The sequence below is a fragment of the Camelus bactrianus genome, chromosome 15, assembly GCF_048773025.1.
Source record: "Camelus bactrianus isolate YW-2024 breed Bactrian camel chromosome 15, ASM4877302v1, whole genome shotgun sequence".
NCBI classification, from domain to species: Eukaryota; Metazoa; Chordata; class Mammalia; order Artiodactyla; family Camelidae; genus Camelus; species Camelus bactrianus.
In genome coordinates this window covers 6,837,618-6,909,706 of record NC_133553.1, presented here as the reverse complement: position 1 = coordinate 6,909,706, position 72,089 = coordinate 6,837,618, and the positions used below count along the sequence as shown (strand labels likewise).

Sequence of the window (72,089 nt, the reverse complement as noted above, 5' to 3'; positions counted from 1 at the left end):
TTTTCTAAATTTAATGGATCTGTTCAGAATCAGACAAATTTAAATGTCTGAGGGGGTGGTTACACGGCAACATGAATTCTGAGATGTAACAATACATATTCTGAGTAAATAATCTTCAAGGTCGTCTGCTTAAGGCAATTTAACTAGTCCCTGTCTCATTAGAATGATACAGATTTCATTAATACTTCATACTGCACACAAAAATAAAAAGAATCCTTGTTACCTTAAACCATATTCATATATATCATATATAAACATATTGAATATGCATCAGAAATAAGCCACATTCTTTAGTATTCAGAGTTGATCCTTCTAAACTATCTGGCATTGTGACAGCATATTTTTATTAAGCACACCTTGGGTGCTTTGTATACAAGGCGTCTAACTCTCACAGTCAGACAACTTAAACAATATTACTCAAATTTCACAAATGAGGAAATGTACTTAAGTCATGAAAACAAGTTACATATTCATCATCAGGAAAGAAAAGAGTAAAGATTTTAGTTACAATATTCACTGACAATCTTTTCTTCAATACTAAGACTACATAAAACCAATTCAGTCTTTGTAAGTATATCTGTCAATAAGGGCCACTAGAGAAAAACATGTAACATCATAAGCAATGGTTGGACTTTCAAAGCCCACTACTCTTTTGCACAATAATTATTTTAAATGTTTTGTTTTAATGCTTACAGGGCACTAAAATAAAAAAATAATAAATTTTTAAGTCATTACCTGAGAATAAATCATTTCTGAAAATGTGCAATTTTAATTTATGCCACTCTGTCTCACATTCTCACTGGTGTCTCTCCTTTCAAGGCCTCATCAGGCTGAGATCACTAAAATCGGCCATTTATGGACTTAGAGGTGTTCGGGAATGCACTCAATGGGAGGCTGATTAGAGGAGCAATTAAAAATGCATCCTGTGCAGCCAGGGTTCCAGAACAGAGGTAGCCACCACCAGCTGCGTATGATTTGGGACAAGCTGCTCCATCTGAAAATCCTCAGCTGCAAAAAAGGAGACAATGATACTTACGCTCAAACACCTGCTATGAAATAAAACATGAGGAAAGCACTTTAGCCTTAGGCAGGTGTCCACTCACAGCGAGTTTGGTCATTATGATGATGAGGATGGCTGTTAATAAATTAAGCTAGACCAAAAAGTAGAAATCACCATAAAGGAGAAATATTTTAAGTCAATGAACATTTCCTTTTGGATGGATTGCAGAATAATCTATTGATTTTTTTAATACACCAAGTATTGTCCATTAATTATAGATTTACAGATTCACAGATAAGTCTCCAGAAAAAGAATTAGAGGCCTCTAAACTCTGAATATTAAGAAACTAATGTTTAAAAAAAACAGGGGGGAGATTATACCTCATTTGGGAGAGTATGTGCTTAGCATGCATGAGGCCCTCAGTTCAGTCCCCAGTGACTCCATTTAAAAAATTTTTTTAAGAAATGGAGAATTAAAGCAAAATGATGGAGGAATACAGAATTTTTTTAGAGACTCAACTCAGATTTAAGATGGGGAAAAAAACATCCATTTCTCACAGGAATTCTTGAGAACTATGTAAACTGGTTCTGAGATGTCTAGTCTTTTAACATTATTCAAGAATTCATATTACCAAGTCTTAAAACTACCTGATAACCCACAGTGGTGATAGTGATCGTAACAGCTGCCAACACGGATCGAGTTTCGGTTAGGACTGCTCTGTTCTGACATCTCTGCCCCTGAGGCCTCACCAGGCTGAGAGCACTAAATTCGGTCATTCATGAGCATCACGTGTAAGTCCTACATTTGTGCTTCTCACTCCCCCCTCCCCAGCCCCTCTGAGGGAAGCATTGTTATCATGTTCTCCACCCGCAGACAAGGCTACTGAGGCACTGAGACTAAACCCGTTCCAGGTCACATCGGCATTAAAGGACGTCTGTATTTCTGCTGTTTTGCTTTTGACAAAGGAATCTGAGATATCAATTCAAGAGAGACTGTTAAATAATCAAGTGTGTCTGGTCTTCACCTCAAAGAGCAGATACTATAAATTCCTGATGTAGGATGAGGCTGCCGCCACAAACTGACTCAGCTTGAAATTAATATCCAAGATGAAGCAGCGGATACACGTAAATATTCACGAGTGTCAACTCCGCTCACGGGTCTGGGCCCTTCACTGCCTGAATGGGGGTGAAGTCCCCACCCGTGTCTGGGAGGGAAGCGTGGCTTTTCCAGGTTGCACCTAGGCTTCACGGGCTCTTTCCCCCCACAGACTGTCCTCAATGATTTAAAAGCTCTCAATATTTTTACACCATGCAAAACTGAAAGACATTTCTGCAGATGGAGTAATTTCTCAGGCTTAAACCTTTTTTGCCTACACTTAGCAAAGGGGAAAAATGAAACATGACTCTGCAAAGTGTCTGAGCCTCACCACTCACAGGAGTACAAAGGCCACAGCAGAATATGACTCTTCACATTGCAGGATGAGGCCAAAATAAAGCAGCCCCAACAACAGGCATTCCCAGAGACAGCGCTCAGCAGTCTTCTGCACACTCACGGTTGTGCAGCCCTCACCACCATCTATCTCCAGAACACTCCATCATCCAAAAAGAAACCCCCTGTCCACTAGTAGTCACACCCCATCCCCCCTCCACCCAGCCCCTTGCAACCATCACCTGCTCTCTGCCTCTGCATGTGCCTATTCTGGGCATTTCAGATCACTGAAATCAACAATATGTGGCCGTTTGTGTCTGGTTCCTTTCACTTAACATGCTGTTATCAAGGCTCGTAGATGTTGAAGTGGTATCAGCATCTCGCTCTGTTTTTTTTTTTTTTTTTGAAAACGTTAAAGTTTATTAGAAGGTGGTAAGTACTATCAAAAAGAGTAGATTGGAGCATAAGGTATTGTGTTTCAAAGGGAAAAAGTCGGGTTGAGCAGTCAGGGTGGACTTCCCAGAACAGGTGGACTTTTTCATCTTCCCCTTTATTTTTTTTTTCTTTTTTATTCACTCTTACGTCTGAATAATATTCCACTACATGGAGATACTACATTCTGTTCATCCATTCAGCAGCTATGTATGGACAAGGTCCAGAAGAATGAGTTTAAGAGGTGACTAGCAGGGATGACATTAAACAAAGGGCAAGATTTGCTTTAAAAAAAAAGCCAACCAATGGAGGCACAAGGAAATTCACTGCGTTTCTGAGCAAAGTGCATGCTTGCTTTGGCAGCATTACCGTGCAGGGCTGGGGAGGATATTGGCAGGAATCACGGGGAGGGAATCACCTGAGAAGATGCCCCACTGCAAGTAGCTCAGCCAGTTCTCCTCCCTCATCCTGTATTGTTAGAGCCATGTTTCTTGGTTTCTCTTATTTCAAGTAATAGCACTTTAACTACACATCTGATCATCTGCATCAGACCACCTTACCTCCAAGCCACAGAAAATCATTCACTGACCGGAGCAGCTCCAGGACATAACGGTGATATATCAGGGAGTACTGCAGCATCCCTGCCTGCAAGCACAAACCACACATGTGCCCTGGTGATGTCCGGAAAATAAAATGCATGGAAATATCTCACTGCTGTTACACGACATCTAACCCTAAATTTCCCCAAAATCATGCTGTCAAAGTATTACTCAACCCTCTTACTACAAACAACAACAACAACAACAACAAAAACAGCTAAGAAGGCAAATTTAGGCTCTTCCATTGAAAACCAGCAACCATCAATGCCAGTATCTGAGCTGGAATGCTCCTGACTTCAATAACCACTGCGCAGTTATTTTTGAATCGTGAAAGGCCCATATGTATTCCGTGGATTATATTACAGTAGGATTTTTCATTTCAAAATTTCCAGTTGCAACTTTAGCACAAAAAAGTTTATGTTTCAGATTTCAAATAAATCAATTATCTTCCACATTCTTAATGTTGATCCTATTATTATTTTATAAAGGGAGCTATGCTGCATATTATAAACCAACTGTTTGGTTTCTGCAAATAAGACCTTTATGACCTCACTATTTCAGAGCAAACTTTAATGATGCTTTGAGAGGTGGGGCCTGGGGCGCTCCCTAACAGCTCTTTAAATACTGACAAGGATGTGCTATTAAGTAATGCAAAGGCTCTAAGTCCACATTAACTAGGAAACCAAAGAAACTACACCAAAGCCTTATCATTTTTAAATATTCCTATTTTTTGAATATTAATGTTCTTAAAAGATATGATTTTTTTTGAGAAAAATAACAGCTTTATTAAATTTCCTCTCACCAAGAACGCAATTTTTATCAAGAATAAAACACCTATGGAAATCCAAAAGACGGATATTTCTACCAGAGTGTATATGCAGATCTGAACACAAACCTAAATCCTATCAGATCTCAAGCGAACGAGCTCAACAAAGTCCTGGGCTACCCTGGAACTTAGCTCTTCTGTTCCAAATGTTGGCTGAGCTAAGATCATCACACAAGGCAGGGAAGGAGAGAAGAGGAAAGTCCACCTGGTGGCCTCCATCTGTTTTCTTCCAGCCAAAAGGCGCCGCAAGGGCGGCCCCGCTAACAAGCCCTCCCCATAAGAAAATCCGTCATCCACACTGCCCCTGCCGTCCCCAAGCAGCCCCAACGCCCCTCTCCCACGGGTCACCTCCCAGCCTGTGAATGGTTTTCTAATGACCCCCCCAGTTGGTGGCACCCTCCCGCTCTTCCCCGCTACACACACACACACACATACACACAGAGCAACGGCAGCCTTCCCAAAGCACAAATTTGATTACGTCACCCCCACTTCAAACCCTTCAGAGGCTCCCTGGTGGAGTTCTAGCCCCACCCCCGACACTGCTCACCCAGCCTCACCACAGTTCCCAGGTCCCCAGTAACCTCTGGGGCCCCCTGACCTGCTCCTACTTCCCACTTGCCTGCAGGCTCATTTTGACTGTTTCTCAAGGAAGCCTTCCCTCCCCCCAACCTCCACACTTTGTTCCTCTGTTCCTAGAACATTCTAGGCTGTCAACTTCTGACACTGCTAAGCTCCCAAGAAGCAAATACATTTTGCTTACTAATGTGGGTCCACTCTCTCTCCCCTGGCCACTCAGAAGTGCTCGTGTAATGAATAAATGAATGACGGGGTGGGACTCCAAGTTACAGAGATACCTGCTCTCACCCATCCCGACCCTTCTTTCTGTAGAATATCAGAAGCAAAACCAGAAGTACCTTTTCTGAGGGTCACTACATGCTGACACCCTTCACTGCCTCCTGTGTCAGTTCTAGTAAAACCCAAACTCATCCAAAGCCCTCCACCCAAGGTCATCTCCAGTGTCCTCCCCAGCAGGGCACCCTCCACCCTGGACCACACAAGGCACACTCCCCGACTTTCCACCCCACAAGCCTACAGGCCTCTGCCCGGGCTGCTCCTGCCACGTGAGCCATCCTCTTGATGCCTTCTCCTGGCTGACACTTACTATGTCCTCACAACTGAATATAGAGCCCATTTCTTCCAGGAAGTCCTCTCTGATAATGTCCTTTAGGTCTTGACTGGGCTCCCTCTACATCAGCACTGCATGGAGACCAACTGGGTGTTTGCCTGCTCCTTTGAGACCACGACCTCTTGGGGGCCACGTGTGAAGGAGTGAGAGATTACAAGAGGGGTGGGAGAAGCAAAAAGCAAAAATCACAGCTGAAGTCCCAAATTCAAGGATTCTTTCTCAGAAAAAAAGAATAAAATATTTCACACGTATGCAATATGGTTACTATTTTTGTGGCTTGTGGACAGCAAGAGCTTGGTGTTCTAGTCCAAAATCCAGGTTACATGCAAAGAAATGTATATATTCATATCCAAAGGAAACCAGAGCTGCTCAACAACAGTTTGAAGTTAGAATTGAAAGGAATTTTGATAAGGGCAGTCTCTCTCTCTCTCTTTTTTCTTTTCTAGCATCATATAATTTTAGAAGTATTTGCGTGACTAAGAGATGGCTACAGCCCGTAATTCTGCACTGGAGTGTTTGGGGCTGAGGAAGCCCAGATTACATGCACTGTGTAAATGCAATCACACCAACACAAAGACAGCGCCCTGGTGGTGGAGCTGATGTTCCAAAGCAGGCAGCCTTATGCAGTAAGAGAACTCTAAATAGAAAGGAAGAAATGCAATGTTCTGTACTCAATTTCATTCGCTATAAGGGCCATGAACTGATAGTATATCTTGTCTAGTGAAACCCAAAAATAAATTGTCAACGTCGATTTTCTTCATCTGACCGTTTTATGCTAACTTTATATATGAAACCCTCACTCCATACGGAAAGCTCAGGCCTACGCTGCAGCACATTTACATCCCGCGGAAGAAAGTCTATCAAGGGAGAACTAGAGAGTTTCCCTTCAGAAGCTGCTAAGTCTGGTTTTGCACCTGTACGTCATTTGCAACCACGTCATCGTCAAAAGAGTAAGACCTTACGTCTGTGGGGCGAAAAGCACTGCGGTGCCGAACCATCAAAGAACACTGAGATTTGTGAAACAGTCCTGAGGCACATAAGTTGCACTTTCTCTGAAAGGCTCCAAAACTGACCCACTTCACCATTCCACGTACAACAGGGAGGTACCGGAATTAGTAGAGAAAACATGCTCTTGAAATCTGACAAGGCCCTGCTTGAATCTTGCTACAGGATTTACTAGCCGCAAAACAGACCAATTCCTTAACCCCTCTGAGAAGGCTTCCCAATCTGCAAAAGGGGGCTGCCACCACCCACCTGGGAGGCATGGATGTGAATGCAACACGCAAGTAGGGCGGCCAACTGGTACCTGACATGGGGCCTGGCTCGTTTCCCTCCGCTGCCCTCCTCCCCCTTCAAACTTGCTCTGTTCCCCCCGGTAAGGGTCAAGCCCCCGGAACAGACTGCCTGATTCTTCTGTGTGTCCCCGGATACATGACTTACCCTTAGGAGGCCAGAAAAACAACTGTCTCCTCCCCAGTCACCATCAATGTTCTTAAGAGTCTGAGAATTTTTAACTCTATTTTGCAGGGAGATTATTCCAAAACTGTCCAAGCACCATTCTCCAGGTTGACTCCCCTCCCAGCCCCCATCCCTTCTCACCTCAGATCCTCTATCTGATTGCCTTCTGTTCATGGGAAAGCGAGTCCAGTAGGGTGGGGACTTCCTAGGCCTCCCTCTCTCCCTCACAGATGGGTGTGACTACCTTCTCCCCACTCCAACTCTAGCTTCTGAGGAGACTCCCCTCCCGGACCCTGGACCCTGCAGCCACTGCATCGTCCCAAGACGCGCACACGTGGCCACAACCTTCCCTTCAGATTTCTTCCTGGGTGGCCCTCCCCACCCCCCGCCCCTTAAGGTTAAATGGTATTGCTCTGAAAATCGCAAACGCTGCCGCTGACTGACACACCAAACCTGCATTGTCTGGGCTTTCCTCTAACTGAGGCACAGCCCTGACCCCCCTCAGCCTCAGTCTGCACCTCTCGAGATGAGCTCATCCACCTACACGGCTGTGAACACCAGCTAAGAATGACGACTCACAACGTGTATCTCTAGACCGGCACCTTCACCTGGGCCCCAGGCTCATAGACCAGAGTGCGTCTTTGAAGTCCTAACTTGGATGACAAATGGCATCTTAAAAATGCCTCATGTCCACCATTTACTCTGGAATTCGATTTCTGGAGGTACCTCCCACGCTCCCCATATTAGTAACAGCCCCAGCACCCACCTATGTGTTTGAGGTCACGTTAAATTTCCCCTGTTCCCTCCACCTAGCCCTGAACTGGAATCTGTCTTGTCATTTCCATCGCTAAGCCCATCTCAAGTCTGGTTCTGCAGGGACCACGGCCGGAACCCCACAAGCTCATAGCATGGTGCAGTGAGTCACAATCTTCTGAAGGGTGCTCCCTGGATGGGGAGGCATCTCCTGGCACGGGTCACCTCAGTAGGCACTGGATTCTCACAAAGGAGGCCCTGGAGAAGAGACTCAAGGTTCTCCAGTGGTCTGAACTTTGAAGGGCCCGAGATCTGTGGAAGCTCCTAATTAGCAGACACACTTGCCAGTGAGCAGATGAGGATGGAGGAACCCAGGCAAGGCTGTTCTCACTCTGAACCCTGGGCTCTCAGGAGCCACGGGAAAGGCCTGTGTCCAGGGCACAGCCCAGCCACCACAGATCCAAGCCTGCATTTGCCAACCCGGACAGCCTAGACTCCTTCTACTTGTGACACTTACATCTGTTCTCTTCCCCCCGAGAATGTGATGGACTCTTTCAGAAAGCCTGGCCTGTCTCAAGTGAGACCAAGTCAGTGAAGGGTGAAGTGTCGACATTTGGACCAGAGCATGAAAGGAGAACAAGGCCTCATGGCCAGCATGACGGTGGTGGCCAAACACTTCCCCCAGGTGAGATGAACCAGAGTGGGGGTAAAAATCCAAGGTCCTAGGTCGGTCAAAGCTTCTTCCTACACGGCTGATTTAGGTGTTGGAGACTCACTCGGCAAACTAACGACACGGCCGTCAGTGGTGGACGTCAGCTGCAACAGACACAGAGTCAGCTACTTACTGAAAACATGTGTTAAAAGTAAAGTCCTGTGTAGGGAGGACTGCATGGCTGCTGAGCCAAACCACAGACCTGGCTCTGCATGCCAACTGGCTGAAGCAGAGAGGAAGCCACGGTCCCCTTTAGCGGACCCTGTGTCCACCAGATCCAGGTGAGCCAGCTACTTAGGAGAAGGCAATGTTGTCCTGATACTCAGAAAAAACAGCTTCGTAAAGGGAAAAAAAGAGTGGCATGGATTTTAGACCCGCTTCTGCCCCTTTATGAAGGCAAAGTAAAGTAAATGGCACTGGGAAGTTGAATGCAAAAAAAAAAAAAAAACGGTGACTGCTTCCTCCAACAGCTGCTCACCCATGAGCCGGCCACTTCCTCACCAGTGACCGCCGGCCAGGCAGCACCATCACGCACGTCACAGAGCGACAGCCAGGAACCGCGTGCCGAGCACGTTTGTGGAAAAGCAGGAATTGAGCAAGATGCTGCAGACTTTGACTTGACAAGATTAAATACTCCATGAAAAGAATCCCTCAGAAGCCGCCTAAATCAATTCGTATCTCACTTCTTGAAAACAATCAAACAAATTTAATAAGGGTGCATTTGTCACCAAATATAAGGAGGACCAAACAGGTTCCTCAAAGCAAGGATTTTAACAGGTATCAAACACCAGTGGGTGATGTGATAACAAAGCAAACATTCCAAAAATAAGAAAATAAAAAGATGACTAGGATAATACATGGATCAAGGCAGCTGTTAAGTTTTTGTCTTTTAAAGTGATGGAGACTGCACGGAGGGCGATCCAGCTATTTCCAATGCAGGGTGTGCACAGCCCACCTTTTCAGACGCAACAACATACTCAAAGGCCAGTACAAGAGAAAAAGGGAAAAAGAAAAATGAAAAGAGGAACAAGCGAAAATTAGAAACACACAAGAACAAAAATGAATTTGACTGCCTGTACAAGAATTTACGTGAGTGTGTGAGGCCAGGGACGCAGGGACTGTGAGACCCATTCTCACCTCCTGCTCCAGGGAAGGCAGGGGCCTGTGTGGAGCAGTGCTGCCGGGGGACACCAAAGTGGTCAGAGCCCCAAACCAAAACTCCACCTACATGCATCTAGATAGATTTTGAGCTACAAATTATGGTCACATTTCAGGCTGGACAGTTTTACTCACTCCCATCAAGGGTAGCAGGAGAGGATTAGGCTCTGCTCCTGCACCAAAGCATTGTTTTATAAATTAATGACTGTAGAATAGTAAAAGGAACAATGGAGTAAAAGTGACTGGAGAAGAACGTGCTTGACCCGAGCTCACAGGCCGCGTTATCTCACTGACGTTCTGATGCTGGCTGGGTGCTTTTTGTACCACAACAGACAGACCCACCAGGAGGGAGGTTTAATGCGCTGCTGTATTTTGATGCTGAGAACCATGCCTGGTACACGAGGTTCTGGGTAAACAATGATGACAGTGTCAAACACTATGGGCTAAGCACACATCCAACTACTCTGCGAAATCCCAAGGAAAGACTTGAAAAGGCAAAAACAAGCTGGCATTCTCTGGTGGGTCTACAGACTCAGAGCCAAGCAGTTGCTGAGCAAAAATGTCACCAGTGCCTCCTATGACAATAGAGGAGGCAATGGCCACGGTGCTGGGGCATGGCTCCAGGCTTCCACTGCTCACGCAGCAGTCTGTCCAGGGGGAGAAGTTGGTCCCTGCTTACGTTGCACCGATGCACCTACCTGGACTAATGCCTGGGGGCTCAGCAGGAGGTGACAGGTGAGGTGAACGGAGCCAGTCTGGGAGAAGCCCGGTGCTGGCAGCTGTGCCTTCAGCAGTGCCCAGGCTCCTAAACCTGCCACCTCATCTCCAAGGAGCAGAAGGGGATTGCGGACATGTAGATCACAGGACCCTGTGAGGACAAGTACAGATCATGGCCACGACATTACTTGCCCCTTCCTTAAGCCATAGAAGAATCTCCGGGGAGGAACTGAAAATTCATGCAGAGTTCGCCAGGCAACACACGCAGGTGGGACTCGGGTCCCCTGTGCCTCTCACTCACAGGGCTGTTCTGGACTTTCTTTTTATCAATTCTCTGGCACCTTCTCCTCCAACTGACCAACAACCAGAAATTAGGATCTGATCTTAAGTAAGTTCAAGAATCACAGATCACCGCCTCCACAGCGGACCCAGCTGCACATTCTAGGAGCTCCGACCGTCACCTGTGAGACCGCCATGAGCGCTCTCCAGACTCAAGGCCCAAGGCCGTAGGCCGGGGAGACACAGATTCCCTCACTCTCCGCAGCAAAGGAGGACCACCTCTCTGCAAAGGCATCTCAACCTCTCCTGCCCGAGGGACAGCATGTTGGACACACGGGGAAACAGAGCAGAAGGTGGGGAGTAGGCAGCCCAGAAGAGCTCGTCTGCACTTTCGAGGCAAAGTGAGGCCTTTGACATAATCACAGGGACAAAGTGAATATGAACCTTTCCCTGCTCTGTCCCAAACTCCGTGACAAGCCTTTTCCTGCATAAGGAGTTCTTTCGGAAGTCCCTGGCGGTTTTTCTGATGTCTTAACCTGGCATGGTGACTGTCAGGCATGAAGAGAGGGCCTGAGCCGTGCAGGTGCTGAGCCTAGGAGTCAGGAGACACAGGCTCCACCCCCACCTCAACCGGAGCCTCATTCTGCATCTTGGGATTCAGCATCTCATCTATAAGCAAAGGGATGAGACTATCCCAGGACAGGCTGCCCATCAGTAATGAAATGAGATCCATGTAAAGAAAGTTTCCCAGTTGCCACATTTAAAAAGTAAACAAAGAACTAAACAAACAAACAAAAGCAAATACTAGAAACTGATTTTAAGAACAGATCTTACTTATTCTACTGTATGTAAAATACTATAATTTTGACATGTAATCAATATAGAAATTAACAAGATAGTTTACATTCTTTTTCCTAGGCAAGTCTCAGCATCTGATGTGCATTTGACCTACAGCACCTCTCAGCTCAGACCAGCCTCCTCCCCAGAGCTCCTAGCATCAGTGGCTGTGGCTAATCTATTGGACAGCAACTCCAAGTGTCCCACCAGGGTTCCTGTCTGAAAAGTGGGAGGCAGTGTCCACACTAACCCTAAAAGGATCTCTCTGAAACAAAGGCGGATTCACTTTTAAATGTCTGTAAACCGGCGGGCTGCACCTCCCTCCACCCTTGGCTACTAGACAGCCCTCTTCCTTGTTGATCCCTTTCTGGATGTAGGGAAGCAACCTGGCACAGAACCAGGGCGGGCGGGCCGCCAGGTAAATTACCTTCAGTCTGTGTCCAGTCCCATGAAGTCCTCATTCTCAAAGAGGATGCAGAGGAGCGGGATCTTGTCCCCAGAGTTGTCGGGGGCCCCATCCAGCCACTTAGACTTGAGCGAGATGAAGAGTGACTCAGTGAAGTCCTCGATCCTCTTCACCACACTGCAGTCCTTGTAGATTGAACGCCACGTCGGTGCGTGTCTGCTCGGCTACCTCCCCATGCAGCACAAAGACAAAGAGCTGAGAGTCATTAAGCGTGGTGCCATACAGCTCCTCTGCATGTGGAGCTTATCGAAGGCCTTGGCCAAGAGGCAGTCCGCAATGGTGACAAGGCCCACGAACTTGCGGTTGGTCTGGAGTTCGCTCCACCCATTCTCGGGCGCATAGTGGTGCCTATAGTAGATACAGAGTGCCCACTGGGAGCCGCAGGGGATGATCCGGCTCACCAAGGAGATTTGCTTATAAATGCAAAAGAAATTCTCCTCTGAGATGATCCCAACGGCTTGGACCACCACGGGGAGAGTCTTGTAGTCCTCAGCACTCTGAACGTAGTCAGGGATGCTCGTGTTGCAGGCCCTGCAGAGAGGGGAGAGGAGATCGAAGTACATACTGTGCTGCGGGCTGCGGGCCCCTCTGGGTTGCGGTGACCTGGTGTGTACCAGCCAGAAGGCAAGGGAAGTCCAAGCAAAGCTGGGGGTACAGTTTGTCCTCAGAGTCTGCACATGGCTACCGTAGCTCGGATCACATTACCCAGCTTTTGGTCTAGGCTTCCGGGCCCTGCAGAGAAGGATCATTTATTGTTTACTGTACCAAGCACCTAGCCAGACCCTTATGCATAGTCAGTCCTCAAAACTGCTGAATAAAGAAATGAACAAAGGAACTGCTTTCCCGAACCCGCTTCAGCAGAATATAAACAAAAGAACCACAGTGGGATCAAAACATCTGGATTTCAACTCCAATTTATTTGAACTCCTAAGTTGCAGAATAATGGATAAGAAAACTTGCCTTGGGGAGGAGGGTACAGTTCAGTGGTGAGCACGTGCTTAGCAAGTACAAGGTCCTGGGTTCAATCCCCAGTACCTCATTTTAAAAAATGAAACAAATAAATAAATCTAATTACTCTCCTCAAAAAATAATTTTTAATTCCAAATTCAAAAAACACCTTGCAATTGACACAACATTGTAAACTTGAGTATACTTCAATTAAAAAAAATTCCTTGCCTTACAAGAATATATCTGGATTATGGATATGTAAAATGTAAAATGCCTAGGGTACCACCTGCATAAAAAATGGGAACTGTACAAATTTACTATCCCTCCTTTATGAACTATATTTCCTTTGGGGGGTTTATAACTTCGCAGAGCTAATTTTCTCAGATTAAAAAAGAAAATATTACCTGATTATCAGTACTGCTGAAGAATCAGATAACCCTATGAAAGCATCTGACCCACTGAGGTTAGTCAATAAAAGTTTGTTGAATGAATGAATAAACAAGCAAAGTGAATGCTGCTGCCTGCCACAGACCATCATAATGGTACTGCCTGGAAATTCCAAGCCCACATTCCACCTGACTCTACATTAACCATGTGGGTGACCTGGGCATGCCTGTGTGCTTCTCTAAGACCCAGGTTAATCATGAATAGAAATGAGGGCAATAACACAAACCTCAAAGGGTTAGTGAGTCAGTAATGAATTGTATCCCAACTTTGCAAGGTGGAACCATTAAGGAAAATTGGGCAAAAGACCATAGGCCCTCTCCATATAATCTCTTACGACTACATGGGAATCTACATTACATCTTAAAATAAAAAGTCTAATTTTTTAAAGAGGCTATTGAGGTTAAATGAGCTCACAGTCTCAAATAAGGAACACACAGTACAAATAGAACAATGCCCAGCCCATGAGATACACTCAGTTAAATTTCAAACTGAACCCACTTGTCCCTCCATCTTAAGAGCATGAGGATGTGTCCTCGTGGCCAGAGGACATTGCACCTGAAACTAACAAAGCTAATGTTCCCCACTTCCAACAGCCCCTGTCACCACCCTAGGTCTTATTTTGTATTCATAATTTTTTTTTCTTTTTATTAAATAGAAAACCCCAGTTGCATAGCCTTCAGGTCACCAAAAACTGACCACAGAGATCATGATGGTAGCCTTTCTGGGTGAAACAATAAAATGAAAAGCCATTTCCACAAGGCCTTTGTGTAAATATACTAGGGAACTTCATCCTGGACTGAGAGGAAGAGGACTGGGGAGGGGGGGCAATCTGAGGCACACAGACCCATGGGCCACCTGTCCCATGATGGACTTTAGACTCAACCCTCACTCCCCAGAAACTTCAAAATACACACAGACAGATTGCTATGGACAAGATTTTTTTTTTTTTCGAAGAAATCCCTGACTCCTTAGCAGGTCTTGTTTCTACCGAGACACAAATGGTTTATGTGTATAATGTTTCACAAAAGCCTTAAAATATTATCACCCCAACTTGACACATTAGGAAACTGAGGGAGAGAGGTTTATCACATTGTGCAAGATTAGAGAGAGGCCACGTCAGTCACCGTATTTAAACCCAAGCCCCTACTCCAGTGCTCACACTAGAAAGTGTGACATACTGACCCTTTCCTGCTTTCTCCTTGCAATAAATCACTGAAGAGTCTTTTCTATGACATCTGGAATCACAATCACATCAATTTTCCACAAAGAGCTATGTCACTCCTTGGAGGACTTATCAAAATCTAAAGTGTTGGGATGGGAGGAGAGATTTGCATTTTGTTTCTCAAAGGAAACATGGCTTAAAAAGAAACTGAAAAGGACTTATCTAGTCTAAACCCTCATTGTGCAGAGAAGGAAATGGAGGCTCAGAAGAGATGAGGAAAGGGCCTTATTAACAGATATTGCCTCAGCATAGCACCAAACCTTCCCTCGGCACTTCTGGGGGAGGATCTGGGAGGCCCAGGAGAATATGTGTTAGAAAAAGGAAAGAGAAGAAGCATATACGTCCTTGTATCTACAACACAATACCATGAATTTCCACCAAATTACCCAGTATGGGTGAAGCCAATATTAAGGTGGGCTAAAAAGATTATAGAAACCTGGAATTCTCAACCATAGTGGAAATTCCAACATTTAATATGCTTTTTTCCCAGTTCAAGCATCAGCTCAGTGGGCGCTCCATACCAGGGACGACACTAGGCCTGGAGTTCTCCCAAATACAGATCTCTATTACCACGTGTGCAAAACACATAGAGGCCCACCAGAAGAAAAACGCCCACAGATAAGATGGAATTACTGAAACTGAAAGCAGCCAACCAGCATATATTACTAGGAAAAACGGTGCTGCAGAAATGGATTCATGCACATAGAAAGCAAACTGTGTTTAGCAGGCAGGAAAGGGGGGATTAACAGATACACATTAATAAATATAAAATAAATGACAAGGACCTACTATATAGCACAGAGAACTATATTCAATTTCTTGTAATGAGTTGTACTAAGAACAATCTAAAACATGTATATACATATGAATATGTTTATAACTGAATCTCTGTTGTACACCTGAAACTAACATTGAAAATTGACTACACTTCAATGAAAATAATTTAAAAAATAAGTAAAAATAAAAGCAACGCCATTAAGAAAAAAATAGAAGAAAACTCTAATCCCCTTAGCAGTAGGTGGTGGAGAATTCTGGTTGCAAGCACCAAGTCCACTGGATCACTCCAGCACTGACTGAAATCTTTCTCACCATCAGAGAGTTACTTGGCTTCACTGAGGTTACTTTTCTCTCCTGTGAAAGACAACAGTTGCAACTAACGATGTATAGAATCTCATCATTCACAAGCCCCAAAATTAGTGAGGACTTCCCATGGGCCAGGCTCTGGACAGATGAAAAGATAGGATCCCAGATTTATTCATGCGTAGAAGAAGTTTAAGCCATAAAGACATTAATTCTTCCTGTCTTGATAGACAGTTTCAATGCAATTCTGATTAGAATACCAACCAGATATTTCATGGAATGTAACAAGTTAATTTAGGGTCAGGAACAGCCAAGAAACTTCTTTAGAACCACCACTGGGGAAGGGTAGTTAGGTCATTCATTTCCACTGTTCTTTCTGAAGTGATGAAAACGTTCTAGAATAATAATGGTTGCACCACTGTGAATAAGCTAAACGCTGCTGAATTGTACCATTTAAATGGATGGACTTCACAGTGTGTGAAGAATATCACAATAAAGCTGTTATATGAAAAAATATTTCTTGACAATTATTTTTCACTCTATACAACTAGTCTGCCCCACAATTTAAGAAAAAGAAAAAACCAAAACAAACCAAACTGTGCCAGGAGCTCTTTAGGACTGCAATGTCCCTAGGTCTTCAACGCCTCTGGTGGTGCTGTTCCTGTTAAAACATACTAGCTGGGCTGGACTACTTAGGGACTGTAACTGTATTCCTAAAATCAGCGGTCACATGTTTCACTCTGGGAGAGGGAAGGAAGGAGGATGTCGCAGCCTCATGCCTTCAGTTCATTTCTAACTGAACAAAGCCCTTCTTTCAACACTGTAATCCCTCTCACTACAAAAACACGTGTCATCAACAAGCACCGCCATCATAAAAACTGAAAGTGTTCAAGGTACTTACCTGGGGCAGAAACACTGAGGGAGGAGAAGGAAGCTCGCTCAGCACTGGCGCTCCCTTTTCCTGACTCCACCAGGAGAAGCTGGGCTTTACAGCTGGAGACTCTCAGCCCGGGGAGCAGCACCCACGCTGCTGAGCTTGTCCTCAGGGAGCGGGAAAGGGAGAGGAGGGGAGCCCCGGGGTCGCGGGGCAGAGAAAGTGGCGGTGTGTGGACGCGGGCTGCATCCCCGCTCGGAGGCCAGCTCCAGCCCCAGCCGCCTGCCCCCGTTTGGGTCCACAGACCCCGCCTGCCCGGGACACAGCCCTCCCAGGGGCAGGGACGGGCCGGCAGCCGAGGAGAGGAAGCCCGGGAGGAGAGGACTCACGAGCGGGAGAGGGGAAGGGGACGCCAGGCGCGGACTGAGGGGAGCCCGGCTGGGGCGAGAGGCGGCAAGTGCACACCTGGCTCTGGGCAGCTGTGGCCGGGGCGCTGGGGCAGGTGGTGCGGTCAGAGGTGCCTGGTCCAAGGAATTCAGCTGAACACACGCTGACTCACGCCCTCGCGTGCTGTGACACGCAGACCGCCCTCCCGCAGCCGCCTGACCCCTTTCCCGGGAGACCCCAACTTGCACTTCCACAGCAAGAGGCCCAGGCTTCTGGAAGGAGCCAAAGCCTACAGGGAGACAGAGTTGAGAAGCCTTTGGGGCCGATCCCCGGCTTGGAGCTGGGGCTTCCAACCCGGCGGTCCAGCGTGCACCGACTTCGCATGCGCAGGAGGACCAGGGATCCTCTTGGTTCTGCGAGAAAAGCTGGGGCAGCAATGGAGGGATAAGATGGGAGAAGGAGGAGAGGAGGGGAAAGTGGAGTGAAACAGATGGACAGGAGATGCAGAGAGAAGGGAGGGATCTGGAGAGGGGAGGGGAGTAGCGGAGATGGGGAGAAAAATCTTTACCTCTGAGGACACCACAAAGGAGGAGGCAGTCCTGCCTCTGTACCCTTCTCTAACACTTCAAGGCCCGCAGCTCAAGTTTTACCTCCCTGGTCCAGCCCTCCAGCCAAGGCCTCTGCAGAACCCCTACAGGGATCACACCCGTTGCCCCCACGCAGAGCTGGGTTTTCTGTTGCTCTGGGAACCAAGCGCCCGAAGGTGTTGTCGCTCAGAACTACCTTGGGAAGAGTACATATTCAGCTTTTACACGCTGGGAAACAGGCAGGCACGATCTCTGCGTTGGCTCCACTGTCCCAGTTGTTGGGCTGGTGGGGAGCGGGAGGTAGATCAGAGCCCCAGACAGAGCAGACAGCCTCAGTGTTGGTGCATAGTCCCTATCCCTCCTGGGTAAACCACACCCCACCCTAGTGGAACCATCAAGGGCTCACAGCAGTTCCCTGGGTGTGGGAAAGATGTCCTCAGTTCCAGTGCCCAGCTTGCTAGGTAGATAGGAGTGTTACCGAGTCCAAATTCATTCTCCTCAGTCTAGGACAGGCCAATAAGTTCGGAGACCAGGTGTTGGGGCATGGAATAGCAAGTTTCTGTAGACCTAGATGGCAAACTAATGTCCTGGAAAACCATCTCCCCAAGTCAGAATTCAGGCTCCTTTCCTACGTGCTTAGTTGTAGCAAACTTCTTGGTGTAGGAATTCTTTGTTTTTAGAATCCTTTGTTCTTGCAGCTATCTGCCTGGGTCAAATCTCTGTAAACCTCCAGCAAAACAAACGTTATTTTCTATTCTGCAACTTGTAATCTTTTTATGAATGAAAAAGTGTTAAATATCCTTGAAGGGCAGAGCCTTCAGAATAGGCTCTCCTGTATATTTCAGGCTCTAGGCAACACTTTTATACAAGCAAGATGAAGCCTAGGAGGCAGAGCACAGGGTTAAAATCAAAGGAATAGATCTAATATGGAGACAGATTTGTTCTTTTCTGTTACCGGGGAAGAAGCCACTTCAGTATTTACATCACTTTAAGTTAAATATAACTAAAACTTTAAAGGAATTTACATACATAGGTGGGAATGTGCATAGCATATCTGGAAAATCACACAAAGTTTAGTAAACAGTGGCATCTCCAGGGACGGCTGAAATAACAGAGGATGAGGGAAAACTTCTTTCACTTGTTTATTTTTGTGCTCTGTTTGAATTTTTTTAACCACATGCATGTATTTCTTTTTCAGTAAAAAAAATTGTAATGGAGCAAAGGAGTAACTAGCACAGCAAATACAGCAGCCATGGAATCACTGAACCATCACTTTTGATTTAAGCCAGGAACCATTTATTGACTCTCTCCTATGTGCCCAGTGCTGTTTTAAGTATTCCATTATTATTATTATTATTATTATTATTATTATTATTATTATTATTATTATTATTATTATTATTATTATTATTATTATTATTATTATTAATTTTATAAAATTGTAACATGCTATCCCTCACCCCTGCCCTTGGTTTGTGTAAAACCCACTGAGTTTTTATTGAGTTTTTTCCAAGGTGTAGGGATGAGTTGTAAACAGAACACATTTTCAGGGCAAAAGACTCGGAGTGATTTCCAGCAAGCCAGATATCTATGAAGAGTTTGTTATAGAGGCGCCCAGAGGCTGAGAGAGAAAGCCTCCAGGACCCTATAAAAAGCTGCCCAAAGTGCCTTCTCCATGGTACTACTGAAGTAGGAAAGAACAAATCTGACTCCATATTAGATCTGTTCCTTTGACTTTAACAAAGCCAAGTTAATATGCTCCAGTCTTTTCATGGGTTATGAAGTCACAGAGGAGACGGACAGGTCAACAAGGAACCACTCTGCCGTGATCACGGAGCCAGGGAACGGGAAGGGCGGCAAGACGTATGATGCATCCTCAGCTGTGCCTGCGCTTCTAGGCAGGTACCCAAAGTCACCTCGACAAGGTGTCAAATGCTTGTGACCACGTCCTCATCACCTGACATGAATTAAAGAGAAATGGAAACCTATAAAATTCCAATACACTTGGTGGGTACACCGTCCAAAGAACAAAGTCACAGTTTGACAACTGGCCATCAGAGTTCCCTGGGATTCATTCTTGGAGAACCTTAAAAACCACTCCTCTGTCCTCAAGGAGTGCTGAATATTTGTCCTATTTTTGGCTCAGGGATGGAGCTCATTCAAGTGAACTTCAATGTCTGCACAGATTTGACTGTCTTTGTCCAGGTTCACTTGTCCATTCTAAAGAGGCTTGAGCTAAGTCCATCCTCCATAAGATCTGTTCCCTCCAGTGAAAACTCTTCGAGCCTGCAATTAAAAGCCAACTGAACAAGACTCTCCTCAGCTAAAAAGTTCACCCACTCTTCACTGATTTCTTAATCTCCTTTCCTAGCTAATTGCAACAGACTAACAACTCCCTCCACCAAGCTCCCCAACTATGTCAGTTTGTCTCCCCAAACAGAAAGTGAGGTCCATAAAAGAGGTGACTCCATAGTCACCTCTGAATTCCTAGCATACAGTAATGTCAATAAATAGAACTATGATTATGGCTTCTTTCCTTTAAAACCTTTCTGGTTATTTGAATGAGACCTTGGAAGAGAGGTGTTTGCGGTCCAGTATATTGATCCACAAGACTCTGGAGGCCTTTTTCGGAATGGCGGTTCACTGATCCATTCAAAACACAATTTCTCATTCCAGGAGTAGCTGTGTTTTTCTGCCAGGAGTTTGTGGTCACTCTCATGCCAGAACAGCTTTAAATTATATCCCTATTTTGGATTTGTTATTTTCCCCTCTCCCAACAAAATTGACTTTCCTTACTTTCTTGCCTTGAGGAATTATTTTTTCTTAGTTCACCCTTTAGTAAACCAGGCTTCTCAGGATCTGCTTGGCCTTACATAAGATCAGCCACTCAACTCCCATTGTGAGAGGCTTGGGGCTCAACTCCTGCCCTCCTGTCAGGGCATTTGAAACCCAGCTCAGGAGCCAAACGGCCCCCCAAGCGCTTCTAATGCTCGCTTACTTCCCAGAATCCCTTTCTTGTTTGTCTTGGATTCTGAGTATTTCCCCTCACTTTCTTGGCAATTAGCTGTGAAGCTGGAAAGATGAGGAAGGAAGGTTTTATTTCTTAATCATCATTTTAAGGAACTTATGTAATGAAGGTTTTAACGAGTTTCTATATCACTCCATTGCCGAGACAGGAAACACACTAGATATTTTCTAAATTTAGGTATCATGTGCATTTTTTCTTTGCTTTTCTTTTCTTAACTAACAGATAATGTTTAATTAAAAAAATAAGGCCCCAAATAGGATAGAACCTTGAAATGGCATACAAAATTAAAGGGCAAAGACAGAAAAATGAGAAATACTCTAAAAAGTTAATAAAATACATACATAATGGATCAGAGCAGCAATTTTCAGTAACAGCTAATTGAAACATGACCATGAGGTAGAACTTCTCTCCTGTCAGGAGATGGCCAACAGAAAATAGAATTAAAACAACAAACTGAAATTCTACTTGTGGCAAGGTACAGAAGGCTACCAGCTAAATGTGTCTTCTTCTGGAAAAGAGGGAGGCCCACCAGCTCTTTAATGTGGAGCCAGAGCCCAGGGGAGGGCGGTGAAGAACCGCCCTGTAAGTACCCAATTAGGAAAGTGGGTGATGAATAAAGAGACGTGAGCTTTCATGACAGAGATGATACTACTATTCACTTGTCCTGTAAAGTATGTCTTCACGTTCAGTGATCAATACCTCGGCGTCCTCAGGGATTGAGATTATAGGAAAATGCACAGCCTGAGCCCAGACCTCCTCTTTGAGCTCGTGACATTGCACTTAGATGTCTCAAGGGCACCTCCAACTCCACCTGAAAAGAGCTGACTTCACGGATCTCCTCCCATAGCCGTCCTGCCCAGGGCCACTGGTTGGGGGGCAAGGTCTCTCTGCCTCTCCAAGCTCAGGCCCATCACTCACAGATGTGACTGGACCCATCCTTCAGGGCCCAGATTTCCTCAGTCACCGAGCCCCACCACCCACACCTGACCTACCAGGTACTCACTGGAACTCACTCAGCACTGACTTTGTGCTGGGGTCCATGCTGCACACTGTGAACACGTTATCTCACTGGATCTCCACAGCAGTCCTGGGAAGTCGGTATGTCACTGCTTCAATTGATTAGATAAATTGTTTCACTTCCTTGAGTGCGTCATCCAAAGTGAAACGGCTACTAAGCCACAAACATGGGACTGAAAACCACTTGAAAATTGAACACTGCTACACCTCGCAGCCACCCTACTCTGACTCATCACATAACCTCCTGCCGAGCCTTCTAAATGTTTCCCAGCATTCTACAATACAAAAGTGATCTATGAGAGCACCCTACTCCCCTATTTAAAATCTGTCAATGACGGTCCACTGCCCTTAAGAGAAAGCCCCACTGGGCCTGAGAACAGCCCAATGGCCCGGCATCCTCATTCCCTGCACGGCCACGCCACCTCACCCACAACGCGGCTCTACACTGGCCATGACCAAGACAAGGATGCTGACTCCGTACAACCTGGGGCTCATCTCACTCGAACAATGATCACCTTCTTCAGTGGTCACCCTCTTCATTGCTGACTCTCAAAAAAATGTTTTTTTCAGGATGAATCAATATCTTTTTCCTCACAACTTCCAGTCATTGATAATGAGCTCCCCCCAAAAGAGAGAAGACCTAATTCTCAGTCTCCTTATCTGTAAAGTGAGAATAACAAGGAAATATGTGAGGTTTTAAGAGAAATAATATTCATGTGAGGCTGAGGGACAATTCCACCATACAGTAAGCGCTCAATATGTGCTTACTTAATATTAATAAGAATATATTCCATTCCAGCAAACTTAAATCAACGTTTTATGGCTTTGTCCAACAGACTACAGACAAACTGTTGGATGAAACCCTTTGAGCAGATCAGCACAAGCGTACAGGGAGAGGTAAGCGCTGACTCCATTTACAGCTGCAGCCAACCAGCACTATGGGGCGGGGGCAGTTTGCTCAAACTCTTACATGTTGCTTGAGCATTTAGTTGTCATTATTGAATAAACATGTGTAGTTTAGTCAAAGCTCCTGAAACATAAATCTTCAAAGATTGATGCAAATTGGGTTTCAAGTACAACACTCTCACTAGAAATTATTTGAAAATGATAATCTTAGCTCCTCTGCACATCAAAAGGGCATGTTCTTAATGTATCTGACTAAATACACCGGAAGAGTTGTTTAAAAGAAATTAAGATAAAGCCATCCTGAATAAGCTGTCAGTATCATCTACACAAAGCCCCACCCAAGGGTCTCATTTCTCATTTCTCACTTCCACATAGGTGTTCATGTAGCCTAACTTGGGTCTTGGTTTCTTATAACACAGGGTTGGGAAGAGATGTGGATAGATTTATGTAGCAAATTTAAACCTAGGGTATTTGTTGTGTAGGAATTCTAGAAATAAACAAATTGATATATAGTCCGCCTGAAGAAGCATAGCCTTTCCATTTACAACAGCATTAAAAATAAAATGAGAGATACATTTAACAAAAATTTACAAGATTTGTACATTGAACATTTTGAAGTATCACCGAAGAAAACTTTAAAAGATTTACATATATGGAAGGCATCCCATGTTCATGGAATAGTAGACAATATTGTTAAAAATGTTAAGACTTCCCAAAGTGATCTACAAATTCAGTGGAATCGCTATCAAAATTCCAGCTGAATTCTTTTCAAAAATTGAAAAACTGATACCAAAATTCATATGGAAGTGCAAGGGGACCAGGACAGACAAAACAATCTTGAAAAAGAAGAACAAAGTTGGAGGACTCACTTTAAAGTTTACTAAAAAGCTATAGTACTCAAGTCAGTATAGTGCTGGCATAAGTTTGGATAAATAAGTCAATGAGACACAATAAAACCCAGAGGGGAAAAACTTACATTTACAGTCAGTTTTCCACAAGAGTGCCAAAAACACTCCATTGAAAGAATAGTCTATTCAACAAATGATGCAAGGACAGCTGGGTATCTGCAGGCAAAAGAATGAATATGGAATCTGGACCCCCCATAATGTATATAACAAATAAAAATTAATTCAAAATGGATCACAGACAGAAACATAATAACTAAACCTATAAACTTTCTAAAAGAAGACACAGTATAAATCTTTGTGGTCCTAGGATAGGTTTTGGTTTCCTAGATACAATACCAAGAGCAGAAGTGACAGAAGATAAAGGCAGATAAACTGGACTTCATCAAAGTTAAAACCTTTTTCTTACAAAGGACATCATCAAGAAAGTGAAATTACAGGGGAAGGTTGTTTCTAAGGGATAGAGTGCGTGCTTAGCAAGAAAAATAAAATAAATCAATACATCTAATTACCTCCCCTATAAAGAAATTGTTTTAATGTTTAAGAAGACTAAAGTGAAATGAGAATCTGCAGAATAGGAGAAAAATTTTGCAAAGCATATATCTAATAAGAGACTAGTATCCAGGATATATAACAAATGCTTACAACTGAACAAGACAAAGAAAATCGACCCAATTTTTAAATTTGCCAAGGATTTAAATAGATACACAAATGTCCAATAAGCATATGAAAAGATGCTCAGCATCACTAGCCAAATCAGTATCAAAATGCGATCTCATTTTACACCCAATAGGATGGTTATAATCAAACATGGACAATAACAAGTGTCGTTCAGGAGGAAGAGATACCTTATATGTGGCCATTGGAAAGGGACAATGGTGCAGCTTCTTTGCAGAAGTCTGGTGTTTCCTCAAAAGTTTAGAGTTATATGGCTCAGCAATTCCCCTCCTACATATTGAGCCATCCCTCAGTATCCTCGGGGGGTTGATTTCTGGAACCCCCACCCTGGATACCATAATCCAAGGATGTTCGAGTCTCTTTACAATCAGCCATCTGGATCCATGAAGTGGAAACTACACATAAGGTGGGCCAACTCTACAGCCAAAAGAATGAAAACATATTCTCACAAAAAACTTGTACATCAATATTCATAGTAGCCAAAAGTTACAAACAATATCCATCCATCAATGAATGTATAAACAAAATTACCAAGCATAGTCCCACAAAGTTTTGGTCTTTGAATCTTTGACAAAGGAGGTGAGAACATACAATAGAATAAAGATAGCCTCTTCAGCAAATGGTGTAGGGAAAACTGGACAGCTGCATGTAAATCAATGAAGTTAGACTACTCCTTCACAGCATACACAAAAATAAATTCAAAATGGCTTAAAGACTTAAATATGTAGACAAGACGCTATAAACCTCTTAGACGAAAAGATAGGCAAATCATCTGACATACATCTCAGCAATGTTCTCCTAGAGCAGTCTACTCAAGCAATAGAAATACAAGCAAATATATATAAGTGGGATCTAATTAAACTTACAAGCTTTTGAACAGCAAAGGAAACAGTAAGCAAAACAAAAAAACAACCTATGAAATGGAAGAAAATATTTGCAATGAATTAAACTGACAAGGGCCTAATTCCCAGAATATGTAAACACCTTTTACACTTGATAAGAAAGAAAAACAAACAATTCAATCCAGAAATGGGCAGAAGACCTAAACAAACATTTCTCCAATGAAAACATACAAATGGCCAATAGGCACATGAAAAAATGCTCAATATCATTATCAGAGAAATGCAAATCAAAACTGCAATCAAGTATCACCTCTCACCAGTCAGAATAGCCATCATTCAGAAGTTCACAAACAATAAATGCTGGAGAGGCTGTGGAGAATAGGGAACGCTCCTACAGTGTGGTGAGAATGCAGTTTGGTGGAGCCATTATGGAAAACACTATAGATGTTCCTCAAAAGACAAAAAATTGACCTCTCATATGACCCAGAAATCCCACTCCTGGGCTTATATCCAGAAGTAACCCTAATTCAAAAAGACACCTACACCCCAATTTTCAGAGCAGCACTATTTACAATAGCAAGACATGGAAATAACCTAAATGTCCACTGGCAGATGACTGGATAAAGAGGTTGTAGTATATTTGTACATTAGACTACTATTCATCCATAAAAAAATAATAAATTAATGCCATTTGCAGCAGCATGAATGGACTTGGAGAATGACATTCTAAGTGAAGTAAGCCAGAAAGAGAAAGAAAAATACCATATGAGATCGCTCACATGTGGAATCTAAAAAAAAAAATAAAACAACCAACAAACAAAAAGATAAAGTTATCTACAGAACAGAAACAGACACAGAGACATAGAAACCAAACTATGGTTACCAGAGGGGAGAGGGTATGGGAAGGAATAAATTGGGAGTTCAAGATTTGCAGATACCGACTATGTATAGAATAAACCGCAAATTTATACTGTATAGCACAGGAAAATATATTTAGTATCTTATAGTAAATTATGTTTAAAAAGAATGTGGAAATGAATACAGGTATGTTCCTATATAACTGAAGTGTTGTGTTGTACACAAGAAACTGATGCAGCATTATAAACTGACTAGACTTCAATTAAAATATGTTTAAATAGACCAAAAACGAACAAAAAGAAAAAGGATATTATCAAACCAAAGAATAAAGTACTGATTCAGGCTACAACATGGATGAACCTTCAAATTTTATGCTAAAAAAAGCCAGACACAAAAGGGCTAATTGTGCCCTTTTAGGTGAACTGTATCTAAGCGTTTATTGTACTATTCCTATAAATTTTCCGGAGGTTTGAATTCTATCAAAATCAAAATAAAATGTATTATTCATTAAAAACATAAAACGATTCCTCACAGGAGGGCTTTAATTATTAAATGCAGAAATGCATGTAAAGCTCCTGGAACAACAATTTGCATGTCCACAGACAGTCACTGCTGTCACTGCCACTCAGGGGGTGGTGCCAGCACTGATGAGACCTGCCTCCACTTGCGGCCCTGCAGGCAGGAGTGAGGGCCTGGGCTCTGACAGGCAGGGTGAGCGTGAACCTGGGTCAGACACAGCAACGCCCCAGACTCTGCGATAACCAGCTTTCTTATACAAACTTCTCCATGTAACATAAACACACTACAGGGATGTATCTTACAACACAGGGAATATAGCCAATGTTTTACAAAAACTATAAAAGGAGCATAACATTAAAAATTGTGCATCTATTTAACACCCTGATACTTATATCATATTGTAAATCAGCTATACCTTTATAAAAAATTAAAAAAGTGATTTTAAAATGTTTTCCCTTTAATATTCCATTCGGTTTTTAAGTAACTACTAAACAGCTTAGAATGTATAAAAGCATTTAAGTGTGATAAATTTGTTTACATATATATTTACTTTCAACTTCCTGCTAAAAGAGAATTTAAACAATTTTTTAAACACAGCTTAACAACCATAACAACAAAAAGACAAAAGTGACAGTGAAGAGAAAAAGGAGATTCAATACTTAAATGAAACCAGGGGGAGGTAAAGTCATAAAAATGGATGCCATGAAGTCAGGGTAAGTGTTAAAGGCCGACTAGAAATTCAGCTGTAAGATTCTTGGCAGCTAAAGCAAAAAGAAAAAGATGATGAGGTGGTGGTAGAGCTCAGTGGTAGAGCGAGTGCTTAGCATGCACGGGGTTCTGGGGTCAAGCCCCAGGGCCTCCACTAACAGATAAATACACCTAATTGCCTAACCCCCAAAAAGAGCCCCAAAGAAAAGGAAAAGAGAAATTTCTTTATGAAAGATATCTGATATTAAATTTCGATTAAATACTTAAAAAAAAAATAGAAAAAGATGAGTGACACAAGCGATAATGCCCGTGAGATAAATCTGCGGTGGCTGCTGGCAAGTCCCCATGTCCCACGTGGGAAAATCTGAAACATCCTTCTCACCACTCAGAGTCATCCTCAGCCCACACCACCCCTCCCCCTGTTAAATGCAGGAGCACAAGCAGGGCCTGGCCTTTGCTCTCTCTGTGTCACCACAGTGAGACAAGATGGAAGGGGCCAGAGCACAGCCATTCAAGGAAAGCCACAGTAATTAACATCAAAATGGTGAAGCATTCAACCCCCAATAGGCCTTGAGGCTCAGGATGAAGAGATTTAACTTCTAGCAGAACTTGAGCATCATTTTACACCCACTGTAATAGTAACATGGTGAATAACACAACCCCAGGCATCATGGCAGTCCCAAGGCTAGCCAAAAAAGGTCAAATGGTGGGAAATGGCCAACTCCCTGGGAATTCCAACCCCTTGCCCCTAGGCAGGTCCTTCTACTTATTAGCATATGAAACCACCAAGCCCATGAAAACCAGCAACACAGCACCACCTCGCGGGCACCCCTCCCTCTCCCTCTTTGGAGAAGGCCCACACTCTGTCTGTGGAGTGTGTACCTACTTTTTTTTTTAGTTAGCATTAAAGATTTTTATTTCAAAATACAGACGTTTTCTAAGCATTACAGCCAACAGGTGACACTTAAAATTCAGCAACGCTTTGTTTACGCTTTAGCCATAGTTCTAACAGATTTCATGCTCAAAAAAAACAAAAAAAAGAGAAAGAAGAAATTGAAAAAAATAAAAAACCCTGCCATATTTGAAAGAATTAAGATCAACGATAGTCAAATTTCAAGTAAAAATGCATTTCACACAAAATAGAGAAAATGCTCAGAAAGGGTTTTATATCTGGAACAATTCCTTGAAAACTTCCTCACATTCTTTTTTTTTTTTTTTTTACATTTTTTATTGATTTATAATCATTTCACAATGTTGTATCAAATTCCAGTATTCAGCACAATTTTTCAGTCATACATGCACATATTAACACTCATTGTCACACTTTTTTCTCTGTTAGTTACCATAACACTTTGTGTAAATTTCCCTGTGCTGTACAGTATAATCTTGTTTATCTATTCTACAATTTTGATATCCCAGTACCTACTTTTAATCTGAGCATCAAACCCCAAAACCTCGTGGTGTTTCTCTTGCCTTTCAATGTATCTATCTGAATAAATCTACCTTTACTCAACAGTGGCTTGGTTTTGAATTCTTTCCTGCATGAAACCAAGGACCCACATCGGACGGGGCACATTCCAGGGGCTCAACCAAAGCCTGGGGCACAGCCCTTCTCATGCCCCATGTTTTTTTTGTATCAACAGGACTGGATTTTGAAGGGAGCTCTGAGGACCCAGCTAAGGGACAGAAGCAGCCCCCAGGGCTCGAATTGGCGGGCAGCCCCTCCCCCAGCAGGGGCCTGGGGTCTGCTCAGTTCTCTGTGGTTCTCTGTTGTGCTGACTCCCCAGCCAGAGAGAGTTCTCCCTAGGCCTATCCCCACAAAACCCTTCTCTCCAAAATACAAGCACATCATGTCACAGTCCTCTTGTTCAACCAGGAAATGTTCAGCCCACATTTTCCTTCCCCAGTAAAAACCTAACTGTCCTCCCTCCGATCCCACCACTTCTTTCTTTGTGAGAACTCTGCACTCCCCACACACCATCGTGAACGCAGGTGCCTTGCTGGTTGGGACCGAGATGTTTCAGTCTCACACAGCCTGCGTCCTTTCACTTTACCCTTGCTACCTTAAAAAAGTCTTTCCTGAGTCTCCCACCCAACTGATTCTGAAATTCAAAAAGTGCTGAGTTTACGGTCACTATGTGCATAATTCCCTGCTTTTGGCTAGGTTTCCTTCTCAAGATCTTCATTAAGGAGCTGCATCAAGACGTTTTAAAGAGGCTATTCTTACATCTGAGCAGATGAGCCTGCATAAAATTTAAATGGCTTTGAAGAGAGAGTTAACCAGGAACAGAGAGGTCGCAGGTCCTAGTCAAGAGTGTCATGAGGCAAAATGTTCTTCAAAGGCTCAGAGTGGCTTCTGAACACGGAGTCAGAAGGGAGGAGGTGCCAGGCAGTGAGTGGGGTGAGTGACACAAGGTACGCTTCCCCAGCTGGGGAAGAAATGGTTTTTTTTCTATTTTTCCAAAAAATTTCTTACTATCTTTTTCTCCTATTGTCACATACCATTTCCTATGAATTAAGAAAATCAATGTCAGTCATTTGGGCCACTTGGGAGAAGCTACATGATGCCATTCACAGGGCTGGGGCATGAGAGCCACACCAGTCTAAGTTGAAAGACAAGCGGGGTTATTTCCATGGTGATCACGGGCATGCAGCAAATTTCCCAGCTTCAATGACCTCATCTCAAAGGTGGGGCAATAAAACTACCTAGCAAAATGCATGATGATTATGGCCAACATCTGTTTACTAGGTAAGTGACCGTGACAGCTGCCAGTTAATGGGGAATGAGAATGATCAACGAGGCCCAGTCTACCTGGTCACAAGCACCCTGCCTTCCTGCCTTGGTGCAGCAGCAGAGCTTGTTTAGCTGAGATGAACGCCCCCAGAGGAGCCCCGACGAGAAAGATCCCAGCGCTGCACTGCGAGGCCTGTTCCTTTCCTTCTCAGAGCTGATCACAGTTTGCAGTCATCTGTTTTTATGTTTATCACTTTTGTAACTGCCTCCCCTCCGGAGTTTTGCTCAAGGAGCACAGGGCCAGGTGTGTCTTGCTACCTGCTGGATATTCTGTGCTGGGTGACAGTCGACCAAACATCTGGCTCTGGTGCTTAACGAAGAGGGTAGAAGGCCCAGGGGCCCATGCCAAATCGAGGCACCTGCACCCAAAATTATGGTCTGACTTTGGGCAAATTACACAGTCTTCTTTACCCTGAGATTCCTCATCTGTCCATGAAAATAACTGCCCATGGCACACAGAGTTACAAGGATTAATAGAAATCACCAAATTCACAACGTATTCAAGGGGCCACCAGTGCGCCCTCAACAGACACATGCTGTCTTTACGGCTCTGACACACGCGAAGCGGGGCGGCCGCACACAGTGAACACTGCTAAGTGCCAGTGTGTTAAGTGCTTCATGTGTGCTCTAATACTCTTTACAACTTACAACAATCCCAGGAACAAAAGAGTATTATCATGCGCATTTCACAGAATCACCAACAGGTTAAGAGAGGTTACATTCTATTCCAAGGCCCTATGGTGAGGAAATGGCGATTTAAACCTGAATCTGGGCCCAGACGTGGGCTCCATCTCTCTCCCATCCACCTGACAACTTGCCTATGAAATCCACCTGTCCAATACACAATTTCCAGCTGGCCAGCTCTTAAATGCATTGTGTTCCAACTTTTGTCAATGTTGGTTAATTACCATAAATTGTTCTCAGAAACCACTACAGAAAAGAAAGGTGGAATCACGTTCCTGCCCACAAAGGAGAGGAAATCTGCCTTGCCTTCTCCTGTAATGTGCAGAAAGCCTTCCCTACACCACCAAATCATTTTGTATCCTTCCTCCATGTTTATGTTTGCACGCAGCTTATTAAAGTAGAAGGTAACTGCAGTAATTCCATCTCGGTTGCTTTCCAAGGTTGCAGATTATCCATAGTCAGTCTGTGAAAGAAATTATTACAATGTGAATGAAAATACTGCAACCATGTCAGTAAACAAAGAATGCTGAAACCAAGTCATCAGCGGCTGCCAACACACCCCAGCAAGGACAGGCCTGCAGCCCAGCCTCTGCAGCCACTCACAACGGTGCCCTCTGAGCAGACTCAGAATAAGAAAGGACAGGATATTAGCCCTAGATAGCTAGGTGTTTGTCTAAAGAAGGAATTCAGTGAGTCCAAATGTTTGCTTCCTCCCATACATAGAAAAGCACTAAATTCTTGAACTTGACATACCTGGCTTTCTTTAGATAACAAGCAATCTTTTATTGTTCCAACTTCCCGGTCTTTGTTGTAAAGCTCCTATATATCCTAGTTCCTCCCGAACCTCTTCTGAGCAGTCCCTCAGAGAGATCTGAGAGGCTGTCATCCCAGGTCAAGTCCTCCTGCCAAATAAATCATAACTCTTAACTTTTAGGCTGCACATGTATTTCAGTCAAAAGTTTTGGAAACCATGAAAGGACCCAGAGCAGACTTCTCTCCAGCTGAACTCTCCGAGGAACTGGAGCCTTGGTACCAGCAGTGGCCCTTTGTGCCCGTCTGCCTCCTCGGGGAGTCCAGATGAATTTGAGTGAGTCTCTTCTGGTTCTAGGATCTCCCATATTGGTTGATGATCCTGAGTTTTATTTGGCAGTGTATCCAGGTACCTGGCCCTCCAGTTGAAAGATACTGGGGGGAAAATTACCCACCCAGTGGAGACATGCTGGGTGGGGCCTGGTTGAAAGATAACAGGAAACACCCAACTTGAGGAGACGTCCAAAGTGGGGCTGGTGGAAACATACCAGGAAAGTACTCACCCAGTGGAGACGTCCCGAGTTGGTCCAAGTTGAAAGACACTGGGTTCAGGACTGAGTGGTTAGGTAAGAGGCTGGTCTAATGTTTTCCTCAATTTGGTTACCTCTACTGAATTTTTCAGGATAAAAGTAAAACTCTTATGAGGAACTTTTCAACTCCAAAATTGGGACCCTCCTCCTGGCTGGTAACAGCTTTCTCCAGTGACAGAGAAACTTGCAGGTTTGGTAGAGGTAAATACTTCATGCCATATAGTTGTCCCTGTGGGAAAACTTACTAGCAATTTTATTTTGAGAACCCGACCTTAGAATGGGGAATAGAACTTTCAAAAAAAGAAAAAAAAAAAGAAAAGAAAAGAAAAGAAAAAGAAATGACAGATTGCCAGCCTCCATCTTATACCACAGCCAGGTTTATATACGTACAAATCTTACAACATTAATTGCAAAAAAAAAAAAAAACAAAAAACCTCACGCTGAAAGTAACTAACCAGGACTGTTAAAAACATTTTTAGGAATTCTGAACTTATAAAACAAAATCCCCTTTAGGGGTATCTTGGATGTTTTTTCCTATGTCCTTGAAATGAAAACTTTTTATCTTTCTCTGGGTATTTTATTTTTGTGTACGTATATATATATGTGTTTCATTTTTTTTTAAAGGAAACCTTGGAATCTGCCATACAAAAGGTAGAAATATTGTGTACATATGGTGGCCACGCAAATAAATTGGGATTCTCAACAATCCTTTGATTGTACCAATTTTCAGATATTTTGCCATCTTAACCTTTGTTTCATCAGCATGTACCACAAAGGCCTTTAGCTTTTGGAGAGTAAACTTTTGAATTTTATTTAGGCAACACACCCACTCTCATGTGGAAAATCCTCTTCATCTTATTGGTTTAAAAAATATATATATATTTTATTTTATATAAATGAATATATATAAATTGATGGCCATATGTTGGATCCTTTAATTTGGAAAAACTTTTAAATTGGTGAAAGTTGAAAGAGCTCTCTGTATAAACATCTGTTTTATTGGTAACTAATAAAATCAAGTTTAAAGGTCGAAAAATATATCTAATGTTTAACTTAATAACTCAGTTAAAAAAAAAAAACTGGTTTCAAAAGCTACATTTGTGTTTTTACTTTCCAATCAATGGTTTTAGACATGCTAATAAAAACTTAGAATAATTAATGTTAATTAGGTTGAATAACTGGAAAAAGAATTGTAAAGATATAGGAAAAAAAAAGATAAGGGGCTTATCCCAAATGGATAAATATTTTTATATGGTTATTTTGAATGAGATAAATAAAATGGACATTTTTGCATTTACATGCAAGGTTTTGATACTACACTACGTAAAGTTAAAAAAAAAAGAGCCAAAGATATCACCTACTACCTCCAACATTAAAGTTCAAACAAGTCCGTTTTATTTACCACAGTTTTAAATATATGTATTTATAGGGCTAAAATATATATATATATATATATATAAATATATAGACTGAAATACTTGATCAATGATTGGGACAACAGACCAATTAATGAAATTAAAATTGAGAAGGGCCTAAGCTCTTTGGCTCAAACTTTGGGATCCCAGAGACTTTTCTATAAAATTAGATACAATGCACGGAAAAAAAAAAAGGCTTTTGGCACTCCTTCTAGAAATAAGAATTAATGATTAAACATAATAAATATAAAAATTAAAGGTATAAAATTTAATAAAATTGAGATAAAAGTTTGTAAAAATTGGTATATTAAATGGGCTTTGTATAAACATCTTCCTTAATTATCTTTTGGGATAGATATGTTTCAATGGAAAAACGCTTCCTTTTCTTGGTATTACAAGGCTGGGCACGTATCTATCCCTCAGAAAATATTAATTGAACACAGTAAAGGAAACCAATAGAGTTACATGAGCTGTCCAATATAACGTAAAACTAAAAACTAATATTCAGTAGCTAATAAAAAATATAATAAGAGGTTTACCCTGGGTTTAACCTATAACTCAAGGAAAAGAGACCTTACTAAATGCCTTATGCAAGCTTTCAAAGGCAAGATAAAGTAAACCTTAAAATTTTAAACATGGAATTCTTTGTTTACAGCTCTTCTCACTGATACAAAGAAGCAAATTAAGGAGATACAATTGGGCCTGCATGACAGAGAAATTCTCTGGGGAACTGGAAGCGTGTGTCTTTGTCTTGCAGATCAGAAATGTAAATACAGCAAACAGTGACCTAGGACTGAGCCTAATTAGCTCAAAGAGATAAAACTCAGGGCCAAAGAAATTTGTGGCATTTTACAACTCAGAACCCTGATGGGTCCTTAAGTCTTTGTCAAGAAATCTTAAATGTCTGTTTCATAAATGGTAAGACAGTGATTTGAGCAAGCAAATTCAGTTCACTACAACTATTATTATACTTATCTCATAAGTAAGTTTTGAAGTGAAGCTATGAAATCTCTAACTTTTGTCTGTTTATAAGCCTGCGTACACATTGTAGATGTGAGATAATTCTACAGCTGAAAAAATAAAAATCAATGTCAAAGAGCTCTGCTTAATTGGCGTAAAAAATAAGAGCTTACAAATTAAGTAGTTTTAAAATAAAAACTGACCAAATTGACCTTCAGCTTCATGTGAACTGGGAAATATTCAATATTAAGATAATATTTGATATTGTTTAGTTTAAGTATGTTCTAATTAATATAGACATCTTTAAAGTCACCACTATTAAGTATAGTACTTTTACTGAACCTAGGTTTAATGAAAGTCAAATAAGATCCTGTTATATCTGGTGCAGATTTGTTAAAAAATATAATAGTAATGTGGTGTGGTAAAATTTAAATAAATTAAATGCAAATGAGATGAGAGCTTTGGGTAAATTTTTAAAATATATTTTTAAAATGTATATTTAAGATAATCTCTAAATGTTTGATATCTTTAAATTCTAGAGTTGTGCTACATTAAGTTAAATGATAGGATTTTATTAAATAGCTATGCCATTTTCAGATAAAATAAGATTGAAATATGAATTATTTAACATTTAACTTCCTCTTACAGAGAAAATAAAGGTGTTTAGAAGTATTAATAAATGGTTGGTGCCACCTTGAAATAGTCTTTATTATTAAGGGAATGATCTCAGTATCCTAGGAAAGTAAGATAAATGTGTAAAGGAAGATATAAGAATGGAATTATATTTTGTTAATGAAAAATAGTGACTTTGTCCTGAAGCTGGTTACTTCTGAATGGAATAGAAAATAAGGAACAAACTAATATGAGTATAGAAAGCTGTGGAAGGCTTGTGGAAGAGGAACCCTGAAGAAAGGGATTTGTACGTGGTCGGAATTGGCTAAATTTAGAATCAACTTGGGCAAAGTAAATGAATCTTAGACATAAACTGGTACAAGAGTAGATTTGGTTTACTCTCTGTTAAGAGGACAAAATTGTCTTGAAATGTTAATCCACCTTCAGTAACAAATTGTAAAGCTTCTTATACCACTTACCTGATCTGTTCTGCCTTTACCTTTGACGTATTTTCTTAATGAATAAGTACTACTTCACAGTGATCTATATGTTTACGTGACCAAGTGTTTTAAAATCTTTTAACAAACTCCCCAAATATCAATTTCTAATTAAAGTTCTTTTAATCTCCAGTTAAGTTTGGGATGCTACAGAGGGCCCCTGAAACATCCCAAAGAGAGATTTTAAACTAGTAAATTTATTTGGCATGTTAAATACATGGTATTGTCAAATGAATAATAAATCTTCTAAGGTTATATTGTATGAGAAAATATTATTAATATAGATACTCTAGAAATTATATGGACTCACTAAAATCTGGCATATCTAAAATGTTACCAGTCATATTTCTGGTTATAGTGACCAGGTTTCTTCATCGATTATAGTGTAACGGTGTCTAAACATGCTTTTAAATTTTTGTCATTTATAGACAGTTAATTGCTTTCTTCTGATGATTTTGCAAAATGCTTTCTCTTCAAGGAGATTTACTGGTTTCTAATAAATTTCAAACTATAACACTGAACTAAACTCGGTAAGAAATTTTAAATGTCTAATGAAAACTGATTAAAAAATTAGTTACATGGGACTGAGTAAACTGGTGAATATGGTTATAATTTTTGATTTTGTCTGACATACTACTGGCTTTTAACCTGTTTCCCTGACATAAAGAAACTCTTCTCCTTAACTAGTTATGATTCACAGAAATTTGATAAATTATACCTATGTAAGCAGACTTGGAACAGTTATCTTTTCTCTCTATCTGATCCCTCAAGAGACTAAAATCTCTTAGGTCCCCAGTGGCTCTATCAGACAAATGAGGAAGATCATCTCCTAACAGATATAGGAATCTCAAGGTATTTTAAGGATTTTAAAGAGAAAAGAATTTACCTAAATGTGTAAGGCAGAAAACCATGACAAGACCTTGATGTGGCTTTCCTGGCCTTAGAAAACCTTATTAACATCCTACCCTGAGACTCCTAATTAAAAGTTCCAACACAGCCAATTTAAAAAAGCCTATATGATCAAATAATCAGACTTAACTTGTAAACAAATTACTCTTGATTTGACTATATTTGAGAAAAATGAGGGTAACTTTAGAGAGAAAAAAGATTATATTTTAGTGGATATTAAATTCTAGTTTTGTTAATTGAGGTCTATATTTACTAAGACATTTCCCAGATCATTCCTTGCTGTTATGTCACATTGCTGTAAAGGTTAATTGAATTATGAAAAGAATACTCTAGGTTTGTTTCTGAAGTTCAGTAATCTATCCTTGGGTAAATTTCCAATGCCCCATGACCTGCAGCCAGGGGATTATACATACTGGAACAGGCATGACTTAAAGAACTGTCTACTACCTGAATGGAAGGATCCTTTATCAGGTACTCTTAACTAGACCGTACATACCAAAGCTGAAGGAAATGGACTTTTGGATTCATTTCCTATCAGAAACAGCCCCTGCAGTGCACTGGCCTATAGAGCACTGCTCACCTTAAAACAATGCCCAAATGAAGAAAAATCTACCCAGGCCAGGATGAGAAGACGACGACATCTGAGGTAAGACAGCTGACCCAAAACACCGAACCAGGCCTGTATGCCAATTACTTTGATAATTTCTCCTACCTTTGATTATGAACTACTCCAACTGTTAAGTTTATGGTAAATTACCTATGTCTAGTACTTCTGTGTTACCTTGGTGGGTTTCCCTACTCCAAGGCTCTAACTAGATAGCCCTCAGAAACGTTATTCTAAAAAGGAAATTATAGTTCTGTTTAGGCCACTGTTGATCTTACAAGGTGGGAGACCTCACCAGGCTAATTAATACCTGCTCTGACCCTGACCATAAATATGAAATTTCTCATAAGATGACTCAAACTCAATCAGGAACAGAAGCAAAATTTTAACCCAAAAATATAACTTCTCGACTATTAAATTCTCATTCGTGACTTTATTAACTTTACTAGCTTTATTACTTATATCCTGTCTATATAATAAAATTGTTGTCTGTTACATTTCCCAATGTGTAACTAGGCCTACAATATTGATGATGGCTAAACATCTTGAAGAAATAGATAAAATTTATAACCCTGTATAAAATAATTGTAATAGTGTGATTCTAGGTATGGGAATGAGCAACGAAGGGCAAACATTTCCTCGATCATAATAGACTAGTAAGACAGGCGATCCAGAGAAATTTTAGTATCAACATGTCCTGATAAAAAATCTAACACCTTGAATGGCAGCTCAGGATATTCTTCAACTTAACTAGGAATGAGCCATCCTAGCACCATGGGACAAAATTGGTCATGAAATGTCTCTCAAAATATTGGTCGAATTTAGAACCAAGGGGGAGCACTGTGAATGAAAATACTACAATGTGAATGAAAATACTGCATCCATGTCAGTAAACAAAGAATGCTGAAACCAAGTCATCAGCAGCTGCTGCCACTCCTCAGCGAGTACAAGCCTGCAGCCTAGCCTCTCAGCCACTCACAGTGGTGCCCTCTGAGCGGACTCACAGTAAGAAACAACAGGATACTGGCCCTAGATAGCCAGGTGCTCGTTAAAGAATTGAATTCAATGACCAAAATGTTCGCATCCTCCCATACATAGAAAAACACTAAATTCTTGAACTTGAGATACCTGGCTTTCTTAGATAACAATCTTTTATTGTTCCAACTACCTGGTCTTTGTTGTAAAGCTCCTATATATCCCAGCTCCTTCCCTACCTCTTGGGAGCAGTCCCTCAGAGTGATCTGAAAGGCTGTCATCCCGGCTCGAGTCCTCCCTTCAAATAATACATAACTCTTAACTTTAAGGCTGAATGTTTCTTTCAATCAAGTCCCAGAATAGACACAACTCATCAATTATGTAATGGAACACACTGGATCAGGAACCAAAAGCGTGTCCTAGTCCCGAAAACCACGGGTTCCTCTTTCTTCCTGTCATTATACAATCCCACCAGAACTCATTACTTTGCTGTCTGCTCAGACCAAACTTAGAGAAGAGTCAACTCAACAGAGTGTCTTGCTATGGAGAACCCCCTGCAGAAGCAAGGCGGTCAGCCTGCCCTCCCGCATGCTCTGCTGACCCCTACTGTCATCCGTGGAGACCAGGCCAACTTAGCTATTCCCAAGACCTGCAAAGTCCCACACATTAAATAAAAGCATTTTATTTTATACCATATGTTATGTATATACCCATCTCTGAAAACAGCTTTGCCAGAAGCTCAAATCTTCAACATGGATCTGCAAAGTTAAATCCAGTCCCCAAGGGAAAACAAGTTTTATGAGGATACTAAGGCCTCCAAAGTTCTCTCCAGTAACTTCAACCAAACTGCCTGAAGGTCTGCAAATGCAGGCGGCTACAAGTCTGCTTTTAAAGCAACCTCTTCCTGCCCTCAGGGTCTACAATGTCCCTCTGCGCCCTCCCATCTCAGGGTAAGAGCAGCCGCTGCAGAAACTTGCAGGGTAGCACTGACAGGACAGGACACAGAGGATCAGAGCTAAACTAAGCCTTCTGATGACACGAGCCTGTCACTCTGTCACTTTACACATCAAGATATATGTAGAGAGAGGTGGAGTGATATTGCTCAAAGTCACACAGCTAATAAGTGGCAAAATCTATAACTGCTCCTCCCTCCGGCGTGATGCCCCAGCTGGGATGGCCACAGGGTTCTCTCGTGCCTGCCTGACCAGTCCTTTCTTGTCACTCATAAACCACCACAGGGTCGGACCATTGCCTGACTTTTCAGCATCTTTTCCCTCCAGTCTCTCAGGAACAAGGCTTCTCAGGCCACTGTATCACTTCCAGGTTCCCAAACCCTCCGTGATCAGGCTGGTCTTGCCTGTGTTTCCGGCCCCGTGCTCAGAGGCACTTTCTCCACTGCAGGAGGATGTTTCCACTCTCCACAGGGACACCCCCTCAGAGGAGCCCTCTTCTCGCCCTCAGAATGGCAGATGTCCCAGGCTACATCATGAGCTGCCCCATTAGGACTGCGGGTGCCCAGGTCTGCTAATCAGACCAGCAGCCTCAGAGCCAGGGATTATGCCCGGGTCACCCTGCAAACCTACTGCCCTCCTCACAGCCCCCAGTCAGCAGGTCACCTGGAAGTCACAGCAAGTGCCCCACCCAATCCTGAAGTCTCTTCATTTGCCAGCACCGCTGATGACTGGTCTCCAACCTTTGGTCAGTTTCGCACAAAACAGCAGCTTCCACTGTGAAGAGGGGGTTTTCGCTCCTCTGCCCCATCCTTAGTGGAAACGTCTAGGGAAATGAAAAGGCCTCTTCTCAACACTTTTCTGATGACATCCTCCCACCCACAATACTCACATGCTCAAGAGAATTGGGTCCACGTGATTTTGTTTCCCTTATGCTAAGTGGCTCAAAACACTGCGGGATTCTTATACTTTTGAGGGTATTTGTACAAAGTTTATAGGCTTTAATCTGTTTTTTTGTCTCTCTTCAGTATCTCTAGCATTTGCCACTTCTTATTCCCTTCAGCAGCCTCCCTCCCAAAATCTAGTTTAGGAAATCAGCTGTGATGAGGGGCCCGGGGGCAGTCACAGAAGATGCTACTAAGGCACAGAGAGACTACAAAATTTGCCCAAGGTGATCAGCCTCAACCCACAACATTGTGTGCCCCGTCACTTTTTTTAAATCTTATGCTAAACAAGCTTTTGTAGATTATGCTTATAAAGAGATGAGGTATCAAAATATATACAAGGACACACATCAACTCTAAGATGTTGATTAACTCCACTATTTTGTTTCTATTTGTTTAATTTCTACTAAAAATTTAAGAACCTCTGCACTCAATATAACAAAATGTTATTGGGTTTTAAATCCAGAATTTAGAGGTTTTGTGTGTCATTACTCATTCTTATTTGTATGTTCACAAGACAAAATGATTTGAAAAACTCTCTCCCCTTCCTCTACTCACTACTGGCTCTCACCTGAGTTCCCAGACCACACATCGAGCAGCCTTTCACTTTACCTACAACTGAACTCATCAGTTTTCCCCCCGAAATTCCTCTGCAAGTTTCCCTCCTAAAAGCACAGCAGGACCATCATTTACCTGATTAATCCACCCAGAAAGCTGGGCCTTACTCCATCCTACCTTCACAGACAGCATTCATCCTTTCTTTTTACCATCTAATCATGTCTTCAATCTGTTCGCTTTTACCCACTGACCATCTCACCGCTCAAGTGGAAACCACCAACACTGCACTCCTGGACTCACGAGTCTCCCAAGTGGCCCCACAACCGCTCTCCCCTACTTGAGTCAAATGGGATTCTGTCAGTCCCGCGCTTATAGGACTCTTTTCAATCCCACTGTTCTTAGAAGAAACTCCCAGTTCTTCACCTGATGAAGGTCTTTGCCATGAAACTGTCAGCTCAGGGAGGGCAGGACACGCCCTCTCTCCTCAGCCCCGCCCTCTGGCAGAGCATCAGCATGGAAGGACCTGCTGAGCTACACCAGTCTGTATTCTAAACCTGGTCTTGTGTTCTTAGCAAACTGCTTCACTAATTCATATAAATCCAAGGTAGATTAGAAAGATCTTAGATGTTGAGCTAGAGTATTGATTTGGGGATTTTGCACTAGCAACCTGCAAGTACATGTTCTAATGATTCTCTCTTCTAAAAACCACACTCAGATTTAAGTAGTACTTGTGGAATGTCTTCAGAGTAAAAGGGACTGTACTTTTACAGACTTTATGTTTTATAACATGAACAAACCAGACAGGGTCACAAATGGAACTGCCTCACAAGTGACAGAAGACAGGTGAGAGGCATATAGCAACAGGTCACATAGATGGTAAGAGAAAAGTTGATTCTCCAACCCCCCCCAAATTTCCTCAAAAAACCAAAAACTCTGAATTTTGAAAGTAAAATACTATCATATAAAGAAATAAGATAAATAGTCCTCTTCATCAGGGTTTCAAGATCTGACTCCAGAATTTTTAGCAGGCTATACTGAATCCTAGCACAGAAAAATCAGATGGAATAGTGGTAAGTTTCAGAAAAACTGCAGTAATTCCTCCAATTGTAAGTGGACATGCACTCACCTATCGAAGGTGAATGTAAACCGCATTCTGGAGAAATTCGGAAGCTCCCAGGCTCCGCTTCTGGATGGCAAAGACACGGACAGCTTTGAAGCATGCTTCTAACTGAGTCACCGGCATTCTTACACTGCAGGGGGAAACGGATGCTCTCAGTTATGAGCAGAGATGTTCCTGTCGTGTCTCACAGCCCGTGCCTGGGGACTCAGTGCCCTGCAGCAGCCCGGCCCAAGGTGAGGACATGCAGCATGGCCCACCCAAGCAGGAGGTGCACTGTGCTTGAGAAAGCCCATCCCTGATGGGGTCAAGAGGGGCTGGTGGGGTTGTGTGAACCTATAAATGCTCACAGACATATACCTGCCTACATTCAAGTGATACAATTAAGATTAGCAGGCTGTTTAACAAAATTTCAATTGTCAGTGGAAATTTTACCATTCCTTTCCACTTGTCCCCTTCACTCTGAAACAGGCTTAGGCTCTCTCATACCTGCAGCTCTGATGCAATAGTTGTAAAGTCATTTTACTTTGCTGCAGGTGTCCTCGCTCCCCGTTTCGCTGTGAATGTCCTCCCTAACACACTCAGATGTCTTCCTGGATCTCTCCCTGAGTTCCTTGCTCCTGTTCCTCAGATCCTAAGATAAAGGACAACTGAAGACACATGACCAGAAAAGGCACTGTGGACTTGAACAAAGTCCTCTGTGACCCCCTATGTGAGTACTGCCCACCCCTTAATTTTGTTCTCAAGGTTCTGCCTAGGGTGACGCCCAGAGAGCAGAGAGTCCTGGGTCATTAAAGGCTGTGTGTCTTGGGCGCGGGGACAGGTGCAGGAGCTGGTTCTGGAACCGGGCCCATCCCCACCCCTGCTTCTCTCTCTCCGGAGGCCTCGCTGCCAAGCCCCCAGGCTCCATGATCTTCTGTCCTTCTCTTCTACTCTACTCCAAGCCCCTTTCCTCTTCCTTTATTCCCTAATTTTCCCCAGCTGGAGTGATTTTTCAATCACAGAATCTGAAAACATTTCCTGCACCTGAAAAAGAGGTCTCCAGAGGTCAATGCCCATATGCTGGTTCCTGAAGATAGCCCCTGGTTAGGGGGACTCTCACCAAGGGTCACGGGGCAGCAGGCATGTTGCAGGGTCGACCACCCCCAACAAGAATTTGCTGTGACCCCAAGGCACGCACAGCATCCCTGTTCACAAAAATGTATTTGGACCACTTATCCGTTATTAAGAAGCAAAAATAAAAAAAAAAATTGCCCATGTTTCTTAATAAAATTATTTATGAGGTGGAAAAAGAAATTGTAATAGAAAAGAACAAATTTGACTCCATATTAGATGTGTTCCTTTGGCTTTAAACCTCTGCCCTGTTTTCTAGGTTCAGACTTGTTAGCTCTGGAGCTTTTGTAAAAGAAAGTTGCCTTTAGCCTGAAATATCCAGGAGAGACTATTCTCCGGGCTCTGATCTTTAAGGATGTTAGCTCTTCTGCACTTATATATAGATGGCAAGTAGTAAAACAGAATAAACTTTGTTTATTTTTGGAGGTTTTACAGGGGCACCATGATTTGACCCACATGGACAGCTGCAAGAACAAAGGATTCCAAGGAAATCAATTCGTACAGCAAGAAGTTTGCAACAACCAACAACACCCCCGCCCCTTTTTAGTAAAAAAGGAGACTGAATTCTGACTTGGGGAAGAGGGTTCTCCAGGATATCAGTATGCCATTTTCTGGGTCTGCCAGCTTTTCAAATAAAGTCAGTATTCCTTGCTCTAACACCTCATCTCCCGATTTACTGGCCTGTCATTCAGGAAGCAGAACTAGTTTTGACGTGGTAACTAAATGACTTCATTGGAGGTAGTATGTCTCCACTGTTTCCTCATTTCCAATATGTCACAACCTATCAATTTTATATGCTGTTTAACAACACAACCAAAAAACCTTTGTTAGGGAATTGATTCTACGGAAAGAAAGTTATTTCTACTCCTTCAAACCTTTTTTTTCTTTTCTAATTTATTTTGTTTTGCTTATTGAAAAGAAAATAAAAGTGAAATCATTTTATTTCATGTATTTTTGTTACAACTACATATTTTAAATTCTGCAGAAAGATTTAAATTGCATTATAAATTTGTTCATATATTAATATAAAGATATATACACAATCAATGCGGATTAGGAAAGGAATGGATATTTACTAAAACTCCACAGCACATCCAGTCTTTTACAAGCATATCCTGGAATATAATAAGCTCTAGAATCCAGGGGTCCCCCACCCCCTTTCTCCCTGCCGAGTGCCTTAGTAATCAACAACCAAGGCACCATCATAGAGCCACGCGATATATATTTTAGGTATAAATGAGGAAATTAACTCATTCAACTCTAAATCAAAAACCTTAAAATAAATACTGAACTTATTTACAAACAAAGAAAATTGAACACAATTAAGTACAGTTTCTTCCCCAAGGTCACTAAGCTAATAACTGGTAAAGGCAAGATTTGAGCTCATCTGCCTGATTCTAAACACTAAGGTGGAAAACACATTTGATTGTGGAGGGTCCAGCAGCAAAGCCTATCACCCTATCTTTATTCAGATCTAGCCTTAGACAGCCTGAGACAGCACCCCATTCCTATGGAACTCGAGGATAACACAAAGGATTTTATATCCAGTAGTTTCTTATGTCTCATTTATATAAAGTGTCAGCAGGTCAGCAGAAAAAACTCTGGGAAATATGAGTGGGTCCAGAGCTTTTTGCTGATTAGTAACTTTATTTATCAGAACAGCATGACCTTCCAATGAGAGGCCTCATGGACCTTAACTAAAGGCAGGTGAGCAATGAAAACTAGCAAGACCCTGGAACTCAAGCAAGAAGGATCACTGCCATCCCCCACCAAGTTGCCTCTTCACCCTCGTGGGCACGATGGCAGAAGATCCAGGTTCTTGTCCAAGTTACACTATCATGGATTCTCACCCATAAACAGATACGACTCTATGCTGTCTTAAGTCCTTCCCAACTCAAATATGATGACACCAATATCTGAGCAGAATGTCTATGTCTCCACTTCCTCTCTTCTGTTAGGAGAATAATTCTATGGCCACAAGCAGAAATCAAACTAAAAACACCATGCATGAAGCCAGGTGAAAGTCTGCGTAAGACACCTTGCTCTCACGGACAGTGAATGAAAACTCAGAATAAGTGGTTCTTCTTCCTCTGTAAGTGGGAGGTAGCCTGATTGTGTGTGTGTGTGTGTGTGTGTGTGTGTGTGTGTATGTGTGTGTGTGCGCGCGCGCGTGTGTGCGTAAATCAAATACAATGAATTCTGGGATGTGTACAGATTTTTTTATGTTACTGTCATTTCATGAGGATGAGACAACCTTTAAAGTAATTTGAATCTAGTGTTCTGAGACATTCTCAGGTTCTTTTGGTGGAGGAGGGGAAAGGGGAAATGAAAGGAGGAAAGAAGTAAATGAAGCAAAGGAGTAAGAATCCTGCTAGCGAAAGGCAAGACATTAATTTTGTTCCTACTTGCATCACACACAAATTAGGGACTGGCTTTCCCCAGGTGTCTTGTCGAACACTGAGTTGCAGAAGAGGCAACAGCCCATTTCTCACTGAACTTGTGACAGTACGTGGCATCTTATAGACACAAATCATTTACCCTGATCAAACACTCTAGCAGCAGGCCGTAATTCTCCTATTTTGAGACACAAGAAAACAGGAGTTCAAAGCGGATATATAACTTGACAAAAGTCAGAGGACCATTAAACAAGAGAGGATGAATTCAAACTCAGATCTGAATGCAGAGTCTGCTCTTCTCACTCCCAGGACTGGAAAATCCTTAACACACAGGCTCCCCAGCTCCCCTGCAGTGTTCCTGGCGCCAAGCATTTCCCATGTTAATGGTCGCCAGTTCTCACAGTCACAGCGCTCTGTGCAGCCAATGGCCTCCATCGGACCTTGATCATCTACCTGTCACGCCCAACAGGCTTCTCCACAAAGGCAGGAATGCTGGCTTTCAAGTGCATAAAAAGCCATCCCTGGTCTAACCTGGGTTCTTCGGAGGCCTCTCCAGCCTAAAGGCAGCCATGAAAATGCTCACAGTTTGTACATGAGCCACACTACCTCTCTCCATCAGTCTCCCCAAATATACTACTTAGCTACGACCACTTTGATAATCTTGGAAACAAATTTTGAAAAACAGAAAAGAAAGGATTCTGGAACAAGTATTTAATACTTACAATTTTAAATGACAAGTTACAAAGTGAGTATTGACAATCCGAATCTGCCTTCCTAGGTGTCAGTTTGAAGAGTTAAAAAATATAATTGCAAAAAATTCTCACTTACAAAATTAAGTAAAACATAAACAATAATCTGGGCTAAATTCAAAAATAATGCCCATGTTGTACATGGAGAAAAATACAGGACTATACTGAGGGGTAAATTAAGAGATGTGAATGTAGAGACATCAACATATTGCATGGAGGAAAGCAGCTTTGTAAAATGAATGCTCTGTTAAAGATAATTCAAAACTTACTAAAAAATCCTATGAAAACCCTTATCTGTTTTTATTCTTTAACTTGAACAAAGTATTTTAGAATTCTTCAGGAATAATAAAGTCATAATACTAGCCAAGAAAAATTGGGATGGAAGAAAAGAATCAAAAAAAAAATCACACTGTCAGATATTAAATAAATTTTTACAATATGTAAGTTATGGTGCTGGAGTAATAAAGTAAGATTGACAGAAATAAACCATGAGCTCAAAAAGAGACTTTAGTGTACATAAGTATTTTGTGCATGTGCGATTTCAAATCAAAGAGCAAAGTATGAATTCAATAATTGTCCTGGGAAAATCAGAGAATCACCTGGAAAGAACAAATTCTATTCCTGTCATAATGACCACAAGAAAAATTACATATAGTGATGTAAATATTAAAAAGTACTAATAACAGCAAATACAACTCTTTGCTCATATTAATTCAACTTCTCCTCACTATAACAAGTACTATTATCATCTCCATCTTAGAGATTAAAAAACCTACAGAAGAGATTTGTACCATTATAAGAAAGTATTTCTAAAATAATACCAAAAATAAAACCCAAAAAGAAGACATTTACTATCTTAAGTATATTTTGGGCCACAACAAAAGTAAACCTACTGAATAAAATGAAAGGCAAGAAATGACAAGTAAAAACTGCGTGATACATATTGATGAAGTCAAGGGGTTAATGTTCATAACATACAAAGAGCTGTCACAAAGCAACAAGAAGCTCCCTCACTTAACTGTGTGCGAAGGACAAAAGGGATCATTCACTTTTTAAAAGTCAGATGGCTAATAAGTGAAAAATGCTGAATACCTCATTGGTCATCAAATGCAAACTAAAACAATGAAAAAGCACTTTTGCTCATCATATTGGCAAATATTTTTAAAAGTTGTTCTAGCTAGTGTCCATCTGTGAGAGAACAAACTGTGAGCAACGTGTTTGGAGGACGACATGTCAATGGATATGTAAACTCTGAAAAACGTGTGTACACACAGACTGAACTCCCCTTCTAGGAATCGTTTCGTTTAGAAAAAAATCAGTTCAAAAAGATGTACTCATCAGGATATTTTCACAGCACTGTTTACAATGGTGGGATGAAAAGCTGAAGTGAAATCAAATCCTGCTATAGAGAAATGGTTACATAAGTAATTCTACATCTTTTCATTCCCCACTGGAGATGGAATTTCTAGAGTCACTTGAAAAGAGCCTGTGATGAATGTAAATGTCACATCCAGGAACTAAATTTCCAGAAGCCTTAACTAAAGGAATACTCATACGAGATCACAGGAATATTTACAGAAGAAGGATGCCAGTCAAACATCTTTTCTGACAGTGGAAAATGGAGAAAACTTAAGTGTTCACCATCAATACAATGAAGCGGTAAATCACGGCGAGCTGTGGGCTCTGATGGGGCCGGCGTTTCGGCATGGTTCAGGGCCTTGTCCACAGCACTCTCCCACCAAAGGTGTCATTGCACAAGAGAACACACCTGCACATCAGGGGACCCCTCCACTCTATCTGAAAGGACCGGGTGAGTATGGAGTGGGAGGACGTCTATGTTATACCCCTGAGTGAATAAAGCGAGCTGCATAAAACATGTATTATGGCCTTATTTTTCAATAAAGCATATATACACACACATATACATAGATTTCTCAGATTCGTGTATGTATCTATGTATGTATGTGTATATACATAGGCATAAATGTCATGAAATATATACACCACATTGTCAACAGTTTTGCCCTCAGGAAAAAAGGGGAAGGGATATAGGGGCCTTTCAGTACCACCACAGTTCTCTTTTCAGTATTTCAGTTAAATATACTTGGAATTTAAAAGTTTATTTAAGTCCGAAGTAAAATGGACAATGCCTCCACAAGACAGAATGCTATACTGGTCATTAAAAATCATGCCAGGGGAATTAGAATATTGTAGAAAAACATATAAAAAGCCAAATGGAAAATGGAGGTCTCCACACAGTAAACAGGCACAGAGTGCTCACTGGTTTTTATGAGAGAGTTGATACACACTGATGAAAAGAACAGAAAATAGATGTTAAAGTGTTAATTATTATCTCTGAGTAGTGGGATAAGGATAGCCTCTTTTGCCCCTTTTTTCAGACTTATTATATTAAATACACATTATTTTTCATCTGAAAAAAGCATTTTAAGATGTGTAGTACCACACATTGGAGAAAATCCACGAGTACATACAGAAACAAGTAACTAGGAGACACCGCAGCAGAGTCATGTAATGTAGAACGGGCGATCCTGATTAACACCGCACAGTTACATAAGGACCCACTAAGTGAGAGCACCTGCTGTAACAGGGCGTGGCCCCCTTCTATTTGTCAGTTGTGTCTTCAGGGCTGAGGCAGATCTGAGCACGGCCAGTGTCAGTGCTGGTGTCTGGATGGATGTCACTGGAGGTGAGGGCACCTGCAAGCCGAGAGGAAGAACAGAAATCATCCTCTGCTTTTTCTGTCTTGTTTCTTTGTTACTTTAAAAGAGAGGCATAAATAAGGTAAACTGAATCTTCCCTACTGAAATTTCAGTAATGAAACCGTTCTTAAAATCTTCACAGCTTATATTCTGCTTATAACTGTCTTTTCAAAAATTTATCATATTTATTAAATGTTAATTAACTCAATTAACTCCCTGTTGAAACCTTCTATTAAAGAACATGAAATGCCGTATGTAAAAGCACCACGCCTGCAGTGACTACATTAGATGCCTTGACGGCAGTGCAGTCAGCACTCACCATCCCGTGGCCCTGAGCTCCTGATGCTGCTAAGAGAGCACACTGCCGCCACAGATGGAGAGAAACTGTGAAAACATTCTCTGAAATCTACAGCACTGACAAAACATAACTGACAAATCCCAGGCTCCTTTGAGGCTGTCATTTTCTGTTTCTGTCCAAACACCGTCAATGAGCAGGACCACCCCATTCCTGAGCCATGGGACTCATGTAGGAAGGAGTTTTGGAGAAATTTTCAGGTATAGAATGTAACCAACAATATGTAGAACTCTGACAATATAAAAGATGAAATACTCTGATTTTGGAAGACACTCAAAATATCCTCCTAAGCCTTAGTAGCTGGAAAGGCTGGGCTTCTTCACATCCACTTATTTATTTCACAGCCAGTGAGCATCTCCCACAAACCCTATTTCCCTGTGTCTGCTGGGAGCCTCAGGCACACTCTTGTTGTCGATCTGATAAGTCACAGGGCAGAGGCGTGTGTCTCACGCCTGCAAACATCACACAAGCTCGCTTCCTAGCCTCACTGTCTGAACTTGGCCCCATTTTCTCACCTGTTTATTTGGCATCTATTCTTCTGTAAGCTGCCTGAAGTGCTTCTTGGAACATGTCAGAAGAATGAGTGGGTAGATAAATGGACAGATGGACAGGTGAGAGATGGGCAGACAGAGAGAGAGACTGCAAGAAAAGGGGAACAAAGAAAATTTCCTATGCAAAACCCTCTTCTAGTCAGGGAAAAAACCACCACGGAGAAGAGTGAAGAGGCAGGTGGCTTAGGGCTGTTTCCTGGATTCCATGAAAAGTCACACCAAGAGATGAGAGAGTAGAACTGTAAATAATAAAAGAAAAAAAGCACGCATGCTTGAAAAAATATATCTACAATATGTACTTTCCAAAGAATAGATTCAAATCAGAAGAGCCCAATAACACAATCATTGGGTATTTACCGAAGTGAGAATCCCATCTCCAAACCACAAGTCTTCCCTTTGGAGCACTGAGAGTCTACACGGTGCGGCCATAACGCCGTCTCCGCAAATCCATTCTATCCTGCACTTACGAGGAAAGAGAAGCTGTGCTTGGTCTGCCCATGCACGTCATTTACACCCCACAGCACTTCTATGGGGGTGGGACGCCTAGCGAGTCCGTCTTTGCAGGACAGGAAACAAGTCCGGGAGAGCCTAAGCTGACCTAACATTTCTCCATCTCACAGGACTGGTCACTCCAGAGCAGGACTCGAAATCGGACCCACATTTATAAGCACGGTACTAACGTGCTCTGTGTGCTTTTTGTGTGTATAATACATTTTTTTCTGGCATGAAAGTATATTTAATAAATGTTCGGTTGTCTTGTCTATCTCATTAGCTCACAATCAATCTTTATACTGTTGAATTGTACTCTTTTCCCCTGGAGAAAGGAACGGAAAGAGCAGGGGTCAGAATGAGGTGGGGCTCCATTCTTTATCTGGTACCTCATCTCATCCAATTCCCCAACAAGGGAGAAGGAGCAAATGTTGTCTTCAAATTTTAAAGAGAGTACTCCACTGATGGTGACTTACTCAACCCCAAAACCAAGGCTGGGGGCAGGGACATGCAGCAACCAGAGCAGTATCACCTGTAGGAAGGCAGAAAAAGCTCATGGGAGGGCTCAGGGGGTAAGCCTGATTTAATTTCAATCGATAAAAGAATAACACACTCTAAAAATACTAGCATGCAATGGATTTCCTCTTACTTGTCATTTAGCAAGTTTCCAAAAGGCACATGTAAGATTATCGTGAACCAGTGAAAAGAAGAGTCTACAGACAGGGAAAATCAATGCCACAGGCAGGCTGAAAACCAGGCTGGAGGAAAGGAAGGGAAAGGGCTTCATTATGAATAGGGAAAGGCTGGGAAAAATACATCATTACAAGGACTCTCAAGCATCATTCAACAATCATATTATCATTCATTCAAAAGAGAGTTACTGAGGTCCGATTTTGTGCAAGATTTTACACAGGGCAAAGCAAGAGTGCAGCGTCCATGGTGGCAGCAAGTGGCGGGGCTCAAATACACTTCTGATCCCGGAACTGGCACACTTGTCCTCAGTATAAAGGCAAAGAAAAAAAAGTAAAATAATTCTCTGTAAACTCAAAGCATTTTTGAAAAAAATTAAAGAAGACCTAAATTCCTGGACAGACACAGCACGCACATTCCTGGATCAGAAGACAGCGCTCTTGGAATGGCAGTGCTCCCCAGAGCGATCCATACATGCAACGTGGTTTTGATCACAATCCCAGCGGGTTCCACTGCAGAAACTGACTAGCTGCTGCTACAATTCATATGGGAATTCGAGGGTCTCAGTAACCAAAATGTGCTTGAAAAAGAACAACGTGAGAGGACTTGTAATTCTCAATTTCAAACCTTACAACTGTATCTCTAGGTGAGGCTAGAGGCCATTTTTAAGTTATTATTGTGTTTATCCTTATTTTCTAAATTCTCTACAATGAATATAACTGTTACAATAAGAAAAATAAAAAGTAAGGTATCTTTTAAAACATGTACACAGATTCATTCATTGGGAAAGTAATATTTTAACTATAAATAGGTAAACAAATATCTAGTGAAAAAGGACTACTTAAAACAAGAGTGCATTTATATTTTTCATAAATTGAAAACTGAAAAGTACAAACACATCAAGTTTCTAGGGAGACTGATGCAACATATTAATAGTTATTTTCAAAAATTCTAATTGAAGAATGAAAACTCAAGAAAGGGAAAATCGTGATTGACAGCCAACTGCAAACACATGGAGAGCAAAGTCCTAGAAATCACAGTTCCTTTAACTCTGCTACTACCTCAGTAGGAGAGGAAATTCCTCACTGAGGGAAGAGTGGAATCCCATGCATAAGACAGGATACACAGTACAAACTGCACTAGAATAGGGGGTGATTTTCTTAGAAGAATTCTAAGGCTACAACATTGCTGAAAAACTATAAAAACACTGACAGACAGATTAAAACACACAGTCATATATATTATACAGAAACATATGAAGTCTGCTCCCATGTTGCATAGAAATACATATATATATGTTCATTTATGGGCACTGATTACTTTATCCCAGGTAGAATATTTCAACTAAAACAAATAATCAATAATACACTACTCTTGTCAAATCTTGTTGATAAGTTACTCTGCTATGTAAACATAATTTGTGTAAGATAGATCTAAAATTAGTGAAAAAGATCTTTATATGCTTTCTTGAACTCTTCTCAAAATTCCAAGCTTAATTTTAAAATAGATCTGAGCAGTATTTCTATATGATCTTTTCCCTCGTGAAATGAACAACACAGTCTGTTGTCAAAATTCTGTCCTTACAATGATTCACGAGCACCGTATCCTAACAAAACTGCTGGACAAAAAGGCACTATCCAGACACTGTGACTAAACAAATGAAACACAAGGATGACAGTGACCCTATTCTGGAGGGCTTATAATCTATTCCAACATAGGGGTTTTTATTTGATTGGTTTGATTTGTTAGAAAAATAAATTCACTCAAGTACTTTCTTCTTTGAGCATTCTGTAAGTAATGACTCTCTTTTTAGTGTCATGAGCAGGAAAGAGTTAAGCATGACTTGATTAGTTCAACTAGCAACAATCATCACTGGAAAGTGAGTAATAAAGGAGTAAACTGATAGCAATGCTTCTGCCTACATGAGACCTAAAATAAACCTACACTGATCTCTGCAAGGAAAATGAGGAGTTGAGGTCCCCAATGAGAAAACAAACTAACAAGAAATCAAAAAAGGAAAGACTTTTTCCATAACGATTCCAGGAAGGAGTGGAGCATGGTGGTGAAGAGCACAGATGCTTGGGACAAACATGAGTGTCTGAACTCCCTCAGCACTTGGTAGCTTTGACACTGATATGTCAGTGAAATTTTCTGCATCTCAGTCTCCTATCCATAGACTGGGGACAACAACAGAACCCGTCTCCTAGAACGGTCCTAAGAATTAAGTTATTTTATATATAAATGTTTAAATAAAATACCTCAGATTGTAAATATTACTCCAAAACACAAGGAACAAAGGAAACAATGATAAATTTGAATTCATCAAAATGTAAATCTTTTCTTCAAAGGACACCATCCAGAAAGTGAAAAAGCAACAGGAGAAAATTTTTTCAAATCATTTATCTGATTAGGAATTTTTATCTTCAAATTAAAAAAAAAAAAACTCCTATAACTCAACAATAAAAAGGGAACTCAATTAAAAAGTGAATAAAGGATCTGGAAATGTATTTTTCAAAGAAAATATACAAATGGCCAATAAGCACAATCAAACGATGTTCAATATTATTAGCTGTAATGGAAATCAAGTCAAAACCACTAGGAGAAACGGCTTCACACTCACTACAATAGGTTATAATAACAAAAAGTGTAACAAGCTCTAATGAGGACACAGAGGAAGCGGAACTTGCAGCCCTTGCTGGTGAGGATGTAACGCTGTGTGGCCACTTTGGAAAACAGCCTGGAAGGTCCTCAGAGATTTGAACATTTGGTTTATGAATGACCCAGCCTTTCTGCTCTCTGGGCACACAAGTAAGAGAACTGAAAACCAATGTCCACATAAAAACTCCTACAGGAATATTCACGGCGCCATTACTCATCACAGCCAAAAAGCAGAAACAACACAAATGACTATCACCTAATGAATGGGTAAACAGTGGGGCCCAGCCATGCAGTGGAATATTATTCAGCAATAGCAAAGCATAGAGTACTGACCCAGGCAACAACATGGACAAACATTTAAAAGATTACTCAGTGTGAAAGAAGTCAGTCATAATAGACGGTTCCTTTTACATGAAATGACTCGTTTTACATGAAATGTCCAACACAGGCAAATCCACAGAGAGAGAACAATGGCTGCCTGGGGCTGGGGGAGGATGCGGAAGATGGGAATGACTGCTTGTGCGTACGGGGCTTCCTGTTGTGGGATGAAAATGTTCTAAGATTGACTGCAATGCACAATTATGGCATAGAGTAAAAACCGCTGTACATTTTAATGGGTGAATTGTATTAAAACTGTTAAGGACAAAAGCACCTAGGGCCAGTACTTTCAAATAGTAGATGCAAATTGCTAACTTTTATCACAGGAAGAAGAAACTGCCCTCAGCATGAAAGCAGGAGATCTTCAAATGTGGGTAAACTGAAATTGGACAAGAGCATTTCATTTGAAACACTTGCTGAGTGTACACGAAATATTCAGAAATAGGAAAATCAGTCTGACATCACGAAGAAGCATACTGCTTCAAATGAAGATCAAGGATTCGGCAAGCCCAGCTGCTAAAAATGACCAGAGAAGAAACCTGGTTCTTAAAAAAGCGCCAGAGCCAACAAGGAAATGGTGGTGAGGAAAGCAGGTGGCCGAAATTCTGGAACAGTTAGCTACAAATAATTTCTCCACTGAAATTTCAAAAATAAAATGAAAGTGACGCAATGCTGTGCTGGCCTCACGTGAATCGGCTTTCTCTGGTGCTCGACAGTTCTGTAACGCCGAATGAGAGACTCAGGAGAATCAGCATGGTTCCTGGCAGTCCCCAAGTGACTGCCCACCAGCACACTGACCACCATCACATCTGCCAGGGTTGTATTGCAGAGAAGAGACCAACTTCTAAAAGGCACAGGAAATGTTGACCAGGGAAGAAAAGGCTGCAGTCAGTCCTGGGACAGAGGCCCTGTGAGCAGAGGCCAGAAGGCTGCAGGTGAACTGGAGTTGCCCTGGGGCAGGAAGGGACCATGAAGGAGCAGATCTCAATTCTCTACTCTCTCTCCCTCGGGTAGGAGAGATAAATCTGCATCCTTCTCACCTGGAACTGTGGTTTCTTGCTTGCAGAAGTCTTAGCTACAGTAAATGATTACTCAAGACTCTGTGGGAAAAACCCAGAAATCGATAGGGAGTAGGGAGCCAACTCCACGGGCCTATCAAATGCTCCCATATTTATTGTGTATAATCAAAGGAAAAAGTCATTAACAGTTGTGTGATACTAAGCAGGAACTTGGGGAAAGAAGGGATGAGAAAGAGATTGTAGAATCCACCATGAGTACAAAGTCTTACTGTATCTTTAGGGAAGTCATGGGTTGAGGAGTATAAGATACATTCTTTGATATGTGAATTACAAAGCAGACCACCAGAACAGCTAAGTCCTTGTTTTGGGGATAATAGACTATCTAACTGCACACAAGCCCAGCGTTTATAGCTGAGGGCCTGGGTCCTTGGTTTACAATGAGCAGAGTGCTATCTAAAATCTCAACTATGCAAGCAAAACATTGTCTCTGCATTTTAAGGCAAGAAGACAGGAGTGAGGATGCACAGGCGCTTGCTTGCAAAGCAGTTACTAAGCTTTTTTTTTTTTTCTCCTTAAAGTTGACAGGCGGCTGGGGTCTGTTTCAATTTGTTAATCCAATCATGGGCTCCCACATGGAACCATTATGGAGGACACCCTTGGGTGACAAATCCTGGCTCTGGGCCTTTTCCTGCCAGCTTCAGCCTCTCTAACAGGGTCTAGGCAGATCCCTGAATAACGATCCTACAGAACCACCCACACTCTTAACTCCTGGTGCTTGAAACTTAATTTTAGCTCTACACAACTTAACGTAGAAAAGTTTCAGTAATAAAAGGTATTATATTCATTTTATATCTCATCATAGGACTGATTTTTCTGATTGCTCTAAGCTGCTTCTTCTTGGAAAAGCAACTAATTCTGCAGGTGAATTCAGTACTTTCTTTGGGCATAACTAGCCAGTTTGGTCTCGCTGAATTCTATTGGTCAAATACCGATACACATAATTGATTTCATTGTTCATCAGTTTCAGCTGGGAGTATAGGGAGTGTCAATTTTTTCCTCAGCTCACCCTCAACTCTTTATCATCAGCAACTCAGGCCTCCGGAAACCAAAAAAAAAAAAAGCATTTGTTTCCCTTCTACACTTTCAACATACCCAACAGGATACATCAGCCAGGAGAAAGAATTCAACACAAATGTTTAAACAAAAATCTATAAACCTGAAGTAACTCCATCTCCGAATCATGGTACACAATGGCATGAGAGTAAAGCATGGGTGGGCCTGACCACCTGATTTCTATTATTCAAAGGAAGGAAGGTTTTCCTATTTTTATTATCACTCTGTCATTGTTTCTGATTAAGCCAAAAACTAGTGTATGAAATAATGAAGCAGTGCAATAACAGATTTTTGTTGTATCAATTACAGAAGGCATTCAGAGGGGTTAGGAAAACCCACCTCTGTAAAATATTCAAAATTTCTTCCACTGTTAAGAACACGTATACAAAATGCAACAGAGAATTCAAACTCTTGTGGAGAGGAGCAAAAGCCACAGAAACAAAGCAAAGTCATTATTATGAGTCAATTCAAAATTCACTGGACAATCATGTTCAATGCATTCAAGGAAATTTAAAGGCACACTGAAAACCATTCACTTAATGATCTGCAGGCTAGAGGAAGAATTTTTCTCTTTATCAGACAACAGTAATCAATAGGGTGCCCCACCAAACAAGGACCAAAGAACAATCAGTTTTTTAACAGTTCTGATAAATCAGCATGTTGTAAAGATTAAAATCCAGAAATTTTAAACATTCATTCACACCACAATGAAACAAGCACTTAAAAAAAACCAAAAAACCCAAAGAAACTAAGCACATAGATCATATACCTGGATCAATGAGAACTTCATGTACCACTGGAAGAAAGAACAAACTATACCCTTTTCCTTGAAAAATAAAACTACTTTTAAAGATAAATGCTAAAACACATTTCATCATTCATGTTGCCTTGAAAAATCTGAGGCACTTGTATCTGATTAGAAAAGAAATTCTGAGTAATAGTATGTTACGATTCAGTGCCAGTTTGCTTTAGAATAAAAGAGAAAACAAAAGCTACTGTTTCTCACATCCTGCAGTGTGTGAAGTGCCTCCCTGCCTCTTTCTCCTCCCGTTTTCTAAGCTCATGCTCCCCAACCCTTCTGAAACAAGTATGAGAACAACTTATTCCCACCAATATGCCAAATGACAAAAGAATATCAATTTATTTGTGTAAATACATACCTACAGCTTAAACTAGAGGAGTAATATATCAGAAGTCTATATGGAACTTCTTTCTACATTCCTGAAATAACACACACAATCGTTCACAGGGACACAGACATATTCCCCCTGGATTACTGGGCACTTCACAAGCTTAGGACTTCCAACTTCTAGAAGATAAATTTGTAGTTAGTTTAAAATACAAAACTGTCAGCTTTTGAAAGACTTGATCATCTGCTAAACCATCCAATTATCAAAGAGACCCAATTAGCCTTCTCTGTAGAATGTAATTTCCCATGATGGCAAAACAGACCCTAAGAAGTACTGGATCCAAGTCTCGTGTTTATCACTAGCTATGATCGTTTTTAAGCACATTAACAGATTCAGAAAGGTTTGTCCCAACAACATTTATTCTTCTTGATATAGTATACATGTTCAAATGCCTATACAGAGACTATGTCCCATGATGGTGTTAAGAGTTCTTTTGTGTATTGCAATATTTATTTTTAAGTGCAGACAAGGAGGGTGGGTGTTACTCAGTTGTAGGCCACCTGCTTAGCATGCAAAATATCCTGGCTTCAGTCACCAGTACCTCCAAAAAAATAAATAAAAATAAGTGCTTATTTAAAAATGAGTAAAGTTATAAAAAAATTCAAATAAAAACCACTTCAATCTAGGAGCCACAATTGGAATAAAGAAAACAAGTGTTTCTATCAAATATTGACTTTATGCCAATCACAGAGACAACCACAAATCACCCTTGACAACCATCACGTGTGATTCTCAGCAACCCTACTAAGTAGACACAGATGAGAAACCCGGCACTGAGGATGAGGAGACGAAGCTCGGAGGAGCCGGGGACGCTGACCTTCCTGCTCCCCGTGACACCACGTCAGCCCAGGGCAAGAGCTGACAGAGCTGTACTGAGGGGACACCCAGCTGCATGGAACCTTGGGGAACTGGGGAGTCCCAGAAAACACTAAAAATTTTTCAGTGGAATACCAGCTCAAATATATTACACTGTGCCACATTCTTTAAAAAGGGAACGTGACTGAGACCTTTTAGATGCCTCTGTGTCCTTTCTGCCATCATCAGTTACTTGCCCTCTCAGCAAGACCAGTGATGATCTGGACCCCTTATGAAGTGCAGTCAGATGGCAGAGTTTTAAAGCTGTTTTATTAAGTTTGTAAGACTCTGTCTATGCCTCACACAGGCGGTCATCCATCAATTCTCCCCGGTGTGGATATACCACCTGAAATCATTCCTTTCTGCTTTTTAAAATCCCTTCATCTAATCCAGACTTTTCAACAGCAAAGAAGCAGCTCAACCACAGACAGTGGACAGCTTTTCACTAAATTACTCGAACAGCCCTTCGGACTACCTGGAAGCCCTTTTCTTCTATTAAACCCACTTCCAGGTACTTCATCATTTTCTGATTGGTGGACATGGCCTCTGACTTGCCTACTCAGAGAGCTCCCAGCGTCACATCCAGGGATGGGAGAGGACCCTGCAGTTGGGAGAAATCATTGAGGAACACGAACATCCTCCAGTCAGGTGTGCACTGCTAAAAGTGCCACAACGTGCTAAGAAATTATACTGTCTTTACCCCTGGGCTCCCATGGACTGGTATCACATTAACCAAACTCATGAGACACTGATGCAAGAAAACCAGAAATTTAACTTATTAATGTAACAGAAGACGTGAAAATATGAACCAGACTGCAATATCAGAGTTCAACCATGAGTACATGTTCTCCTCCATGGCCCAATCACGGGCAGGCAGTCACATGGCAAGCGTGGACAGAAGCAGAGCAGTAAGGATTACTAGATTAATTCAATGGACTGAATTTCTGTTATACCAACAGATCTACTGCCTGGAAAACAACGCTAATCACGGTGCACTCTTCGTGGACAGTGGCCGAGACACGAATGTGAGCAACTGTGTGACTCCTTTCTCTGTCCTTTCTGGGCTAACTGATGCACAGATGTACAGAAATCCAGGGATGCAGATACATCTAAACACCCAAAGCCCGTCTCTGTGAGCCTCAAAACCAGACAGCCAGGGTTTAAATACCAGCTCTACCACTTACTAGCTCTGTGACCTTGGCCAACTTACCCTCTGTGTGCCTCAATTTCCACACTGTAAAGCTGGGATAAAAATCAAACTTTTCTTACTCGCTTGTTGAGAAGATTGAAGGATACATTTCTGTAAAACGCTCAGAAAAGAATGTAGCACTTTTTTGGTGCTCAACAAATGTCAAATTAATATTACAGTGGTTTACAAGTCTCCCTTCTAATCATCTTCTGTGTTTCCTGGCTAGTCTAAGTCCCAAAGAAAACCCTTATTTCTCCTTTTATAAAATCTTGATGTGCACCGTTCTGTTCCATCCCACCACGTCTTTAAACTGAGGGAGGTGATACCTCCTCCCCACTCCTCTGGGCCATGGAGTGTGCATCTCCCTTCACACCCCTGACCCCTTTCCACACAGCTAGCCCTCCTCACACTAACAGAGTGAGGTGTGATTCCAGGGAGACAAGCAGGGCATGTGAAATCCTTCCTTTCCCTCCAGGGTTGGCCACCCTTGGGAAGCACCTTGGATGCTCCGCTCCATGGCAGGACATCCCTGTGCATGATGGGGCAGATCCTCTCAAGGGAATGCTCGCTGTGGCCCAGAGATACCTGGGACAGGGTAAGTCTCTACTTCTGGGACACTGTATCATGACACTCATTTACCCACAGCCCTGAAGTTCATGGAGAACTTGGCTTCATCAGTAAAAAATAAGACATTTATCGCCTGTCTACTCTTTTGTGTCATCTCTCAGTTGGTGCTGGAGACAACATATGTATATTATTGGATCCCCTTAGGCCCCAACATATATGAAGTAACAAAAAATTCTGAGGCTTAACATTGTTTCAGGGCGACTGTGTAACAGTTCTGACTCTGCTGATGCTAAATTATGGGTATAGGAACTATGGAACCTCCTCAAATATCTTTCGTCATAAAACCAGTTTTTCTTATTTTCCTGTTTCTTAGTAATTGCCAAAGACCATCAAATGAATGCTTCACACAAAACAGCAGCTAAAGTTTATGAGCCCTCCTGACATACCCACTGTGGTAAACACTTCACATAACTTCTAATTCACACAATTCTACAAAGCAGATATGAGCGTCACCATCTCACAGACGAGGGAAAAACTCAGAACGAACTGACTCAGGCTCACGTGGTTCAGTGGCAGCACGTACACACAAATCCAAGTCAAAAAACTACACCCCTTTGTATATGTACCAAGTCATCTCCCACCAATTAACACACATCCGCGGGGTCAATTCTCAGGGAACTCAACACACTTTTTAGCTTTAAGTTGCTCCAGAGGCCGCTTCTTGCTCTTTTATAAAATCCCAGCCCACTGATTTCTAACACTGGAAGAAAAGTCCGATTTTGCCATTGTTTGCACAGCAAGTCTGAAATGTTCACAGCGAGATGACAGAATAAAACTAAGATATAAGCAGAATAATTTTTCCAGGTAGACAGACACAATGGACATTGTGCTATTCTGAAGCATTAAGCGAAGAAATCAAAATAAAATCATGTTTTTTAAACCTTCTTTTATAAACAGGAAAATTAAGACTCTAAGAAGGTGCAACAGCGCCACCTACGGCTAAAAATACCTTCCAGGTTCCCGGGAAACATGCAACACAAAAATTGCCTGTAAGATCAGAAAAGAGAATCAGGTAACTAAAAGCTTGTGTACCACATACTGCACTTTGCTTTGGGGGAAGGGAGGGGTAGTCAGTATTTAATCTGATATTGCTAATACTCCTGAATATAAACAAAAGACACAGGCTCATGGAAACTCATCTTAGAAGAGGAAAGAATCCAGTCCAGCCACTTCATTTTACAGGAGGGGAGACTGAGACCTTGGATATGTCCTCCTGGCAATCCTCAGCAAAGCTCTCCTAGGCCTCATGTCTTGCACTGTATCAAAAACCAACAGATCTGTACTAGGCCTATATTCATAAAAGTCACGTCTGTAATTTTCCAACAGCAGGTAATCAAAGTATCTTGCAAAATACTTCTCAAAGAGCCAGAAATCATATAAGTTTGTTGAAATAAAAAAACATTTATTTACATATTAAAACAGCCTGAGCTTTATTCTCTCTATTAAAAATGTGACATGTCTAATCAAAATGTTGATATTTTAAAACCTGTTAAGAGTGCAGAAAAAATATCAAAACTTTCTTTAATCACAAATGAGAGAAGCTTATTCCCTGAAAGTGATCAATGCGGATTTTTCTAAACTTAATGTTTCTGGTCACAATCCCATGAATTTAAAAGTCTGAGTGGATGTTTACACGGCAACATTAATTTTGAGCTTTAACACTACACATTCTGTGTAAATAATCTTCTAGGTCGTCTGCTTAAGGCAATTTAAGTATTCCCTGTCTCACAAGAATGATACAGATTTCATTAAAACTTCATACTGCACTAAGGAAAAAAAAAACTGAATCCTCGTTATTTTAAGCCATATTCATATATATCATATATATACATACTGAATATGCATCGGAAATAAGCTACACTTTTTAGTATTCAGAGTTGATACTTCTAAAGTATCAGTCATTGTGACAGCACGTTTTTATTAAGCACCTCTACGGTGCTTTGTATACAAGGAGTCTAACTCTCACAGTCAGACAAGGTAAAAGATATTACTCAAATTTCACAAAAAACGAAATGTATTTCAGCCATGAAAACAACTAACATATTCATCATCAGGAAAGAAAAGAGTAAGGATTTTACTTACAATACTCACTGACAATCTTTTCTTCCATACTAAGGCTACATAAAAACAATTCAGTCTGTGTAAATTTTTCAGTCAATAAGCTCCCCTAGAGAAAAACTGTAACATCATTAGCACCGGTTGGATTTTCAAAGCCCACTTCTCTTTTGCACAATAATTATTTTAAATGTTTTGTTTTTAGTGCTTACAAAGCACTAAAATAAAAAATAATTACCTTTTTAAGTCATTACCTGAGAATAAAACATTTGTGAAAATGTACAATTTTAATTTATGCCAGTCTGTCTCACATTCTCACTGGTGTCTCTCCTTTGAAGACCTCATCAGGCTGAGATCGCTAAAATCGGTCATTTATGGACTCAGAGGAGTTCGGGAAACCACTCAATGGGAGGCTGATTAGAGGAGCAATTGAGATTGCATCCTGTGCAGCCTGGATTCCAGCACCGAGCTAGACACCACCAGCTGCGTGTGATTTGGGACAAGCTGGCCCATCTCTCAATCACTCAGCTGCAAAAAAGGAGACACTGATACCTACCCTCAAACACCTGCTATGAAGTAAAACATGAGGAAAGCATTTTAGCCTTAGGTAAGTGTCCAATCACAGAGAGTTTGGTCATTATGATGATGAGGATGGCTGTTAATAAATTAAGCTAGACCAAAAAGGAGAAATCACCATAAAGGAGAAACATTTTATGTCAATGAGCATTTCCTTTTGGATGGATTGCAGAATATTCTATTGATTTTTTTAATACACCAAGTATTGTCCATTAATTATAGATTTACAGATTCACAGATAAGTCTCCAGAAAAAGAATTAGAGGCCTCTAAACTCTGAATATTAAGAAACTAAAGTTTAAAAAAAAAGGGGAGGAGATAATACCTCATTTGTGAGAGTATGTGCTTAGCATGCACGAGGCCCTCAGTTCAGTCCCCAGTAACTTCAATTAAAAAAATTTTTTAAGAAATGGAGAATTAAAGCAAAATGATGGAGGAATACAGAATTTTTTTAGAGACTCAACTCAGATTTAAGATGGGGAAAAAAACATCCATTTCTCACAGGAATTCTTGAGAACTATGTAAACTGGGTCTGAGATGTCTAGTCTTTTAACATTATTCAAGAATTCATATTACCAAGTCTTAAAACTACCTGATAACCCACAGTGGTGATAGTGATCGTAACAGCTGCCAACACGGATCGAGTTCCGGCTAGGACTGCTCTGTTCTGACATCTCTGCCCCTGAGGCCTCACCAGGCTGAGAGCACTAAATTCGGTCATTCATGAGCATCACGTGTAAGTCCTACATTTGTGCTTCTCACTCCCCCCTCCCCAGCCCCTCTGAGGGAAGCATTGTTATCATGTTCTCCACCCGCAGACAAGGCTACTGAGGCACTGAGACTAAACCCGTTCCAGGTCACATCGGCATTAAAGGACGTCTGTATTTCTGCTGTTTTGCTTTTGACAAAGGAATCTGAGATATCAATTCAAGAGAGACTGTTAAATAATCAAGTGTGTCTGGTCTTCACCTCAAAGAGCAGATACTATAAATTCCTGATGTAGGATGAGGCTGCCGCCACAAAATGACTCAGCTTGAAATTAATATCCAAGATGAAGCAGCGGATACACGTAAATATTCACGAGTGTCAACTCCGCTCACGGGTCTGGGCCCTTCACTGCCTGAACGGGGGTGAAGTCCCCACCCGTGTCTGGAAGGGAAGCACGGCTCTTCCAGGTCTCACCCAGGCTTCACGGGCTCTTTCCCCCCACAGACTGTCCTCAACGATTAAATGCTCTCAAGATTTTTACACCATGCAAAACTAAAAGACATTTCTGCAGATGGAGCACTTTCTCAGGCTTAAACCTTTTTTGCCTACACTTAGCAAGGGTGAAAAAAGAAACATGACTCTGCAAAGTGTCTGACCCTCACCACTCACAGGAGTAGAAAGGCCACAGCAGAAGATGACTCTTCACATTGTAGGATGAGGTCAAAATAAAGCCGCCCCAACAACAGGCACTCCCAGAGACAGCGCTCAGCAGTCTTCTGCACACTCACGGTTGTGCAGCCCTCACCACCATGTATCTCCAGAACACTTCATCACCCGAGAAGAGCACCCCTGTCACTAGCAGTCACTTCCTAACACCCCTCCACCCAGCCCCTTTCAACCATCACCTGCTCTCTGCCTCTGCATGTGCCTTTTCTGGGCATTTCAGATCACTGAAATCAACAATATGTGGCCGTTTGTGTCTGGTTCCTTTCACTTAACATGCTGTTATCAAGGCTCGTAGATGTTGAAGTGGTATCAGTATCTCCCTCTTTTTTTTTTTTTTTTTGAAAATGTTAAAGTTTATTAGAAGTTGGTAAGTACTTTCAAAAAGAGTATAGTGGAATATAATGGATTGGGTTTCAAAGATAAAAGGTCGGGTTGAGCAGACAGGGTGGACTTCCCAGAACAGGAGCCCTTTTTCATCTGCCCTTTTATTTTTATTTTTTCTTTTTTTGTCACTCTTACGTCTGAATAATATTCCACTACATGGAGATACTACATTCTTTTCATCCATTCAGCAGCTATGTATGGACGAGTTCCAGAACAATGAGTGAAAAATGTGAATAACAGGGATGGCATTTAAACAAAGGGCAAGATGTACCTTAAAAAAAAGCCAACCAATGGAGGCACAAGGAAATTCACTGAGTTTCTGAGCAAAGTGCATGCTTGCTTCGGCAGGATTACCGTGCATGGCTGGGGCTGATATTGGCAGGAATCACGGTGAGGGTGTCATCTGAGAAGACTTTCTACTGCAAGCAGCTCAGGTAATTCTCATCCCTCATCCTGTATTTTTAGAGCCATGTTACTTGGTTTCTCTTATTTCAAGTAATAGCACTTTAACTACACATCTGATCATCTGCATCAGACCACCTTACATCCAAGCCACAGAAAATCATTCACTGACAGGAGCAGCTCCAGGACATAACGGTGATGGATCAGGGAGTACTTCAGCATCCCAGCCTGCAGGTATAAACCCAACATGTACCCTGTTGATGTCAAGAAAGTAAAATGCATGGAAATATCTCACTGCTGGTGCATGACATCTGCCCCCAAATTGCCCCAAAATCATGCTGGCAAAGAACTACTCAACCTGCTCACTACAAAAAAAAAAAAAGAAAAAAAGCTAAGAAGGCAAATTTGGGCTCTTCCATTGAAAACCAGCAACCATCACTGCCAGTATCTGATGTGGAATTCTCCTGACTTCAAAAACCACTGCGCAGTTACTTTTCAAACGTGAAAGGTATATATGTATTCCAACTAGATGATATTACAGAAGGATTTTTCTTTTCAAAATTTCCAGTTGCAACATTAGAACAAGAAATTTTTTGTTTCAGCTTTAAAAAAAATCAATTATCTTCCACTTTCTTAATGTTGATCCTATGTTTATTTTATAAAGGGAGCTATGCTGCATATTATAAACCAACTGTTTGGCTTCTGCAAACAAGAACTGTATGACTTCACTATTTCAGAGCAAACTTTAACGATGCTTTGAGAGGTGGGGCCTGTGGCGCTCACTAACTGCTCTTTAAATACTGACAAGGATGTGCTATTAAGTAATGCAAAGGCTCTATCTCCACATTAACTCAGAAACCAAAGAAACTACACCAAAACCTTACTTTATCATTTTTAAATATTCTGATTCTTTTGAATGCTAAATTTCTTAAAAGATATGATTTCTTTTTGAGAAAAACAACAGCTGTATTAAATTTCCTCTCACCAAGAAAGCAATCTTTATCAAGAATAAAAACCCCTATGGAAATCCAAAAGACGGGACGTTTCTAGCTAAGTGAACATGCAGATCTGAACACAAACTTATGTCCTATCAGATCTCACTCGAACGAGCGGAACAAAGTACTGGGCTACCCTAGAACTTACCTCTTCTGTTCCAAATGTTGGCTAAGCTAAGATCATCAGGCAAGGCAGGGAAGGAGAGAAGTGGAAAGTCCACCTGGCGACCTCCATCTGTTTCCTTCCAGCCACAAGGTGCCGCTAGGGCGGCCCCGCTAACAAGCCCTCCCCAAAAGGAAATCCGGCATCCATACTGCCCCTGACTTCCCCAAGCAATCCCGACGTCCCTCTCCCACTGGTCGCCTCCCAGCCTGAGAATGGTCTTCTAATGCCCCCCCAGTTGGTGGCACCCTCCCCCTCTTCCCCGCTACACACACACACACACACACATAGCCAGGGCAGCCTTCCCAAAGCACAAATTTGATTACATCAACCCCCACTTCAAACACTTCAGAGGCTCCCTGGTAGAGTTCTAGCCCCACCCCTGACCCTGACCCTGACCCTGCTCGCCAAGCCTCACCTCAGCACCATGGTCCCCAGTGACCTCAGGGGACCCCTGAATTTCTCCTACTTTCCACTTGCCTCCAGGCTCATCTTGACTATTTCTCAAGGAAGCCTTCCCTCCCTCCAAACTCGGCACTTTGTTCCTCTGTTCCTAGAACATTCTAGGCTAAGTCAACTTCTGACACTTCTAAGCTCCCAAGAAGCTAATAAATTTTGCTTATTAATGTGGGCTCACTCTCCCCTAGACACTCAGAACTGCACATGTTATGAATAAATGAATGACGGGATGGGTCTCAAAGGGAGAGACTTACCTGCTCTCGCCCATCCCTGCCCTTCTTTCTGTAGAATATCAGAAGCAAAACCAGAAGTACCTTTCCTGAGAGTCACTTACTGCTGACACCCTTCACTGCCTCCTTGGTCAGTTTTAGTAAAACCCAAGCTCCTCCAAAGCCCTCCTCCCAGGTCCTCTCCATTGTCCTCCCCAGTAAGGGCACAATTCACCCTGGACCACAGAGGGCACTTTCCCCGGGTCCCCACCCCACAAGCCTCCATGACTCTGCCCGGGCTTCACCTGCCACCTGAGCCACCTTCTTGACTCCTTCTCCTGCCTGACTCTTACTCTGTCCTCAGAACTGTATGTAGAGCCCATTTCTTCCAGGAAGTCCTCTCTGATAATGTCCTTTAGTTCTTGGCTGGGCTTCATCTAGAGCAGCAGTGCATGGCGACCAAATGGTGTTTGTCCATCCACTCCTTTGAGACCATGACATCTTGGAGGCCACGTGGGAAATAGGAGTGAGATGACAAGAGGGTAGGGAAGAGCTAAAACCAAAATCAGAGACTAAGTTCAAAATTTAAGTATCCTTTCTCAGAAAAAAGGAATAAAATATTTCATATGTGTGTCATTTGGCTACGATTTTTGTGGCTCATGGAAAACAAGAGCTTGGTGTTCTAGTCCAAAAACCAAGTTACATGCAAAGAAATGTATATATTCATATATAAAGCAAGCCAGAACTGCTCAACAACAGTTTGCAGTTTAATTCCAAAGGAACTATGATAAAGGCAATCTCTCTCTCCTTTTTTTTTTTTTTTGGAATCATAGTTTCAGAAGTATTTGTATAACTAAGTGATTGCTACAGCCCATGATTCTGCACTGGAGTGTTTGGGGTTGAGGAAGCCCAGATTACATGCACTGTGTAAATGCAATCACACCAACACACTGACAGGCGCCCTAGTGGCTGAGCTGAATTTTCAAAGCAGACAACCTTACAATGGAACACAGTTCTAAGTAGAAAGTAAGAAATGCAATGTTCTGTACTCAATTTCATACGTTATATGGGCCATTAAACGATAGTGCATCTTGTCTAATGATACCCAAAAATAAATTGCCAACGTCGATTTTCTCCATCTGATCGTTTTATGTTAACATTGGTTATCAAACCCTCAATCCATACGGAAAACTCAGGCTTACGCTGCAGCAGAGTTACATCCCGCAGAAGACAGCGGATCAAGGAAGAACTGGAGAGTTTCCCTTCAGAAGCTGCTAAGTCTGGTTTTGCACCTGTATGTCATTTGCAACCACGTCATCGTCAAAGGAGTAAGACCTTACATCGGTGGGGCGTAAAGCACTGCTTTGTTTCCGAACAATCAAAGAACACTGAGCTTTGTGAAACAGTCCTGAGGCACTTAAATCGCACTTTTTCTGAAAGGCTCCAAAACTGACCCACTTCACCATTCCAGGTACAACAGGGAGGTACCGGAATTAGTAGATAAAACATGCCCTTTAAGTCTGACAAGGCCCAGCTTGAATCCTGCTACAGCATTTACTAGCCGCTAAATGGACCGATACCTTAACCCCTCTGAGAAGTCTTGCCAATCCGCAAAAGGGGGCTGCCACCGCCCACATGGGAGGGATGGATGTGAATGGAACACGCAGTTAGGGCGGCCAACTGGTACCTGACACAAGGCCTGGCTAGTTTACCTCCGCTGCCCTTCTCCCCCTTTAAACTTGCACTGTTGCCTCTGGTAAGGATCAAGCCCCCGCAAGAGACTGCCCGATCCTTCTGTGTATCCCCGTATACATGACTTACCCTTAGGAGGCCAGAAAAACTGCCTCCTCCTCAGTTACTGTCAATATTCTTTAGAGTCTGTGTTTTTTTAACTCTATTTTGCAGGAAGACTATTCCAGAACTGTCCAAGCACCATTCTCCAGGTTGGCTCCCCTCACAGCACCCATCCCTTTTCATCTCAGATCCTCTGTCTAATTGCCTTCTGTTCATGGGAAAGAGAGTCCGGTAGGGTCGGGACTCCCTAGGACTCTTTCCCACCGTCACAGGTAAGTGTGACTACCTTCTCCCCACTCCCCAATCCAACTCCAGCTTCTGAGGAGTCTCCCCTCCCGGACCCTGAAGCCTCTGCATCTTCCCAAGATGCACACGTGGCCACGACCCTCCCTTTATATTTCATCCTGGCTGGCCCTGCCCACCACCCGGCCCTTTAAGGATAAATGGCATTGCTCTGAAAATCCCAAATGCCACTGACTGACACACCAAAGCTGCATTATCTGGGCTTTCCTCCAACCGAGGCACAGCCCTGCCCTCCCTCAGCCTCAGTCTGCACCTCTTGAGAAGAGCTAACCCACATGTAAGGCTGTGAACTCCAGCTAAGAAGGACAAATCCCAACATGTGTCTCTAGTCCGGCACCTTCACCTGAGCCCCAGGCTCATAGACCCGAGTGCCTCTTTGAAGTCCTAACTTGGATGACAAATGGCATCTTAAAAATGCCTCATGTCCACCATTTACTCTGGAATTCAATTCCTGGCAGGTACCTCCCAGGCTCCCCATTTAACTAACAGAACCATCACCCACCTAGGTGTTTGAGGTCACATTCAATATCCCCTGTTCCCTCCCACCAGCCCTGCCCTGGAATCAGTCCTGTTATTTCCATTGCTAAGCCCATCTCAAGTCTGGTTCTGCAGGGACCATGGCCGTCACCCCATAAGCTCACAGCATGGTGCAGTGAGTCACAGTCCTCCAAATGGTGTTCCCTGGAGGAGGAGGCATCTCCTGCCGCTGGTCACCTCAGAAGGCACTGTATTCTCACACAGGAGGCCCAGGAGAAGGGACTCAAGGTTCGTCCATGGTCTGAGCTTTGAAGGACCCGAGGTCTGGGGGAGCTCCTAATTAGCAGACACACCTGCCAGTGAGCAGAAGAGAATGGAGGAACCCAGGCAAGGCTGTTCTCACTCCGACCCCTGGGCTCTCAGGAGCCACGGGAAAGGCCTGTGTCCAGGGCACAGCCCAGCCATCACAGATCCCAGCCTGCATTTGCCAACCCGGACAGCCTAGACTCCTTCTATTTGCGACATTTATTTCTGTTCTGTTCCCCACCCAGAATGTAGTGGACTCTTTCATAAATTCTGGCCTGTCTCAAGCAAGACCAAGTCAGTGAAAAACGCAGTGTCGACATTTGGACCAGAGCATGAAAGGAGAAACAAAGCCTCAAGGTCAGCATTATGGTGGTGGCCAAACACTTCCCCTGGGTGAGATGAACCATGGTAGGGGTGAGAATGCAAGGTTTGGTCGGCCAAAGCATCTTCCTTCAAGGCTGATTAGGGTATTGGGGTCTCACTACCGAAAAGTAACGACATGGCCGTCAGTGGTGGACGTCAGCTGCAAGAGACACTGAATCAGCCATTTACTGCCAACGTGGGTTAAAAGAAAAGGCCAGTGCAGGGAGGCCTCCACGGCTGCTGAGGCAAACCACAGACACAGTTCTGAATGCCCACTGGATGAAGCAGAGTGGAACATACGGTCCCCTTTAGAGGTCACTGTGTCCACCAGATCCAGGTAAGCCAGCCTGTTCGGAGAAGGCCATGTTGTCCTGATACTCAGAAAAACCAGCCTCGTACAGGGAACAAAAGAGTGGCATGGATTTTGGACCCGATACTGCCCCTTTATGAAGGCAAAGTAAAGTAAATAACATAGGGGAATTTGAATGCAAAAAAAAAAAGTGACTGCTTCCTCCAACAGCGTACCCTGCAGCTGCTCAACCCCGAGCATGCCACTTCCTCACCAGTGACCACCGGCCAAGAAGGGCTATCACGCACGTCACACAGCGACAGCCAGGAACCGCGTGCTGAGCACTTTTGTGTAAAAGCAGATATCGAGCAAGGTGCTGCAGACTTTGACTTTAGAAGTTTAAATACTCCATGAAAAGAATCCTTCAGCAGCCGCCTAAATCAATTCCCATCTCACTTCTTCAAAACAAACGAACAAATTTAATAAGTGCGCATTCGTCACCAAATATGAGGAGGACTAAACAGGTTCCTCAAAGCAAGGATTTTAACAGGTATCAAACACCAGTGGGTGATGTGTTAACAAAGCAAATATTCCAAAAAATTAGAAAATTAAAAGCTGTCTAGGATAATACATGGATCAAGGCAGCTGTTAAGTTTTTGGTTTTTAAAGCGATGGAGACAGCATGGAGGGCGATCCAGCTATTTCCAATGCAGGGTGTGCACAGCCCACCTTTTCAGATGCAACAACATACTCAAAGGGCAGTACAAGAGAAAAAGGAATAAAGAAAAAGGAAAAGAGGAACAAGCGAAAATTAGAAACACACAAGAACAAAAATGAATTTGACAGCCTGTACAAGAATTTACGTGAGTGTGTGAGGCCAGGGACGCAGGGACAGTGAGACCCATTCTCACCTCCTGCTCCAGGGAAGGCAGGGGCCTGTGTGGAGCAGCGCTGCCAGGGGACACCAACGTGGTCAGAGCCCCAAACCAAAACTCCACCTACATGAGTCTAGACAGCTTTTGAGCTACAAATTGTGGTCACATTTCAGGCTGGACAGTTTTACTCACTCCCACCAAGAGTAGCATTAGAGGATTAGGCTCTGCTCCTGCACTAAAGCGTTGTTTTATAAATTAATGACTGTAGAATAGTAAAAGGAACAATGGAGTAAAAGTGACTGGAGAAGAACGTGCTTGACACGAGCTCACTGGCCGCGTTATCTCACTGACGTTCAGATGCTGGCTGGGTGCTTTTTGTACCACAACAGACAGACCCACCAGGAGGGAGGTTTAATGCGCTGCTGTATTTTGATGCCGAGAACCATGCCTGGTACACGAGATTCTGGGTAAACAATGGTGACAGTGTCAACCGCTATGGGCTAAGCACACATCCATCTACTCTGCCAAATCCCAAGGACAGACTTGAAAAGGCAAAAACAAGCTGGCATTCTCTGGTGGGTCTACAGACTCAGAACAAAGCAGTTGCTGAGCAAAAATGTCACCAGTGCCTCCTATGACAAAAGAGGAAGCACTGGCCATGGGGCTGGGGCATGGCTCCAGGCTTCCACTGCTCACCGAACAGTCTGTCCAGGGGGAGAAGTTGGTCCCTGCTTACATTGCACTGATGCACCTACCTGGACTAATGCCTGGGGTCTCAGCAGGAGGTGACAGGTGAGGTGAACGGAGCCAGTCTGGGAGAAGCCCGGTGCTGGCAGCTGTGCCTTCAGCAGTGCCCAGGCTCCTAAACCTGCCACCTCATCTCCAAGGAGCAGAAGGGGATTGCGGACATGTAGATCGCAGGGCCGTGTGAGGACAAGTACAGATCATTGCCACGACATGCCTTGCCCCTTCCTTAAGCCATAGAGGAATATCCGGGGAGGAACTGAAAATTCATGCAGAGTTCGCCAGGCATCCACACGCAGGTGGGACTCAGGTCCCCTGTGCCTCTCACTCACAGGGCTGGTCTGGACATTCTTTTTTTCAATTCTCTGGCACCTTCTCCTCCAACTGACCAACAACCAGAAAGTAGGATCTGATCTTGGGCAAGTTCAAGAATCACAGATCACCGCCTCCACAGCGGACCCGGCTGCACGTGCTAGGTTCTCCGACCGTCACCTGTGAGACCGCCATAAGTGCTCTCCAGACTCAAGGCCCGAGGCCTTAGGCCGGGGGTACACAACTTCCCTCACTTTCCCCAGCAAAGGGGGAACACCTCTCGGCAAAGGCATCTCAACCTCTTCTGCCCGAGGGACGGCACAATGGACACACGGGGAAACAGAGCAGAAAGTGGGGGTGGTGGGTAGGCAGCCCATAAGGGCTCATCTGCACTTTCGAGGCAAAGTGAGGCCTTTGACATAATCACAGGGACAAAGTGAGGATGAACCTTTCCCTGCTCTGTCCCATACTCCGTGACACGCCTTTTCCTGTGTAAGGAGTTCATTCGTAAATCCCTGGCGGTGTTTCTGATGACCTAACCTGGCATGGTGGCTGTCGGGCATGAATAGAGGACCTGAGCCGTGCAGGTACTGGGCCTAGGAGTCAGGAGACACCGGGTCCACCCCCAGCTCAACCAGAGCC

At 42.4% G+C, this 72,089-nt stretch overlaps 1 long non-coding RNA gene across 1 annotated transcript; it reads left to right on the top strand.

Annotated features, from left to right (window-relative positions):
* Window positions 1-36,605: 36,605 nt before the first annotated feature.
* On the top strand, window positions 36,606-43,145 carry LOC141573389 (uncharacterized). The gene is made up of 4 exons (XR_012499081.1): window positions 36,606-36,714; window positions 41,356-41,452; window positions 41,753-41,928; window positions 42,756-43,145. It is a non-coding gene; the product is annotated as an uncharacterized LOC141573389 (long non-coding RNA).
* The last annotated feature ends 28,944 nt before the right edge of the window (window positions 43,146-72,089 follow it).